The following is a 66870-nucleotide window of genomic DNA, read 5'->3' as shown; positions in this document are numbered from 1 at the left end:
TGACCAGGATGGTCTCGATCTCTTGACCTCGTGATCCACCCGCCTCAGCCTCCCAAAGTGCTGGGATTACAGGCGTGAGCCACCGCACCCGGCCTTTGATGTTACATTTCTTAAAATGCTCCTTAAGAGTGTAAGTTATTACAGAAATGTGAAGTTTATGGCTGGAAGAAATAAACATCTATACTGGAGTAATATTCACAGGTGGAATAGAGGCCAGCCATGCCATCTACTTGAAAGACCTTGGCATGAAAACAGGTGAGGTCTCCGGGTCATTTTAACAGCACTGGGAAAATCCTAAAGATTGGCATAATCTTTATACCAATGAGGGTATAGTTTGAGCGCCAGCTGAAAGGGCCTGTTGGTATTTGACAGATTTTGCCCATGCAAAGATAATTGTTTCTAGATGGTGATATTCTTAGACCTCATTGGAATGGCCAATTAAATGTGACTCAAGAACCAAGAGAGTAAAGTGTCTTGGACAAGTACACAGCCCTCCTCTAGGTCACACTGGGAAACATTCCCTAAGAAGCAACTTTAGCTTCATGTACCTAAGGCCTTAAAGATTCTAAAAGTTGGAGGTGACAGAATGCACTGATTCATGATGAAGGCCGGGCACCATGCAAGAAGATCACGTGTGTTAGCTCATGCCATGTGCACAATAACCCAACCAAATATCTGAAATCTCATTTCATGGGTATGGAAACTCTGGTTTATCAAGGTAAAATGACTTACGCAGGGTGATGAGTTAGTGAGTGATGGAGATAAGATTTAAATTAATCTGCATGCATGGAAATCTGTGACCTTTTTCCTGTATCTCACAAGGGAAATCTGCAGGACTCCATGGCCCCAAGGTACTTTAAAGTCAATCCTAGGAGATAGAGTGTAGATGGACTCTGGCCATCTCCATGGCAACCATGGGGATGGGACTCTCAAAGGGATGTGAGGAGTTATGGTTTCCACACCTGATCAGGCATTACAATCACCATGACTATCGAGATACACGTTTCTTCTCATATTGAAAGATTTCCAGGTGACTTCAATGTAGACAGCCCGTCACTGTCTTGCCATTCCATGCTTGATGAAGAGCGCTCAGAATTAGGTGTAGGGACAAAAGTGATCACCTGTGAAATACAGTCCATAGATAGCAACCGGAGACTCAGTGGCCGAAGGAGTCCAAAGAAATCTGGGCTTGCAATTTGCATCAAATGTAAAATAATTTTCTTCAATTTTGTTTCTAAACGATTAATCCTTTTGAGGTACTAAGGCATCATTTCCTGCATTGTGGGAGTCTCAAGGAATGACACAATATTAGAGGTGGAAGGAAATTCAGTGAGTTTCTCTTACTTCAGAAGTGAGGGGACCAAGACTCAGGGGTAAAGTGACTAGTCAAAGGTCACTAGAATCCAGATCTAATGCTCACTCCAGCGCACTGTTCACCAAGCCATTCTGCCTCTCTAAACACTTCTCAATGTTGCATGCAATTCTGCTGAGAAAACTTGGTATTCTCAAGGTTTAATTTCAGCATTCAATTTTGCCTACCTGCAGCTGTCCGCAGAAACAAATTCGTACTATTGAAAAAGCTACTCCCTGTCCACCCAATTTTAATGATTTAGATTTTTTCAGCAAGCACAGGACCATAGCTTGGTTTTAAATGTCAGACTTTTCTGTATTTCATTTTCATTTTTAAAGGTTATTCTAATATAGTTGGGGGAGGGGGAAGCATTACCTCTCTCCGGCACTCACACTGTTTCTTTAATGCACTGAACTCTTCATCTGCCTCTCAGTCATGCATTCAGTGTTAAACAAACCACATCTTCTCATTTATTTCCCCAGTAACTGTTATACCAACAGATTTTGGAAAGAAAAATGAAGGAAACATTTGCTACACCTAAGCCATTTCCGATCCACTCTTCTGCTTTAAACAAACACTTCTGGTTGGGCGCGGTGGCTCACACATGTAATCCCAGGACTTAGGGAGGCCAAGGCAAGCGGATCATCAGGTCAACAGATCGAGACCATCTTGGCCAACACGGTGAAACCCCGTCTCCACTAAAAATACAAAAATTAGCAGGGCGTGAGCTGAGGTTGCACACCATTGCACTCCAGCCTGGCAACAGAGTAAGGAAAAAAAAAAAAACTTCTTTAGCTAAAATGTTCTCTGTTCATGCCAGGAGAACCCAGGCTTCATTGAAGGAGCAGCCGCTGATTGGCTGCTGCAGCACGGGGAAGGGAGGGAAATCAGATCAGCGCTGTCCTCCTGGACCAGCTGCCACTCATCTGTTTCCTTTTCTCTTTATTTCTCCATATTTTGGGCCAAAGAATCAGGGCATCTGCTTCCTGGTGCATCTTCAGTTGTATAGAAAGACTTGAGTAACATACTGTTAGCCCAATATTTAAAATTTTTTCTGTCATTTTTATAAGACGAAAATTATTACAAGCTTTAGTATCTTTCTCTTCATCTTTCTTTTAAAAATAATGTCTCTTAAAAAAATAGTAAAAAAATTTCCCAAGGAAGCTCTCCTTGACTGTTAATACAGGTTAGATCCCAGTTATATGGCCTCACAGCCTCTTGTGTGTCAGCATTTAGCACTTAACTATGATTACAATGAATTATTCAGTCATGTAACTCATTGATGTGTCTTACCCTCTATGCGGGCAAGGACAATATATGTCTGATTTGCTGCTTTATTCCCAGGCTAGTATAGGGCTGTGCACCTGGAAAGCACTCAGTAAATATTTCTTGAATGAAAAAAGTAAAATAGAATAAAATAATATCTCTTTACGTTAAACCATCAAAAATTGTAGTTAAAAAAAGAGAAAAGTAGTTGGAAGATCTAGGTTCTGCTTAAACAGTGATGTGTTCTGGTTTAGCCACTGCTCTTTGGGCAATGGGAGTAGGTTCTTGAGGTTCTTCAGACACTGGGCTCACATATCATGAAATCCCTTTCTGGAAATGTTACTGTATAGTCACAAGGAGGAAACTGATGGTATTCCAATTACATACAATAAAACTGAAAAAAAAAGTTGTTTTTTTTTTTAAGTCACTGGACAGTAAACTCTGTTTAAGGCTTATCATCTGAAAGAGAAAAACATTTATTTTAAAATATATGATTTATTAAAATACCATGACTTGATATGTAGATTAGGACTATTCCTTTGAGCTCAGTATCATGTTGTTAAATTGCAGAGAAAATGATGGAGAAGGAGCAGGACTTTGGTAGAGATGACCTTAAGGAGATTTGAGGGAAGAATATGGCTTTTCCCACGGTCTCTCCCTCTCTTTGTCCCTCCACCTCACCTAACCATGAAACTAACCTAAAACCTATTTTGCTCCTGAATTCTGACTTATCTCCTTCTTTGGACCACCCTCAGAAAAAAACTGTAACACAGATAAATTTGTTTTATGGCTTGTTTTCTCATGATGAACAGTTAGTGTCTTCACATTCTCCCAATCCACCAGCCAGCGTGTTTTGGGTTTGTTCCCTTTTTGAGACAGGGTCTTACTCTGTCGCGCAGGCTGGAGTGCAGCGGCATTACCACAGCTCACTGCAGCTTCAACCTCCCAAGCTCAGCAGATCCTCCCATCTCAGTCTCCCAAGTAGCTGGGACCACAGGTGCACACCACCACACCTGGCTAATTTTTGCATTTTTTGCAGAGATGGGGTTTTGCTATGTTTTCCAGGTTGTTCTTGAACTTACGGGCTCAAGCGATTCTCCTGCCTCAACCTCCCAAAGTGCTGGGATTACAGATGTTCACTACCATGGCTGGCCTCAACAAGTTTTCCTAAGAAGCCGACCAGGGTGTGCTGTAAGACACGCAGATAGGACACAGCTATTCTTTGGAGAGGGAAGTGAGTACCCCTTTCCCTTCTCTGCTCTGAACCCTGGGGGTCAGTTTGGGAGGCGGAAGACCTGGAGTGAGCTTTGGGTACCGCGCGCACAACAGAACTTAGAAATCTAAGAGGCAGCATCTAGGGAAAAACTGAAACCAGATCTGGGCAAACTACACAAGCCAGTCATGATGTCAAGGAATTCTGTGCTGACAGAGAGAATCAAGGCATGAGGCAGCTGAGTGACTAGAGCCTGGGGAAGCCAGAGGGGAACTGCAGGGCTCAAAACAGACAGTGGGAGGCGGGGCCCGGGCTAAAGCCAGGCTTGGATGCTCTTAATATGCTACCTATGATGATGAGGATGTCTGGACGGTGTCGCCTTGGCTCCACCTACGCATTCCACCTGTGCTGGTAATTAAGTCATGAACTCTCAGCTCCAAGCCCATCCCTCTGTAATAGGCTCTGTGATGCTAGGCCGCAGCCCTGCCCACAATCCTCCTTGGCCGGCTGTTTCCCCAGTAGACTCAGCCCATAGCTGGTGCTATAGGGAAAATACCAGGCAGGAGGAGGTGGAAGGACTTGCTCCGTCCTGTTCCTGTCAGCCCTGGCTCAGCAACAGCCCTGTCGTGGCAGTGACCGTTGATTGCAATGCTTTTCCTACATTCCTCTGAGGCACCCTGTGTTCCTTCCATGGAAAACTGGGACCCAGCTCTCCTCTTCCAAGCTTCTGTGTTCTAATAACCCCAACCTCTTCCCTCTGCTTCCCTAGCCTAGGATGGTAGCTGCTTCCTGCCATTACTAGTTCTGTGTTATTTCAGTGTCTTCTCTTTGCATTTCCAGCCCTCCAATGCCTTTTAGATCAATTCCTTATATTACATTCTCTCTGTTCATACAAGTGTGGTCTCCCTGTGTTTCCTTGACTGGATCTCGACTGATTGAAGGGTCAATCCTATTGAAGGTGGGGAACACACCCTTTTCTTTTTCTACATGCCGAGAACTTACTCCGGATTTTGCCAAGTGGACTTATTTAATCCTAATAGCCCGGTGATGTTGCTGTTAGCCCCATTTAATTCTGGGAGCTGAGTCTCAAAGAAGTTACGTCATTTCCTCAGAGTCACAAAGCACATGCTATTAGAACACGCTACTAGAACTTGCTTCAGACCCAGGCTTGCCTGACCCCCAGAGCCCTTCTCCTGTAGTCCAGCTTGCTGCCTGCTGCTCCTGCCGGTTTCCAGCTGCCTCCTTGTACTCTCCCGTCATCTCCTCCTCTTTCCTCTGAATGGGGCGTGCGAAGGTGGTTGAGTCCTGAGGCAGAGGAACAGAGGACCCGAGTGCCCACGAAAGATGGGTGGAGAGGAGGATGAAGCTACAGAGTCCACTGAGTTGAAAGGATCCGTGGATACGATACAATGCCTGGAGTGAGAATGGTGCCGCCGAAGTGAAACTAGCCAGGCCAGGGAGGAAAGCACTGTGTGGGAATTCTGTAAGCAGACGTCAAGAAGGGTGGACTTGGGCAGTCAGTCACTGCCTTGAAACTGCTGCCTTTTCCCTAAATAGGTTCAGATACCCCGAGAAAGATTCAGCCACAATAAAAATGAGTTCTGCTTAGCATTATCCTAATACCTTGCATTTGCAAATCTTAACAATACATGGAACACTGGGCCGTTTAAGGTGTTACGTCATCTGGCAACACAACTTTGTGGGATTGCTTACTTTGCTGATATTCTGGCTCTTCTCATGATGTTTCCTTTTTCACTTCTAGGAGGCTCAGAGTCCAAAGAGTACCCTACCTTTCGCAAATGAGTAAACTTCATGTCACCATGGCTACAATAATTTTCTTTATATTATCTGTGATAATTTTAACATTTTATCTTGTATTGCATACATCTTTGTGAATCTCCTCGAAATCTTTTGGAAAAAAATTCGCAGGACATTTCTACCTCCATCTATATCTTCATCTAAATGTTCACCTATTACCTTTTCTCACCTCCATTTCTACTTCATTTCTACTGCCAGTTATTTCCTCCATGCCTCCATTTCTCCATGGATCTGCTCGGACAGCTGTAAGGGAGAAACGGACAATCCAACTCTGTAGTGTTCCAGTTGTGTGTTTTTAACCCAGACTTGAATATGAAAGCCTAATTATGAAGCTTTTGACATAAAGATGGTTCACATCTGGTCTTAGAAAACTCCACTGTATTTCTACAAGAAAGCCAGTCATTGACAGACATACTAATGGGCCTGTGATATAGAACTCAAAACTTAAAAAGTTCTAACCCATCAAGAAATCCCATTCATCATTTCATTTTTTGGAAAGGATATAAAAAATGAAATGTCAGAGCTATAATGTCAGGACCGTTTCAAATGTCAAGTGCTTGTTGCTGCACAGCCTGGCTGTCTGCTGTTCTGATCACACCTCCAACTGGCATAATAATTACAGATGATACATCGCATTTTCATGCACAACTGGATGCAGATTTATAACAAATCATACAAAAACATTCTCACTGCCCAGCCTGAAGTTTTCTCCTTTTACTGCATAGCTTAAGATTTTTCTTCTGAAGCAGAGCATCAATACTAGTGCAAGACAGCAGTCATGAATGAGAAACAGGTGCAGAAAAAAGTTTCTCAAATAAACCAGAACTCGGTCATTTATAATATACAGATGCAACAAGAGCCAAGAGGCAGCAAACACATTTAACACAGACATGTTTAATCTAAGAATGCCAAACTGCAGAGATACTTTCCAGATAATCCAGTTCTATTTCAAGGTGTACATTAAGTGCACAAGGAAACACATATGAGAGTTCTATTTTGAATGGATAGGTATGGAGACAATCCTTCAATTTAATCGTTATATTTTAATCTGCAGAGAGAGCACAGAAAAGCAATCATGCATCTGTTTAGGATCTTTATGGGAGTCTCTATTGGATTAAAATAAATGCTATATTCTCAAGCCTATATGAATTATAACAAAGACCTGAAATCAACAGCATGTATATGGGGAAGATTCTATTTCTTCTCTACTGAAATGTGCTCATTGATAACTGGGAAGGGTATTCTCAAAGCTACTTCATTTTCACCTTCCCTAGACCAGCCTTGTCAGATTTGGAGGAGTCTGCCTCCGTGTCTGGCTCCTTCCCGTTATAGATTACTCTCAGCACATTGGAGAGGTCGAAGCTCTTGTAAACAATATCCAGGAGATCCTGATCTTTTGCAATGCCATTGATAAATTCTTCTAAAGTCAATTCTCCTGGAAAATAATAAACAAACAGTTAAGAGGCGTTGTCTATACTACTCACTGGCACAAATAATACACTCACTGGTATGTTTGTTGATATTCTTTTGATATCCTTTCCCCTCAGCCAGACTCTAAGGTCTTTGAAGATCTTCATTAAAAAAAAAAAAAATTCAGTGGTGGAGTTACCAATGAAAATAAAGACGATAAATCCATCTTTATGTTTAGTTGAGAACATCAGGTGATACCCTGGATGAAATCAGAGCACATATACAATTATATCTCTGCACAGCATTGGTTTGTGAACTTCTAATCTTGAAGATATGACCAAATCTTAGGAGCATGATAGATTGGAGATTTTTAAAATCAAGACAAAATGACTGTTCACGAGGCTGTTTTCAATATTCTTGGAGATTTTTAAGATCAAGACGAAATGACTGTTCATGAGGCTATTTTCAATATTCTTCTCTCTGAAGAAATAATTCTTGGGACTGTCTAAAGCTGTGAGAAAGCTTAAATATGTGTTCATTCCACATATCATTACTGGTCAATAGTTCTCTTCTCTTTTTCCGATTTTTGAGTCCTAATCTTAGCACTTTGACTTATGCCTTAGGACTGTGCTGGCCAGCCCAGTGCTATGCATTTATTGCCTTCTATCCATGTGTCCTGGCTCCCTTGTTTTTCTACTACCTTCATGCCATGAGATGACTTTTAAACATTTTGGGGGGGAGGTGAAATTCTCTGTTGAAATAAATCATTTGGGTTGGGATTATGAGTATGAGTGTGTTGAAGTTGAAGGGTACAGATGCAGTTACTGATCTCAAAGAAACTGTACCCAGTAGGGTTTGTAGATGGGTAGATCAGCCAAAGATGGGTCGTGTACATTCAAGAACCGGAGAAAGTTCACTCAGGAAAGGAAGTCAGCAGGGACTTAAGTCAGGTGTTATGCTGTACCTATACTTTTTCGTGGAGAAGACAAATATCTAAAATACCATAATAGTGATTCAAATATCAATCAGCATGAATCATCATATATTCAAAAACACCTCCCTTTTGGCTTCAGTGCAAAATGCTAAAATGCATTTTTTTTTTTTGAGACAAAGTCTCACTCTGTCACCCAGGCTGGAGTGCAAGTGGTGCAATCTTGGCTTACTGCAACCTCTGCCCCACAAGGTTCAAGTGATTCTCCTGCCTCAGACTCCTGAGTAGCTGGGATTACAGGCACATGCCACCGTGCCCAGCTAATTTTTGTATTTTTAGTAGAGACAGGGTTTCACCCTCTTGGACTGGCGGGCCTTGGACTCCTGATCTCGTGATCTACCCGCCTTGGCCTCCCAAAGTGCTGGGATTACAGGCGTGAGCCACCCCACCCAGATGCTAAAATGCATTTTTTAAGAGAAAACCCTAATCTGTGTTCCTTATTTCTTGTTTATACCAAAGAAAGTTCTGTGCAAAACCCCAGTTTAATAGCAGTCAGGAGTAGGGCCCCACGTATATCACAGGAAAGGTACAATCATAGAATAAACCATAGGGAATATAGAAGATTGCAAATTATAAGAAGTGGTACGTGTGTGACCGGGGAGAGTCACATGGGTCAGTGGCAATGGGGCAGGGAACCTCAAATAATCACAGAATAACCACCCTTTGCAAAAGAAAATCACAGTTGGTAAATTCCCAGCCCCAGATACTTTTCAAATTTGTCGGGGCTCAGCATGACCAAAACAGAAGTGGGAGTGGAGCTGGAGGAGCTAGAGGCCATTCTGACTGCTTGGTTATAAAACTTCTCTGATGTAATCGCTGGCAATAGAAGAGGCAGCATCTGAAAGAACTGGGATATAGTAGTGGTCTCAGTTGAAAAACAATGCAGGTTACTGACATGGAAAAGAGAAAAAAGATGGAAGTATTCACTTTCTTCAAAACACTTGTGAACTCTGCGCATTAACTTTTTTCATGTTACCTAACCACTTGCCATAAAGAAAACTCTGTTCCAAGTCATCAAACTTAATATTTACTGTATCTAAACTATTTCTTTTGAAATTTTCTTCACTGTTTCTTTCTAGCACTCAACATTCATTCATTCATTCATCACATTTATTAAGCCCTAACCACAATGACCATTTCTGCTACCACTAGCTACCACCACTGCAGCCAACTACAGTGCTATGCATATGGCAGGTGCTCAGAAGGCACACACTGGCTAACTGCCTTCCTTTATCTGATGTTCTTTAACATTGCTTCCTATTCTGCTTTAATTTGACTGTGCATTTAGGCCCCAACAAATTAAAAGAACGGTTTCTGGATTTTCCTAGAAAGAATCACCTATGGAGGTCCAGAAGCTTCCCACCAAAGAATCTACCAGCAAAAAGCAAAGCCTGTGAGCGATGACAGAATGGGAGATCATGGGATTCAGAAGGACTCTAAAGTCATTACTGAGTTTTGATTACTTTGTTTTATATATAAAGACACATTTTCAATTTTCGTAGGACATTATTTGGAAAGTGCACGATTTTATTTTTATATTGTTGAAATATAAATATATATAATTGGAATCTATGTTGTTTAGGGCTGTTTGCTGTATTGGTAGGTGCATTCTGTAGGTCTGGGGACAGTATCACTGGGACTATTTCATCGCTCACTACCAATTTCAGGAGTCTCATTAGTAATAGAATAGCTACCCAGGAATATTTTACTTAGTCCTGTTTTTGCAATCTGGTTACCTGTTGATATTCCTAAATGATGCATTTCTTCCCATTCACATCTTAAATAATCTTTTATAACAAAACAAAATACTCTCTTTCACACAACCCCCACCCCCACAAGAAAGCAGAATTTACTGTGCATACCTACATTTCAGCTCTAAAGAAGTCATCCTGGTTTAAAAGAAATCAGCCTGTGTAAAGGAATTTGTTAAATTCTAATTTCTTTGCTTTATAACGTCATCAAACATTGGACTGGGGCTGGAAAATTTGCAAAGATGGGGTGGAGAAGATTCAGGAGATGAGAATAGCCAAGTTTTTAAGGGAGGATGCTGGTGAAGATTTTGAATGGCACAGTATTGTTTATTAGCAAGGTGGGACTAGAAGCATTTAGCAGCATTTTACAGGGGAATTGTAGCATGCAGTAGTTTCGTTTCCTCTACATGGAAACTCAATTCTTTCTTATCTCCTGGTAATTCTCAGTTTCCCAGTTTGATTTAATGTGACCCTCGTGGCTTTTCACAATGTTGCAGTCTACAGCACTGGTCTTTCTTGTTAGTTACTCAATAAAATTTCTTTATGTCCTGTCCTTGTTATTTTTTACCCAAAATATCTGCTCAGTAATCACACTTTTTAGCTGGACATGTGGCTCATGCCTATAATCCCTGCAATTTGGGAGGCTGAGGTGGGTGGATTACCTGAGGTCAGAAGATGGAGGCCAGCCTAACCAACATGGTGAAACCCCGTCTCGACTAAAAACACAAAAATTAGCTGGCCACGGTGGCAGGCATCTGTAATCCCAGTTAGTTGGGAGGCTGAGGCAGGAGAATCACTTGAACCCAGGAGGCAGAGGTTGGATAAACCAAGATGGAGCCACTGCACTCCAGCCTGGGCAACAGTGTGAGACTCCATCTCAAAAAACAAAAACATAAACAAAACCCCGCCCCTCTTCATTTCCTCTTTGGCCACTATTCACTTTCACCATTTGTTATCATGAGGCACTGAGTCTCCCTTATCCCTGTGCCTTCTTTGGGTCTATGTGAGACTTGCTGAGGCACTTTCCGCATTTGATGTTGTGAACATCCATAAATCTCCTTAAATTATGTCAAGAAGGAGGCCTCAATAGAGCATGGTAGGATGCGGATTGCTATTCTTCTGGTAGTAAAGCCTACAGAATTCAACACTTAATCATTTTTCCTGACTTGCCTTGTTGTCCTCTCTGTTTTCATTTTTCAACAATATTGAATGTTTAGCTTCCATTTTCTGCCTCTGTGAGTCTCTTCAAGCTCTCTTTCCTGATGCTTTTGTTCATAATATAAAATAAATTTGATAAATCATAAAAATCATATGTTCTCATGATAAAAAAAAATGAACAATACAGAAAGATGTAATGAAAAGAAAAAAAAATCCCCCTTTAACCTCTTTCTGGCACCCGGTCCGACTTCCCGTAGGTAATTAGCTCCTACTAACCAATCCAGGTTTGTATTTTATGAAGTTTGCAACATATATGCATATATTTCTTAATTTCAAAAAAAAAAAAAAATCTGGATACCTTTCTTCCTATAGACAAAATCGCATGTTGTGCTTGTTTCTTGGGTTACTGTTTTCTCTATTTCTCATATGACATCTTCTTAACAGACACTCATTCATATCAGCTATTTATAGTGCACCAGTGTGTGCCAGCATCGGAAATATCAAAGTGCACAAAACGGAAATGGTTCTTTCCTTCATGGAGCTCGTAGTTCTTCATCTTGTTACAAATCTAGCATGAATCCTGTACCTTTATTTTGCTTAGCCTTCTAACTTTGATTTGTTATTATAATAATTATGCTTAGAATGCTTCACAACTGTTGTGTATTTTTCCGTCACAACAGATGTGATGTTGACCATTCTTTTGCAAACAATTTACAGTCAAGTTGGGATTTTCATATAGGTACCTAAAGTCTTTTTAGTTGTGTGCTGTGATCATCTTTACTTTTGGTTTCAAGATTCATGAGATTATCGGCACAATGATGTACTTTTTATTTTGGGGAAAAAAATATGTATGTTGGCATATAGTCAACAGCAATTTGGTATACCTAATTGAGCACCTCTACTTCTATCAACACTGATGTTTCGATAACAATGATAATGAACAATAAAAAATTATGTTTGAGGTAGCTGGGTGCGGTGGCTCATGCCTGTAATTCCAGCATTTTGGGAGGCTGAGGTGGACAAATTACCTGAGGGCAGGAGTTCGAGACCAACCTGACCAACAAGGAAACTTCATCTCTACTAAAAATACAAAACTAGCTGGGCATGGTGGCGCGTGCCTGTAATCCCAACTTCTCAGAGGCTGAGGCAGGAGAATCGCTTGACCCTTGGAGGCAGAGGTTGTGGTGAACCGAGATCGCACCACTGCACTCCAGCCTTGGCGATAGAGTGAGACCTCGTCTCAAAAAAAAAAAAAAAAAAAAAATTATATTTGAGGTATACATAGTTGAGATTTTGCAAATGTGAATAGACATTCTCCTTTGTGGTGCTAGCTCCCTCTCTATATGTAAATGAAGCACTTCATATTATCGTTCTCTGTCAAATACTGGCCAAATCCTTTTGCACCTTGGCAAATATCAACGTTTTATGTCTTCATTACTTTTTCTTCCTTGTCTTTGGTTACAGCGGACTGTCTCTACAGCACATTGGTTAGCATCTTTTTCTTGATGTATGGAATGACCCAGCTGTCTCTTGATGAAATGATGTAACAGCTGTCAATAATTTTTATATAAAACCAAATGCTATCAGTTTTAGTTCTGTATAAGCATTTGCTAAGAAATTGTGATTCATAGTTACTGGATGGATATGGGTGTAGATGTGTGTTTATATTTTTTACTTAAAATACAAGTTTTTATAACAGGAAACAATTCATATATTTAGTTTTATAAACTATTCCAGAAATCATAATTCATCCCCTTTCTTCTGTCACTGGCTTGCTCCTGTAGGTCAAAGAGCCCGTCTCTAACTTCAGGTAATCTCAGCTATTGCCCAGACACAATTTCTCTTTTCTGAATTCACATCTCCTTTAGCCCAGCCCTTTCTATTTCAAGTTCCTTTCCAATCATAGTCGCCATTTTATTGATTCCTTATACTATGCCCTTGGGGCATCTTCTTGGATAGTAAACAAAAAGTTTTGAATCATATTCATGTTTTCCGGAATACATTATCTGTGTCCTCAAACTAATAGAAACCTAGTTTTTTCCTAAGAATACCAAAATCTTTGTACTTCTCCAAGGAAGCTCACTTTCCCATTCCCCTCACTCCTAGCACTAGAAGCAGTATTTGTGGAAATTACCAAACATTCTTGACCTACCCTTTTGAAAGTAATGGTAGAAACCAAGTCTTAAAACTTTGTGATGTCCTATTTCCAGAATACTCATTCTTCTACATCAGCGCTTTCAGCCCCAAGCTGAAATGGATTATTTACTCTACTACAACCTCTGCCATCCTGCCATACGGCAAAAATTAAAAACAAAGTGAAACGGAACAAAATCTATAGCATTTCTCCAATTTAATGGCCACCATTTTCAGTAGAATATTCCAAATAAAGCCTTCATTGGCCTCATCAGAACCTCCACTCTCCATTTCTCTGGTCCTGTTTTAGCTACACTTAGCCTCCTTATCTACTTTGGGTAGACTGGCTCTGTTTCTTGCAAGCTTTCACATGTTTCATTATCTGATCTCGGTATACTAGTAAGTGAGCATACTGGATTGAGATTCAGGAGAGGCAGATCTAGACAGAGGTCCTTCAGTGAAGAAGACTGATGCAACTGATGCATCTTCAGATTGCTTTCTTGAGCAGTATGCTCTTGTCCAGTCATTTGGCTTTTTCACAGCAGGGGCTGCATTTGAGCTTCCTCCCAGTCTCTTCACCGCCCCATCCTGCCACACTGAGCTGCCACATTTTGCTAGTACAACCTGCCACACTCAACATGAGAACATGGGTCTCTACTGCCCTCTTGTGTCCGCTAGAAGAAATGATGCATGGTGGGCAGGTTGATGCGTTTGGAAGGGGTTTTGGAATGATGGCAACCGTGATTGACATGCCAATGCCTCTTATCCCTTTTTTTTAAAAACATTCTACTACTATCTTATATTTTTAACAATGTTAAGTTTTCTGTTTTTCAGGGACCATTCCTAGATCTTCTGCCTCAATCTCAAGTCAATATGCTCACCTGCCTGTTTGCTGGTATCAAAGCTATATTAGAAGCACTCATTTCTCTTGGGCTGTCTGTGTCTTCTCTCTTCACTCCTGCCACTGAAGAAGAAAGGCACCTCCTCTGAGCTAAACGGGAACCCAGAGTACACAGTAGAAAGAGCTGATGGAGAAACAATCAGAACAAGCAGAAATGTAGATAGAAACAGTAGAAACAGCAGAAATGGAGGAAAGAGTGGACTCTTCTCCAGAAATGTTTAGTCCAAAGGAAGAAAAAGTCTGATAGTAGAAGAAGATAGCATAATTGAAGGAAAGTTTCCTACAATAGAGAAAACTTGAGTTTATTTGTAAGCTGATGGAAAACCTCCAGTGGAGAGGAACTGATTAATAGAGTGTGTCTCAGAGCAAACAGCAGAAGGTACTTCATCCTATATTCCTCTGATTCATTTCCTTGTCTAATCTTTACTCTTCTTTATATATCCCAACACGTCAAGCATCAGACATTGGAAATAAATATGGTCAATAAATATTTACCACTCAACTGAATCATATTGAGAACATTGGATTGGTCCAGTTATGAAGCCCAAGTCATAGCTAGTGTTCTCTTGAATGGTTTCTGCTTTTGTCTAAATGACGTGCCCCACTACCACCATCTCCTACTTTGAAAGAAAAGTGATCCAGAGGAGAGCAGCTCCATTACCATCATTGTTTATATCGATCTTATGGAACACCAGGTTGGTGAATTCCTCAGGACTCAGAGTTTGCTGGCCATTGAGGGCTTGTACCGCCTACAAAAAACATGAAAGAGGTCAACTTTTCTGGAAGCAAATACATTTTGCAACATTTCTGCTCCAGTGCGACAGAATTTGGGGATGTGTTCATGTCAGTTGCTGTCCAACCAGTATCCGTTGTTAAAAGTAAATAAAAAGAAAAGATTGTATGTCAGTTCTGGGTAATGAGACTGGACATTAAATGAACTGAATAAAGACTGAAGGCTTATTTTATTCAACACACTAGGTCACAACAGATGCAATGAGCCCACTGGAGACAATATTGTAGTGGTCATCATCATAAGAATTCCAGACCCAGAAAGCAGACATTGCTTTCGATTTCAGACAGATTCATTTGGGTTTGATGGGTGACAGTCAAAGCATGGCCAGAACGCTGTAAGAGTCTCAGGCTTCCTCTCCGGCTTCCACTACTGGCACCCCAGGTTCTTTGTGCCCTTTTGTATGATGATTGACTGGGGAGACAAATATATATGCCTTAGAAGGGTGCTGACTTTCTCCCACATTCTGCCAGTGCCTTTTCATTATTAAAATTGTCAGGAGATCCAGGGGGCAAATGACGTTTCCAGCCTTCCTAGAGGGAAGACATAGCCAACCTCCCATAACCCCAAGGCGATTAAATTAAATGACCCAGACTTGACGTAGAACTTCATAATAAAATGAAAGAGGATTAGCCATTTGGGAATTTGAACATAACTATCTTGGTTGAACAAGAGGAATCTTTATAAAAATTTCCAGCAACATATTTCAATTAGAGGACACAATCATAAATATGACTGTCTCTCTTGCTGCTTCCCAAGCATTATCAACCTGGGGTCCAGGATTAATCCTAATAGGTGATGGTAAAACACCAGTCTTGGCCTTAGCAAGTTTAGGTCTCATGGATCTCACAGTTGAATACAGGACAATATTTAAAGTAACTGTTACATACATATAGCATCACATTTGAAGAAAATTTCAAGGATTTCTCAGTGTTTGGTCAGAGGCTTCAAAAGCCTAGAAAATCTGGCCAGTCATCCAGTATACCCACATTCTGACGTGATATTAGATCACATAAACAAGTCCTAACAAAAAATTGTGAGATCGTGATTTGTTCACCAATCTTCAAGTCATATAAGTGGAAGTGAAATACTGATTGGAAAGTGGAGGAGCATAGAGGGATAATTTTTTTTTTTTTTTTTTGAGATGGAGTTTTTTACTCTGTTGCCCAGGCTGGAGTGCAATGGCACAATCTCAGCTCACTGCAACCTCTACCTTCCAGTTTCATGAGATTCTCCTGACTTAGCCTCCTGAGTAGCTGGGATTACAGGCACCTGCCACCATGCTCTGCTAATTTTTGTACTTTTAGTAAAGACAGGGTTTCAACATGTTGGCCAGGCTGGTCTCAAATTCCTGACCTCGTGATCTGCCCTCCTTGGCCTCCCAAAGTGCTGGAATTACAGGCAGGCATGAGCCACCACGCCCGGCCTCTTTCTTTTTTTAATAGAAGCAGCAGGGTGGGGTGGATAGGCAAGAAGTTTTTTGTTGTTGTTGTCTATTTGTTTGTTTTCCTCATTTACTACATTCACTCTTTCTTCCGTATTTTCCTAATCACAGTCTCTGAGCACTCCCTGTGTGGGAGCAGGAGGACGTAGGAGTTAAAGGAAGCAGGAGCATTCTCACTTGGCAAGCGCTGTCCTGGTTAGCTCATTTCAGTGCTCCCTAGACTCGCAGGTGTAGACTCTCTCTCCTGCAATTCTCTAGACAGGAATCATGCATCTTGATTGCAGCTGGTCCCTTACTCGCTTAGAATTTCTTAAAATCCATACAACTGCCATTTTTAGACTAGGCAATTCTTTCTTGTTCAGGGCATTCCCATGCATTGTGGAATACTTGGCAGTACCCGTGATCTCTAAGCAATAGATGGCAACAGCACTAGGCATTCTCTACTCTCCGACTCACCACAATGTCTCTAGACACTGTGAAATATCCCCGGATAGAGATTCTCCTGGTTGAGAACAAGGGCTCTAGGTCTGCCTGCAGCTTTCTTCGAGTTATCTTCACCTCTGCCAGTGGCCCCGCAGGTTAAGAACTAACGCAGATCTATGCCAGATTCCTCTCACAGTGTTCCATACCTGATCTATGGAAAACACCCAGAGGAGGTGGGGAGGTTAAAAAAAAAAAGGAGAACACCCTAGCATCCTTTGTCCCAGCAAATTCTAGGAAGGCAGATACTTCCAAACTGTACTCCTTTGCTACCACCATTCGCTTCTTTAGACTTCTCACTCATGACTCAAACACTCAAATGCTGTGTTCCTCAAATTGCAGGATACAACCACACCTCAGTGGTTTCCTAACATCCTCATGTTATTGACTTGGGGGTCCTACTAAATTTTCCTCAAAAATGCTTAAAAACCGGACCGGGTGCAGTGGTGCATGCCTGTAATCCCAGCTACTTGGGAGGCTGAGGCAGGTGAATCGCTGGAACCCTGGAGGTGGAGGGTGCGGTGAGCCAAGATCGTCCCACTGCACTCCAGCCTGGTGACAAAAAAAAAATCCTTCAAAAAAACAGAACCTTCTGTTGACTATTTTATACCTTTGGACTGAGATTGAGCTGTAACTATCTCCTTTGTAAATCCTCCCTAGACTCTGGTACTTCCTCCCAGTTTCTAAATGCCTGGGCTGAATTCCATTTTAGCATCTTCGCTGTATGTAGAGAGAACTTAGATTACACAGTTTGTATCATTCTTTGCCTTGCCGATTTTTTCACTTGCCCGTTGTGTAGAAAGTATGTTCGGAGGCTACCAGCTTCTTCCTACGAATGTATTCCATTGCATTCATTTATTTAAACATTTTCATTTTTTAGTTTTAAAAAAGTTTTGCTATGTGAAGAGATTCTGTGATATAAATCATAGGACTTTATCCATCATGCTTGTTTCTCCTGACTCAGAATAAGTAATGCTAATTCTAAAGTGAAGATCAGCTTTTAGCCTCTTGATGCAGATTACCACATTTCCCAGAATGTTTTATCCACTTATACTCTCCAGTGTGTGAGATGCCTTCCTTACCTTGCTCTTACCAGAATTTGCTATTATTTTTAGTACTGATTAATTTAATCAGAGGCAAATGATATCTAATTATTAAATTTCTGTTCTATGCTTTTATTATTTTAATTTTCCTATGTTCTTCCTTTTCCCCCCTTTCTAAGCACTTTGAGGGAAAATTCAATTTGCAACTTAAAACTTCTCTTTCCTTGGCTCACTAAATGAAGTTATACATTTTAACTAATAAAAATCTACAGCACATTTTCCCGTAAGTTATAGACAAAATCACTTTTACCCTTTTGTTGTTCTTAATACTTTTGAGAATCTGATGACTCTCTCCTTCACTCAAAAAAAAAAAAAAAAAGAAAGCATAACATACCGGCAAAATTTGCCCTCAAGTTCAAGGGCTAAAATGACTCCCGAAGGCCATTGATTCTTAGATCCCTGAATAAGAACCCTTGTTTTGAGAAATGCTTTGGTGGCATCCTAAGATCTGCATGCTGTATTTATATTTTCATTGTTTTTAGAAAAAGCTGAGTATTTAAGAGAACATTTTAAAATTTACATGGAGTTGGGTATTCTCTATAGAATATTTAATTTCTAATTTTGTGTTGCAATATATCATGTATAGGCAGAATTTCTAAGTTGTTCACTTGCCCAGTGACTCCTAGTACATTTTTTTGTGTGAATGATCTATGTGAAATTAAAATGTTACCAATATTGGTGTTATCCTACCCTTGAATTCTTTCCATATGTTGGTTAACTCTTCATTCACTTATTTAGCTTTACCTTTTTAACTGCTTTGAACATTGTTGATATGGTTAATTATAATTGTAGTTCCGCTCACTTATTTTTCTAGCATTTTTGCTAATATTTCTACTGTGTATTTTATTTGTAACTCAGCTCCTTTCTCTATGAAACAAAGAATTTGGACCAGATCATTTCTAAGACATCCAATTCTAATGCTCTTTGAGTCTGTGTTACAAATTCAGTGTCTTGTATTCATAATATTAATTACACCTCTTATCTTCACTTAGGTATAGTGTCCTGCTTAACCATTTTTTCACTCTGGGATCTTTGCTGTTTCATACCATGATAATAACTATCTCCTAATCCTTTGAGGGGTGGTATGGTGGCTTATAAAGGCACTTATTGAACTTCAGATATGGAAAAGGTCTGAGATTCCTAAACCAACTATTAGAAATACTTCAGTATAGCTCCCAGAAAGATTAGGCCTCATGTACCTTCATTCTTAGTCCATGTCTCTTGTTAAATATACATAAATCATCTCATAGTTTAGCTGTTTCTCACAAGGCATTCTGCACTGAGGCAGAGAAAAAGATAACTTGTTTTACAATGTCATATTTATTTCACTTTTTCATTTCAATGCTCTGTTAAATTTGTGAATGTCAGAGTGGACTGCACCAAGAAAAAAGCTTATTTGCTGTTGCCCATTCACTAACCAAGAGGATATGACTTCAGCAATTCAAAATGTACATCCCCAAAATAGCCAACCCCATAGACAGTTGTTAGCTACTCCATAGGAAGGGAAACTGGGCTAACTATACAGTGGCCTGAAAGAGATACTTTACTACTTCACTTACCACAAACATGTCCAGTAGTTCATTTTTGTCAATAGAGCCACTTCCATCAACGTCATACAGCTTAAAATACCATTTTAATTTTTGCTCCATTTTTTCTTGCACAATTAGATTTACAGCAGCAATAAATTCTAAAAAGTCAATAAATCCATCCTATGGAAAGTAAGGGGAAAAGAGAAATAAATATTTAAGAAGAATAATTGGTTTTTTATTTGAGAAGTCAGCATTTGTGAGCAGGCCCTTTAGTAAATCTTACTTAAATCAACCAGTAAGATTTCAGCATAAAACTTTTCCCTAGTGTTTCATTAAAAGAAAAAAAAAAATCCATGGGTGGCTGGGTGCAGTGGCTCATGCCTGTAATTCCAGCTCTTTGGAAGGCTGAGGCAGGTGGACCATGAGGTCAGGAGTTCGAGACCAGCCTAACCAACATGGTGAAACCCCGTCTCTACTAAAAATACAAAAAATTAGCTGGGTGTGGTGGCTCACACCTGTAATTCCAGCTACTCAGGAGGCTGAAGCAGAAGAATCGCTTGAACCCAGGAGGGAGAGGTTGCATTGAGCCAAGATCATGTCACTGTACTCCAGCCTGGGCAACAGAGCGAGGCTCCATCTCAAAAAAAAAAAAAAAAAAAAAAAAAAAAAAATACACGGGTAATGTTTATAGACACAAGTGACTTTAATTTTACAATTAAATGCCTTAGGTAAATAGGCGTCATTTTTAGTGTGGTTTTAGGCTCACAGCAAAAATAGAAGGTACAGAGGTTTCCTATATACTCCCTGCCCCCACACATGCATAGCTTCCTCCATCGTCTCCTACCAGAATGGTACATTTGTTACAATGGCTGAACCTACATTGACACATCGTCATCATTCTAAGTCCATAGAGTACACTGGTGTTTACTCTTTGTATTTCACATTCTGCAAGACTAGATATACAATGCCATGTACTCACCATTGGGTATTGCATAGAGTAGTTTTGCTATCCTAAAATTCCTCTATGCTGTGCCTATTTAGTCTTCCCTAATTCCTGGCAACCATTAATCTTTGTACAGTCTCCATAGTTTTAACCTTTTCTTAGAATGTCATATGGTTCAAATTATATAATATGTAGCTTTTTCAGATTGGCTTCTTTCGCTTAGTAATACACATTTAAATTTCCTCCATGTCTTCCCAGGGCTGGACAGCTCATTTTTTTTCAGTACTAAATAATATTCCATCATCTGGAGGTACCTCAATTTATTTATCCATTCACTTCCTGTAGGACATTTGGTTGCTTTATGGTTTTGGCAATTAAAAATAAAGTTGCTATAAATATCTCTGTGCAGATTCTTTTGTGGATATAAGTTTTTAACTCCTTTGACAAACACCAAGGGGTATGGATGATAAGTAAGGGTATGCTTAGTTTTTAAGAAACTGCATCGTGGCACTGTTTACAATAGCAAGACCTGGAACCAACCCAAATGCCCATCAATGATAGACTAAACAAAGAAAATGTGGCACATATACACCATGGAATACTATGCAGCCATAAAAAACAATGAGTTCATGTCCTTTGTTGGGACATGGATGAACCTGGAAACCATCATTCTCAGCAAACTGACACAAAAACAGAAAATCAAACACTGCATGTTTTCACCCATAGGCAGGTGTTGAACAATGAGAACACGTGGACACAGAGAGGGGAGCATCACACACTGGGGTCCGTTGGGGGGGCTACGGGAGAAATAGTGGGAGGGAGGGTGGAGAGGGATAACATGGGGAGAAATGTCAGGTATAGGTGATGGGGGGATGGAGACAGCAAAGCACCTTGCCATGAATGTACCTATGCAACAATCTTGCATGATCTGCACATGTACCCCAGAACCTAAAGTACAATAAAAAAAGAAAGAAACTACCAAACTATCTTTCAAAGTAGTTGAGCCATTTTACATTTCTACCAGCAGTGAATGAGAGTCCTGTTGCACCACATCCTCACTGGCATTTGGTCATTTTAGTGTTCTGGGTTTTGGCCATTCTAATAGGTGTGTTGTGGTATCTCCTTGTTTTAACTTACAATTCCCTAGTAACATATGATGCTGAACATCCTTTTATGTGCTTGTTTGCCATCCATGTTTCTTCTTTGGTGAAATCTTTGGCCTATTTCTTAATCAGATTGTTTTCCTTTTTTCAATTTTTTTTATTTCAATAGGTTTTTGGGGAACAGGTGGCATTTGGTTACATTGTTGATCTAACGATCATCTTGAACCAGGTTTCTTAATTTCCATGTATTTGCATGGTTTTGAGGGCTCCTTTTGGAGTCAATTTCCAATTTTATTCCATTGTGGTCTGAGAAACTACTTGATATAATTTCAATTTTCTTAAATTTACTGAGACTTGTTTCGTGGCCTATCATATGCTTTATCTTGGAGAATGTTTCATGTGCTGATGAATAGGATGTATATTCTGCAGTTGTTGGGTAGAATGCTCTGTAAATATCTGTTAAGTCTATCTGTTCCAGGGTATAGTTTAAGTTCATTGTTTCTTTGTTGACTTTCTGTCTTGATGACCTGTGTAGTGCTATCAGTGGAGTATTAAAGTCCTCCACTATTATTGTGTTGCCATCTATTTCATTTCTTATGTCTAGTAATAATTGTTTTATAAATTTGGGAGCTCCAGTGTTAGGTGAATATATATTTAGAATTGTGATATTTGCCCACAGGACTAGTCCATTTATTACTATATAATGTCTCCCTATATAATGTCTTGTCTAATATAAGAACAGCTAGTCCTGTTCATTTTTGGTGTCTATTTGCATGGAATGTCTTTTTCCACCCCTTTACCTTAAGTTTATGTGAGTCCTTATTTGTTAGATGAGTGTCTTAAAGGCAGCAGATGGTTGGTGAATTCTTATTTATTCTTCCATTCTGTATCTTTTAAGTGGAGCATTTAGGCTATTTATATTCAATGTTAGTATTCAGATGTGAGTCATTATTCTATTGATCACACTATTTGTTGCCTGAATGTCATGTTTTTTTTTTCTCTTTCATTGTGTTATTGTTATATAGGTCTTGTGAAATTTATGCTTTAAGAAGGTTCTACATTGGTTTATTTTGAAGATTTGTTTCAAGATTTAGAGCTCCTTTTAGCAGTTCCTGCAGTGCTGGCTTGCTTGGTACTGGTGAATTCTCTCAGCATTTGTTTATCCGTAAATGACTGTATCTTTCCTTCATTTATGAAGCTTGTTTTCACTGGATACAAAATTCTAGGCTGATCATTGTTTTGCTTAAGGAGGCTAAATATAGGAACCCAATCCCTTCTAGCTTGTAGGGTTTCTGCTGAGAAATTTGTGTTTATCTGATAGGTTTTCCTTTATAGGTTACCTGATGCTTTTGCCTTATAGCTCTTAAGATTCTTTTCTTTGTCTTGACTTTAGATAATCTGATGACTATGTGCCTAGGCAATGGTCTTTTTTGCGATGAATTTCCCAGGTGTATTTTGAGCTTCTTGTATTTGGATACCTAGATCTCTAGCAAGGCTAAGGAAGTTTTACTTTATTCTTCCCTCAAATATGTTTTCCAAGCTTTTAGATTTCTCTTCTTCCTCAGGGAGGCTTTGTTCCTTTTTTTTTTGAGATGGAGTCCCACTCTGTTGCCCAGGCTGTAGTTTAGTGGCGAGATCTTAGCTCACTGCAATCTCCACCTCCCAGGTTCAATCAATTCTGCCTCAGCCTCCTGAGTAGCTGGGATTACAGGTGCACAACACCATGCTTAATATTTTGTATTTTTAGTAGAGACAAAGTTTCACCACGCTGGCCAGGCTGATCTCGAACTGCTGACCTCGTGATCTGCCAGCCTCGGCTTCCCAAAGTGCTGTGAGCCACCGAACACAGCTGGCTTTGTTCATTTAAATAATTTTTTTTTTTTGTCTTTGACAGATTGGGTTAATTCAAAAGCCTGTCTTTGAGCTCTAAGTTTCTTTCTTCTGCTTATTTGATTCTATTGCTGAGAATTTCCAGCATATTTTGCATTTCTCTAAGTGTGTCCTTGATTTCCAGAAATTGTGATTGTTTTTTATTTATGCTATTTCACCGAAGAATTTTTCTTTCATATCCTGTATCACGTTTTTGATTTCCTTAAGTTGGACTTCACCTTCCTCTGGTGCTTCCTTCATTAGCTTAATAATTGACCTTCTGAATTCTTTTATGCAATCCAGAGATTTTGTCTTGTTTTGAATCCATTGCTGGTGAGCTGGTATGATCTTTTGGGAGTGTTAAGGAATCTCATTTTGTCATTCTGTCAGAATTGTTTTCCAGTTCCTTCTCATTTGGGTAGACTATATGAGAGGGAATATCTGAGATTCAAGGGCTGATTTTTAGATTCTTTTGTCCCACGGGATGCTCCCTCGATGAGGGGTTCTCCCCATTCCCCTAGGAATGGAACTTCCTGAGAGCCCAACTGTAGTGATTGTTTTTGCTCTTCTGGGTCTAGCCACCTAGAAGAACCACTGGGCTCCAGGCTGGTACTGGGGAGTATCTGCAGAGTCTTGTGATGTGGTCTGTCTTCAGGTCTTGCAGTTGTGGATACCAGCACAGCTTTTTGGCATCTCAGGGAGCCTGCAGTGGTGATCAAGTTTCTTCAAAGAGTCTGTGGATTCTCTCAGCTTATCTAGTATGTTCCTGTGGTAGTTCTTTGAGCAAAAGTCCACAACACGAGTCTCCACACACTGCTCTGTCCATCTGAGCAGCAGCTGCAAGCTAGTTCTGCTCCTATTCACCATCTTAATCCAGATTGTCTTCTTATTGTTGAGTTTTAGGCGTTCTTTTTGTATTTTGGGTAACAATCCATCAGTTTTTTGCAAATATTTTCTGCCTGTTGGTGGCTTGTCTCTTTATTCTGTGACAATGTCTTTTGCAGAGCAGAAGTTTTAATTTTGATAAACTCCAGCTTATTATTTTTCATAAATTATGCCTTTAGTGTTGGATCTAAAACATCATTACCAAACCCAAGTTCATCTGGATTTTCTCCTAAGTTATCTTTTAGGAGTTTTATAGTTTTGCATTTTATATTTAGGTCTCTGATTCATTTTGAGTAAATTTTTGTGAAATGTGTAAGGTCTTTGTCTAGATGTTTTTCTTTCCATGCTGATGTTTCATTGTTTCAGCACCATTTGTGGAAAAGACTGTCTTTTCCCCTATGTATTGCCTTTGTTTCTTTGTCAATGATTAGGTGACTAGATATAAGTGGATCTGTTTCTAGCTCTCTATTCCTTCAGCTTGATTGATGTATCTATTGTTTCAGAAACACCACACTGTCTCAATTACCATACTTTTATAGTAAGTCTTGAAATCAGGTAGTTTCAGTCCCCCGAATTTGTTCTTCACCTTCAATATTATATTGGCAATTCTGGGTCTTTTGCCTCTCCATATAAACATTAGAATCAATTTGTCAATATTTACAAAATAACTTGCTAGAATTTTGATTTGGATTTCATTAAATCTACAGATAAATTTGGGAAGAAGTGACACCTTTACAATACTGAATCTCCATTTTCCTGAATATAGAATATCTCTCCTTTTATTTCATTCTTTTATCAGAATTTTATAGTCCTTTTCTGAAGACCAAGTACCAATTTTTAATAGAAGGAAAACATACGAAGCAGACAAACTCTATATTCCTTTTAGTAGGAACTGATTGATATTTTTTCACTGCTAAATTCCAAGTTAGGATGTAAGTGCATAGTTTTAGGTATAAATCAAAATTAATGAGGCTCTTTTTCTACAAAGATTGTGTCCTATTCATCAATCTTGGAGATTATTTAAGGACTGCAAGTTTAGGTAGTGTCCTTTATCCTGTTTTTAATTGGTAAAACATTTTCAGTTGAAACAGAAACAATCTGTCACTCTTTAGAACCATATGCTTCAAACCTGACAAACATAAATGTTCAACTGTTTTAGGAAAGGTGGCCAGCTCTAGGGAGGCTCATTCTTCACTATTTTCCCATGTGAGTTCTGATGTTAATGGTAGCATATCCAGCACAAGAAAACATGCTGGAGGCTATATTCTTCTTGGAGTATTTGTGATGCCAGGGCCTGTTTACAAAACCAGGATGTGACATAAAGTAAACCTCTGACCCCCAGAAATAAAGAGCTTTAGACTTACAGTCTGTAAAGTGTTATGTGTTTCACTGAGTCTCAAGCTTTTGTGAATAGTTTCACGAAGTCTAGAAAAAAAATGCAACTGAGACCAATAGTTCACAATAGGGAAGCAAAGTCTATTTGCTTTTTAAAAGTTTTTTTTTTAAATAAGATTACCACAATATTTCAGATGTTGGAAGTTAACATGTGGGGATGGTAATCGCTATAGCATTGTTTTCTAAATGTATTATACTTTTATTTTCTACACAGTAGATGTTTTACTTTTACAGTCAGAAGGTGATAAGAAAACATTTCAAAGTTGTTTTACTACCTTTAGTATTATATTTTGTATTTTACAACTTAGGCCTCTTTACCACATCAGTAACTTTGATACTTCTTATAAGAGATAAGATTTCCTCTAACAGATAGAAGGCTAGTTGAGTCGGTCTCCTAAAAAAATTTGTTCAAATACACAACATCTAACTGATTTTATCTTTTCACTGCTTGCCTTTCCTACTGCTTACTGCTGCTTCACTTTATTAATCCCTAGCAAAGCTATGACTGACACAAGCGAAATATGTTATTATAGGGTTGAAATTTATTTAAGATGACAATGAGGTATCATGTCTCCAGATTCAGCAGGACATAACCATTATTTTTCAGAAACAGGACTGGAGGTATGGATGAAATGAGCTAAATGGACAGTATCCAACCAGACGTACATTTACTCCCAGGCCTTCCTCCTGGGTCTTTAGGGTTCACCAATCAATCCAGAAGTCTCCTGAACAGTTATTGTGTGAATTTACCAAAGAGTCACAGGAACATTCTCCCTGAAAACCTGGCTTGTTATTAAGATGATCCTCCAGAGTTTCCATAAAAACCTTTTATTTGATGATGGTCTGTTTCACTTTATAAGTTCCACTTCAGTGACTGCATTTTTCAATGTCACCTACATGATGAATGGCAAAAGGCTAAATTGAGCAACAGTGTCTTTAGAACATTTGGTATTTTATTTTTAGGTACAGTGGACAGGTGGTCCTAATATCTTTCAATTCAGGCTTTAAGAGCTCTGGGCAAGCCCTACCATGAGATAAACATAAATATTTTCACTGTATGGTTTTTAAATGAAAAACCTGGTTAATCAAACCTTTCTACTTAGACAAGTACATCCTCTTTCAAAAACTTCTGTAAGCAAAACATTTGTATTTTCATTTCAGTATTCCGTCAGGTACTCAGAAAAATTAATCTTTACAATTTACAGCCAGTTCTTCTGTTCCATTATCTTTCTGTTAAGATTTTGTGGAAATTTGCACTGGTGAAATGGCTTTGGCAAATATGATTTAATGGCTCGTGTTAGTGCTGGAGAGGGTTTGGGGTACACAATTATTCTATAAATCAGGAGGAAAAAAAATTATTGTTTTCAGTTAATCTATGGATTTCAAGGGCTGGAGAGGGGGATAACTATCACCGTGATGATGAGGAGATGTTCCTGCAAATGTGACAAAGAAGGGTGCAATAAAGAAAGTCCAAAGGCTTTCTTTGGGGTGATCCAAGGGAACACTCTTACGCTCATGTTTCCATAGTTGAACTTCAGGAGTCCCTGGCACATGGAACTGTTTGGAGATGATGAATTCTTATTGGCCCAAGCCTGAGTGGGGTTCATAGATTCCTTGCATAATAATCAGATGGGGGATAATGAAACATGCAGATGACTAGACGCCCCCCCAGTGACGAAAAAAAACCCAGCATCAAAGCTGCTTGGGATACAGTCAAAGAGTCTGTATTTTAAAATGCTCCCCAGATAAGACTTACATATCCTAAGATTGGAAAACCATGGACCTAAGCTGTTTTTCTAATCCACACCCTTCTCTGTAGGCAATTTTATCATCTAGCCATCTCTCCAAGTGGCTATTATAAATGTGATTTATTCCAATGTAAATTTATGTAACCTTATTAAAACTAATTCCAAAAATTATGACCCGTATGGCTCAGTCTCAAAATGATATATGTCATAAGAATAAGGTCTAGCAATCAAAAATTAATTTCAAAATAATGGAAGGTCTTTACTTGCATTTCTGGAACACGTATGAGTTGCAAGAAATTTTATGTATTTCTTCACAACATTCTCTTCCTGTCTCATCTGCTTCTCCACATGTCATGCTGCTCAATTTTCAGTAATCTCTATTTCCTAATTTTTCACTGCCAGCCCTAGCATGAGATCATTTTATCCTTTTACCCCACCAATTTTTCTTATAATTCTACATCACAAAATTGTAAAGAATTTAATTTGCAATGGCAGAATCCCCCTTTGAAACTGAGGAAGGGGAAGAAATTAAGAGCTTGCAAAGCCTGAACCCATTCTAGTCAGCCTCAGGAAAGGAGAGTTTGGAAGCATGCATATAAAATAATTTTAATCCCAGCATGTTTATTGACATGTACATCACATTCTGGAGTGGATTCCAGGGAAAAGTTTCATGGGTGGTCAGGGAAGGAGGTGTAAGGATATGAAAGCGTAACAGCTTCTCAGGCCCCTAAGGGAGTTTGGCTCCATTAATATATTACAAATCATTTCATAGAGGAGGAGAGGAAAGAAAGAAAAACTATATGGAGACTTCAAATTTAAGGTTTCTTCCGGTTTCTAAAACCTACGGAAGGTCAACATCACCAATCATAAGAGAAATGCAAATCAAAACCACAATGAGATAACATCTCACACCAGTCAGAATGGCTATTATTAAAAAGTCATGAAACAATAGATGCTGGCAAGGCTGCAGAGAAGAAGGAACGTTTATATACTGTTGGTCGGAATGTAAATTAGTTCAGCCACTGTGGAAAGCAGTTTGGAGATTTCTCAAAGAACTTAAAACAGAGCTACCATTTGACCCAGCAATCCCATTACTGGGTATATACCCACAGGATTATAAATCATTCTGCTACAAAGACACACACACACGTGCGCACGCACACACACACACAAACACACACACACACACACACACACACGTTTATTGCAGCACTATTCACAATAGCAAAGACTTGGAACCAGCCCAAATGCCCATCAATGATAGACTGGATAGAGAAAATGTGGTACATATATACATATATATCAGGGAATACTATACAGCCATAAGAAGGATAAGCTCATGTCCTTTGCAGGGACATAGAGGAAGCTGAAAACCATCATTCTCAGCAAAGTAACACAGGAACAGAAAATCAAACACCGCATGTTCTCATTCATATGTGGGAGTTGAACATTGAGAACACATGGACACAGGGAGGGGAACATCATACACTGGGGCCTGTCAGGAGGTGGGGGATTGGGGAGGGATAGCATTAGGAGAAATACCTAATGTAGATGACGGGTTGATAGGTGCAGCAAACTACCGTGACACATGTATACCAATGTAACAAACCTGTACATTCTACGCATGTATACCAGAACCTAAAACACAATTTTAAGAAAAATTAAAAAAAACAATAGATGCTGACAAGGCTGCAGAGAAGAAGGAACATTTATATACTGTTGGTGGGAACGTAAATTAGTTCAGCCACTGTGGAAAGCAGTTTGGAGATTTCTCAACAAACTTAAAACAGAGCTACCATTTGACCCAGCAATCCCATTACTGGGTATATACCCAAAGTGAAAGAAATCATTCTACCACAAGACATACGCACTTGTAAGTTCACCACACACTACTCACAACAGCAAAGACAGGGAATCAACCTAGGTGCCCATCAGCAGTGGACTGGATTTTTAAAATGTGGTGTACGTACACCATGGAATACTACACAGCCATAAAACAGAACAAAATCATGTCTTTGGCAGCAACATGGATGAAGCTAGAGGCCGTTATGCTAAGGAAATTAATGCAGATACAGAAAACCAAATACCACATGGTCTCACTTATGTTCTCATGCTTAAGTAGGAGCTAAAAATTGGGTACTCACGGACAGAAACATGGCAACAATAGAAACTGGGGACTGCTAGTGGGGGGAGGAGGGGGAGGGGGCGGAGGTAAAAAACTGCCTACTAGGCACTATATTCACTATCTGGATATTGGGATCAGTGGTAACCCAAACCTCAGCATCATCCAAAATACCCAGATAATGAACCTGTACTCCTGAATCTAAAATAAAAATTGAAAAAAAATATAAAGCACATTTTTTATATTTAGAAAGCATAAAAATAATGTATGTACAAATACATGGTTAATTTTTTTCCTTTGTACCATTAAATAGATGAAACTTTAAAAGTCAAAATAAGGAAATAATCAAAATAAGGCAAACAAGAGCCTGTAGTGCTTCTGTCCAACAGAAAACCAGAAATGGAATATATGGCCTTCAGGCAATGTTCATGGCCTCCCAGCAATTACAGGTGTTTTCAGGATATGATCAATACGTAGGCAGGTAAAAAGTTAAATAAGGCTTATTTGAGGCAGAGCATGGTGGCTTATGCTTGTAATCCCAACACTTTGGGCAACTAAGACAGGTGAATCGCTTGAGCCTAGGAATTTAAAACCAGACTGAGCAACATGGTGAAGCCTCATCTCTACAAAACAACAACAACAACTAAACCAGGCATGGTGGTGTGCACCTGTAGTCCCAACTATTCTGGAGGTTGAAGTGAGAGGATCACCTGAGCCTGGGAGTTGGAGGTTGAGAGGAGCTGTGATCGCAACACTCACTCTAGCCTGGGTGAGAATGAGACCCTGTCTGAAAAAAAAAAAAAAAAGGCCAGACGCGGTGGCTCACGCCTGTAATCCCAGCACTTTGGGAGGCCGAGACGGGTGGATCACGACGTCAAGAGATCGAGACTATCCTGGTCAACATGGTGAAACCCCGTCTCTACTAAAAACTATGAAAAATTAGCTGGGCATGGTGGCGCGTGCCTGTAATCCCAGCTACTAGAGAGGCTGAAGCAGGAGAATTGCCTGAACCCAGGAGGCGAAGGTTGCGGTGAGCCGAGATTGCGCCATTGCACTCCAGCCTGGATAACAAGAGCGAAACTCCGTCTCAAAAAAAAAAAAAGGCTTATGTACATGTAAAAATATAATATTATTTATTGCTAAGTATAAAAGCTACCATTAATTTTTCAAAAAGAAAAGGGCTGTACACGGTGGCTCACGCCTGTAATCCCAGCACTTTGGGAGGCTGAGGCGGGCGAATCACGAGGTCAGGAGATCAAGGTCATCCTGGCCAACATGGTGAAACCCCATCAATACTAAAAATACAAAAAAATAGCCAGGCGTGATGGTGCATGCCTGTAATCCCAGCTGCTGGGGAGGCTGAGGCAAGAGAATCACTTAAACTGGGAGGTGGAGGTTGCAGTGAGCTGAGACAGTGGCACTGCACTCCAGCCTGGGCGACAGAGACAGACTCAGGAAAGGAGAAGAGGGGAGGGGAGGGGAGGGGAGGGGAGAGGAGCCTATGTCCTGGACACTGTGTTAGTCACTTTCAATGTATTATTTCTAACAGCAATTTTGCAGGTCACCTTATTATTCTTATTTTACAGAGAATAAAACTGATTTTCAGAGAACTTAAATGAATTAAAGTAACAAAAACGAGGTCAGGTGAATGCAGGATTTAAACCCAGCCATCTAAGGCCTTGATGTTTTGTACCACTCACCATTACCCTCAGAACTCATTACAATTGGATTGTCTTTCTAGGAGAGGCATCACAGACTTTAGTAGACGAGACGCATTCAGTGCAGTGTGCTATTCTGTATTCCTGTGTGAGAGCTCTTTGGTAGTAGAGAGGATTGTATAAAGTAAGGAAATTCAGAGGTGCTTGGAGATGAAGGACCCTATGCTCTCTTCATACTTGCTCAAGTGAAGTCTGGCCTGGGAACAATCATCTGCTCAGCCTCATGGAGACTTTGAGCCCAGACAGCTCTTGGGGCCACAACTTCTAGGGCCCTTTCACACCTAGCCTTCAGTGCCATCTGGCTCATCCTTTTTCTCCTTTTCTGTTTACTGGTGTATTTCATGAACATTTCTTCTGTCCATTTTGGAACCCTTAGCCCTCTGCCCCCCACCCATAAGTTTAACCTCCAGCACCCCACAGACGATAGTCTCCCTCAGCCTCCAGTGTCCCCAGAAAATGTTCCCAGCTGCCCTTTCCAAAGCCTGATGTGTTGATCCGTGTCCACCTCAACTGATCTTGTTAATCTACACCCACACTCTTGACTAGGAATCCACAGCTAGCTTTTGCTGTGCAGTCTGACTTTGCTTTGACTCAGCATCCCCCGCAGCCACCTGCCATCCAGGAGGCCTCGTGCCTGCATTACAGGCCTGACTAATTCCTCCATTCTCCCCACCCTGTGCAATCCCTGGGTAAATCTCACTGCAGATTCCCTCTGATATGCCCAAATGGTCCCACCATTGCTCCCTCTCTGTTTGCTTGAGTAACTCCAGAAACAGGTACTAAAATGTTATCTTACTATTTCAGAGACATCTGCTTTGGGGTTTTGTCCCAATAATAGAGCTATGAATTTATAAATTGGGTAATGTCATTGAGGGAACTTAGCTTCATTTCATTGCTTCGAATCTTAGAATTTTAGTTCTAGAAATAGTCTTTCATTTTTAGATGGGAAACAGACTGAACTAGTAACAACAGCAATCATAATTAAACCTATCAAGATGACAATTATACTTACTGGTGTTGATGTAATACTTGCTATACCTACAAGACCAGGCATTGTGCTTTGCACACATGAGGGCTACAGTGTTAACCAAGGGTCCTAACAAGGCCCTACAGAGTGTTGACCAAGGACTATAGCATCCAGAGTCCTAGTAAGAATAAGACCACAGAAAGAGAAATTGTTATCACAGCAACTAGAGAGAAACTCCATTTGTCCTATGTACCCTCTAATTTAGGAAAACAATCCAGTTCCAACTAAATTCACCGAACTATAGACTCAGATCAAAATGGATTCCCCACACAGCATTAACTTTGTTATTTTTCAGAGCATCACTGTCTGTGAAACATTCATGAATTTTCACAGCCCTGTAACCTGAAGACATTTGCATGCTTTAACGTATGACACTTTTCAGTGACATTTTACCAGCTGTGGTGAGTTGGTAGCAACACATGAATTGAAATGTCTGTCTGAAAATGGTTACTCAGATGGTCAGAAGTAAGGAAACCTAGATGGCTAGCATAAGCACATGACACAATTGATCAATAATTGTCAGTGGTGTTTAATTTACATTTTAGGATCCTTAAAAATAGGCAATATAAGGTCCAGTCATGTTAAATATATATTAATATCTTTTGTAAATTTTAAAAATCCGTAAGGGAAATGTTATGTACAGGATTTATGACCTAGCCCATTTCACCCACAGATACTAATATTAACAGCAAACAGTCTCTGTGAAACATGGAATTGCTGGAACATCCTGATGAGAGGCTGCCTCTGTGAGATCAGAAATATACTGCTGGCTTGGTACTTGGTTCTATAATGTGATCTTTATGCAGCTCTGGATCAGACACTGTTGTTCTTGACTTCACAGTGACTGTAATAATTTGAGGGTTCTAAAACAAAGGACTTCTCATAATCTTTACCAAATGAGCTCCTGATTATTAATAGGTTTTCTGGATATCAGAAATCCCTAACCCTCTGCCCCCAGAATGCAGCCAGCTTAGCAGGTCCACTGTGAATCAGAAGTCATCTCATGTGGATTTGGGGAAGGCAAGACAATTGTCCAAGTTTGACCAGTTCTGGATACTGTAGCTAATTACTGCAGATCTAGGACTACAGTCACTGCAGCCTTTTGCAAGGAGCTTCCTCGGGTAGGCAGTATGGGCCTCCTCTTACAAGAATCTGTCTTCAGTGGGTCAGCAGTTACAGTTGATGTCTTTAACAGGTAAAAGTCTGTGAAAAGCTTAGCCAAAATGTTGTAATTGATAGTATATATGAAAATTCTTTGTAAATTATGAAGTGCCAAAAAAAATATGAAGTACTTTATTATCACCAACAAATGCTTCCTGAGAGCTTCCATTCTAGAAGCTCTGAACTCTTGGTCTTAATCCTTAACAGACTGCAACTTAATGATTTACAATGTAATATAAGGTCATTTGTTTCCAGTAAATGTGTCTTATGAATATCAACAGTTAATTGTGGTCACTTTGTAGGCCAGAAAACCCAGTACAGCGTGACAGGCTGCAGGGTAGCCAGGGGTTAATGAACAGCAGCGATTATGATACATGTACACAAAGAGGCTAGGGAGCAGATAACCAAAGGTCACTTCTGAATTTCAAGTAGAGCTGGGGCTCCCATGCATGAGTCCTGGCTTATAGTAAGATGACAGTCAAAATACTAAGATGATTCTCACTTAATGAATTTCATTCCATGATTGACAGGCATTGCAAGGGGCAAATGTTGCCCAAAACAGCATGAATAAATGTTCAAAGCATTAAGAAAAATTAAGAAATGGCAGGAAAGCAACTCCTGCACTTGTAGAAACACCTTTCGTTTGGAAATACAAGCTTGATAAGAAATACTATTAATTTTCACTGTTATCAAACCTGTGGTGGCTGAGGTCAGAGTTATCTGCATTTTACAGGTAAACATTCCGTTCATTTGTGGACTGGATTGCACATTTTTTCAAAGTTCTTTCACCTGGATTATTTCATATGAGCTCAATGATAATGCAGGCAGCATAGGTCTTGTCCCAGTTTTGGAAATTAATGATTTGAGACACAGAGAGGTTAATGGTCTTGTCCAAGATTACATACTCCAAGTAAGGGTCAGAATGGGAACAGGAGCCCAGGTATTCTGATTCTTCCCAAGGTGCTGTCTCCACCATCTTGTTGTTGGGCTGTGATTTATATTATAAAGAGATTCCCTAAGGGGCTCATTACACACACACACACACCCACACACACACACACATACACACACACACAGCAAGGACTTCTGCTACATTAAAGCTAAGATGTGGTTTATGAACACATTTGTAGGTAAACAATCATCACATCCACTGTAATAATCATTATTCAATTCCCACTGCCTGCTACTTCTCATTCCTTTTCCTGTCCAGGTAAACCCCTGACCCGTTTCTAATAATTCACTCATCATCCCCTCAGTCCTGATGCCCAGGGTTTGTCTGAAGCTGCTAACTGAAAATAACAACCTGAAGATTTTCTGGGTGTTTTGTTTTATCCTGGAATTTACACGAACCCACTGCTGACAACTGTTTACTCCATTTGTGGTTTGAGCTCTAAACCCATACACTTAGAGAAACCATTTTACCTCCCTCTCTAAGATTTCTGGAGACCCCAAAAAAGGCAAAGGCTTTTGAGAAGTCTTTTAGATCCCTGTTACCCTCCTCCATTCCATTCCAATCCCTGCCACCAAAAATCAGCCTTCTATTAGTTCAGTTTTGCCCTTTGGAAATGGGGTCATTCCTACGATCCTGCATCTGACAAGTCAGTATTCTTAGAGGAGTTTTGGCCTAGTTTAAGGGTTGATAATGACACTCTATTTGAATAAAACCCAGATGCCTAGGTGTAGCCCTGAGGGCTATTTACTTACCTTCACACCTGTTACAGCAACAAGAACTTGGACCAGAAGCTAGAGGCATCATAAAGGCTGACTTCCTGCTCTGGGACTCTCCAGGCATCTCGGTGTTCTGAGTTCCTCACTTCTCAGCTAGGATGTAGGTGTAGTGCCGACTACTGTCGGGTTACCCATATGGAGCAAAAGATCTAGTTGAGACACCTAGTGCCTCTGGCCAGTTATGCTCCAGCCATAACCCTCTGCCTCAGCTAAGCCCCATGCACCCTTCTCCCTCTTCCCTCCTGCTCTAATTAGAGCTGTTTTCTTCATTGCCAGTCTCAACTCCTTTGTTGAAGGTGGAATAACACACCAATTCAAGGGTGCAGCCAGCATTCCAATCCTGATGTGTAGTTTCTGGCAAGTTACTTAACTCCTCTGTGCCTCAAGTTCCTCATGTGTAAATGGGGATGAGAAAAATAGTATCTACTCTGTAATATTGTTGTAAGCATTCTATGAGATAATAAACATAAAATGCATAATAGAGTGACTGGCACAGAAACGTTGAGTGTTAGCCTTTATTAGTAATAATCAAAGTTCTTCACTTCTTTCAAGATCCCCAAATGACTCAACTTCTCCAGAAAGCCTTTCCTAACTAAGTCCATCGCTCAAACCCTGCTGCATCTTCTGACCCCAGTAAATGAACCTTGGATCACCCAGTCAGTCCTGCTGATACCATCTTGTTTTATTCTTTGGTTACATAATCTTGACATAGTTATTCCTCAACTAGGTTATAAATTCTTTGAAGGAACAGAAAAATCATGTTTTGTACGTACTCACACACCCCTATCCCTGCACAACCCTAATACTTGAATGTAATTTTTCTATTCTTATTTTCCCTGCTGGGATGGGACTGAAGAATTCCCCTAGGGACCCTTGACCACAACCAGGTTTAAAAGCAGCCCTTAACACCATGGATCCATTCAGAACCTTGAATCCAGAGTGTTAGTACAATGTTTTCCCCTCGCTCAAGCTTTGATTCTTTATTTACTTCTTTATATTTTTTGAGGATGTGCCTACCTTCCCCACTAGACTGTAAAGTCAATTTAGGACACAGGCCAGTTCTTATCTACCTTTGTGGCATCCCTCACTCCTCCATGCCTCCAGGTGCTCAGTAAATATTTGCAAGTGCAGTGAGATAATCATACAGAATGTTAAGGAGGTGAGTTTGCTCCGGGTTAATCCCTGCTGTCATCCAGCTGTCCCTACATTCATAAAGACATTCATTGCCTAAGAGATAAGTCACTGTAGCAGAAAAGCAGGAATCAAGAATTCATTCTTAGCTCTCAAGTTTCCGTGGTTGAAGCTATTTAGGATTCAGACCATAAAGTTTATGCCATAAACAAAAGATTCAGAGAAATGTATAATTAGAGACAGTTTTTCTAGTTTCTCCACTCTACTCCCAAACTACATAAAGATTTCATAGGCTGCGAAGGTGTGGAATAACGGAAGGAAGAGAGAGTTGCCAGATATTGACAGGGAGGGGCATGCCGATTTGGGGGGGGCCAAGAATGGATGGATGACAGGTGACAGAAACACCACGTTTGGCAGATGTAAGAGCAGAAGCACCTGTGATTCACTCCCTGGGTACAGATATCCCAACTTCCCCTGCACCTCACATAGACTGGGAGAAAAGGCTACAGGTATTTGGCCAGATAAGCCTGAGCCAGACTAAGAGGCCTTGGAGTATAAAGTAGCTAAGACAGAATCTGGCTTAGGAGGCTTAGCTGTGTAGAAACAATAGCCGTCTGCATGAATCTGGAGGTAAGGAGGGGGACTATCTCCACAAATACTGGTATAGACAGATTCTCCCCCAACACCTTGAGGTTTGGATACACACTTGGGATTTACAAGCAATCCTGGAGAGTGGAGGAAAAGCCCTCCTTGGTAAGGGAGGACTCAAAATATAAATCTAGTAAAAAACTAAAGTAACATTTATTGAATGCCTACGTAAGCTAAAATTCTTACCAGATAGGCAAATAAGAAATACATTTTAGTCTTTTATCCCTCTCCCCCTCCTAATCTCCCCACCCAGTCCCCAAAGTCCATGGTATTATTCTTATGCTTTTGTGTCCTCATAGCTTGGCTCCCACATATCTGTGAGAACATACAATGTTTGGTTTTCCATTCCTGAGTTACTTCACTTAGAATAATAGTCTCCAGTCTCAACCAGATCACTCCACCCGCACCCCAATAACTTACGGACAAATTTTTTTTAATTAAATAAATAAATATGATAAACCAAATTTAAAATAAGCATATAAAGACTGTGGACAAAATAAGGAATCCAAATAAAAAATAAACGTATAAAGAAAATAAATAGATTTTCAACTTCTTCTTGAGATCATTACTCCAATTTGGCATAAAGTTACAATTTGGAAGATATAGTGGCCTCCCCTCGGGGGAGACATGGGGGAAAAAAGGAGGGAAAGAGAGGAACAGAAAGGAAAGAAGTGCATATGTAAAAGTGAGGCTACTCAAGTTGTTTCCTGCAGGATAAACACACCTGGTAGGAATAATTTCAGAGAAACCTGAGGATGACCCTGTCTGGCAGATGTACCTCGATGTGCTCTGAGACAGGGAATCCGGGAGTAGCCAACTAGATTTGCTTCTTGTCTATGAAGAATATCTGAGCCCCCATCCTGTCCTGTGGAACATGGGTCGCAGGGGATTGACGCCCTGAGTTTTAGTTTAAATGAAGGTTGCCAGGTGGAGGTCATTAAGGGGAGGGTCTTAACTGAAACACAATAGCAACTGCATACTGTTGGTAAGCGATTGCAGTTTTCCTGCCCAGCCTGCTACCACTGGGCCGTGCGGTCATGTTGTCCAGACCCTGCCACCAGACTCTCTCTCTGTTGTATATAAGCCCCTAGTGAAACCCCATGTCTCATTTCCTGGCTCTGGGCATCTTGTTTGGCCTCTTAAACCCGATGCCTTCCTTATGAAGGTTGATAGGGGTTCAGCACAACATCTCCCTATTATTTTATCACTCAATAAACATTTGTTTGCTATCTCCTAGATGCCATTATGCTATAATAGGTGCCCGTTCTGGAGAAGTGTGGGATTTGAAGGAGCCAATGATCCTCTTATTTTTCCTATTTCTGTACCGTTGTTTCACAAGGTTGGACTCACCACTTGCACTTAAAAACAGAAAGGAGACCGAGAGGACTAAACTGAAGATGAGAAAGAAAGGGGCACACCTGAAGTGCAGAGCCCAGGATGCGTGGCAGGGCTGGGTGCTCCTTCATCCTCAGCCTCCTCACAGATATCAGCAAAGCCGAAGGAAGTTCCACTCCGTGTGCTCCCTAGGAGCAGAGCCGGAGTGCAGGTGCATTCCCGGAACAGCGAGCAATTTCCTGAGAGCTGGGTGTTTTGCATTAATCTCCAGGTGAAGCCTGTGGATGCTTAGGTGAGAATAGCGCAGCCCCTGCCCACTTTCACTGCCTTTCAGGAACCAATGGCCCTCGACAAAAATCTACAGTTTCTGTTATACCTGTGCTGGCCCACACCTGGCCCTCAAAAGCTCACCAGGCTGTCACCAGATTTTGCCTTGGCAGTGGTGTTAGCTGTGACCAGTCTTTGGAGCCCACCTAACTTCAAGTCCCATCATCTCACCTGGTTTAGGTTTAGCGCTGACCACAAGAGCCACATACTTTCATTTTGTACTCATCATGGAGGCTTTATGTGTTGACAAGGTTACTCATTACCAAGTTTGGGCCAGTCTAGGACATCAGCTTTCAAGTCAGTAGAATTTCCATAATGGAATGGACAATTCCCAGTTGTAGAAACTAAGGAACTTTTGTTGCCAAGGCTTTCCCAGAGACAGACCTTAATTTTGAGAGGAGCAGTTTCCATCACTGACCTCACCTACAAAGATTTGCTGTCTTCTGTGTTATCTTTAAATTTTTAAAGTTTTTAAATTTTTAAGTTTTTAAGCATGTACATAGAACATACACGTATTTTAAATTAAAAACAACTAAAAGACTTATAATTAAAAACATTGAACTAGTGGGGATTTTCCTAGTCTTTACTTACATTTGTAATTAAGATGCTTATTCTTTTATCTTGATGTATTAATTTTAGACATTGGCTTCCTGTTATATTAACAGAGAAGTATCTAATTTTATGACCCTCATATAACCCAATGCAATGGTGTGCTGGAGCATATTTCATCTGCCAGTGTGAGCTGATTGTTCAATTCAGAAATTGTATAAGCCAAGTATTAAATAGTTGTTAGCTTGAAAACTGGTCACAATGCGAGTATTTACGCCACAGAAATAAGCACATGTCAACAGAGTTACCTGCCCTTGAACCCTCTGAGCTAATGAAGCATTCACCAACACAGTATTGTTCTCCCACCAGATTCCCCTTAATTATAGTTAATCTAAAAGTCAGAGTTTCATTTAATGATTGTGGTAATTTGTTTTTTGAAACAGGGTCTCATTCTATCACCCAGGCTAGAGTGCAGTGGTGCAATCACTGCTCACTGCAGCCTCAACCCCTCCAGACTCAAGCGATCCTCCCACCTCAGCCTCCTGAGTATCTGGGACTATACATGTAAGCCACTGTGCCCAGCTAATTTTTTTTTTAGGTATTTTTTTTAGAGACAAGGTTTTGCTATGTTGCCCATGCTGGCCTCAAACTCCTGCACTCAAACCATCTGCTTGCCTTCTTAACTTTTCAAGAGTGTTGGGATTACAGGTGTGAGCCACCACGCCCAGCCTATGGTACATTTTGCTCTCTGCATAGCAGTGGCATACTAAAATTACTGACTTCCTTGTTTCACGTAGAGTTAGTAATTGCCTCATTGTAATCAGCCTGACACTGCTTGAACCTAGCACACAATTCAGTAAAATGAGACAGCCAATAATTATGTGCTTATGAAGTATTCTTGCCAAACAAATCAGAATCTGTTTTTACAGCTAAATACCAATTCATAGGTAATACAAAGAATCAAAAGCAAGTTAGATGACACAGGAGAACAATCAGATAAATGTAGAATGTGGGATATTCTATAGAACCAATGACTCTCTTTCCCTAACAAATGATTGGCATGGAAAGGGAAAGAGATGATTAGAGAGCTATCACAGAAAAAAAAAAAAAATGAAGACTTGAGAGTCAGAACCACAGTTGGAACATGAGGACCTTGTTTGGGTCCTAGCTCAAACGAAGGATGTAGAAAAGAAAATGTATGCTTGAAACGATGAGGAACATTTGTTCTTAGACTGGGTAGCAGATGATTAATTAGCCATTATTAGTTAATAATAGTGTATACTTCAAAATCACTAAGAGAGTATGTTTTAAATGTTCTCACCACAAAGAATGATAAGTATGTGGGTTGATGGATATTTTAATTAGCTTGAGTTAATCATTTCACAATGTATTAACTACTAATAGGCTGCTATTGCTTGGAAGCCTTACCAATAACAGAAACAATTAATTAACACATAGTTTTTATATTATGTGTACTGTATAATGCATTCTTACAATAAAGTAAACTAGAGAAAATAAAATGTTATGAATAATAAAAAAGAGAAAATATATTTACTGTTTTTTTTTTTTTTTTTTTGAGGCGATGGAGTGTCTCTCTGTTGCCTAGGCTGGAGTGCAGCAGCACAATATCAGCTCACTGCAACCTCCACCTCCCTGGTTCAAGCGATTCTCCTGCCTTAGCCTCCTGAGTAGCTGGGATTACAGGTGTGCACTACCACACCAAGCTAATTTTTGTATTTTTAGTAGAGACAGGGTTTCACCATGTTGGTCAGGCTGGTCTTGAACTCCTGACCTCATGAACCTCCTGCCTCAGCCTCCCAAAGTGTTAGAATTACAGGCATGAGCCACCGTGCCTGGCCATATTTACTATTCTTTAAGTAGAAGTGGATCATTACAAAGGTCTTCATCTTCATCATCCTCACGTTTGAGTAGGCTGAGGAGGAGGAAGAGGAGAAGTTGGTCATCCTGTCTGAAGGATGGTAGAGAAGGAAGAAAATCTGTAAGAGGACCCTCACAGTTCAAACCTGTGTTGTTCAAGGACCAACTGTATATCACACCATAGTATTGTACCCCATAAATATATACCATTATTCCTGTGGCGGACACTGAGAGGGCTCTCATAATCAAGGGCACACACACATGTGTGGACATTGGTCCTGCTTCCTTGACAGGGGGCTTCATCTGACAGCAGATCCTTGCTTCCACCCACTCCTTTCTGCATGTTCCCATTCTTGCACGTGAACTGCTGACATGTACAATGTGTTCATAAACACTGGGCTAGCAACCAAACTGCTGGCCTGGGATATGATAACACCTTTAGAGAATAACTGTAAAACTCACTGATAGCTCATTTTCTAACCTCTCATGAGTACTCAGAGCCAAAGAAACTGCTGTCTAGAGCAACCAACTTCTATCCTGATACTGGGCTGCTTATAGCAGCCATACAAAGAATGGAACACAGAGAATGACAGAAAGGAAGAAAGAAGTAAGATTGAGAGCTGAGACACATCTGCAGGCAGAGGCAAATAAAGACAACATGGCAACACTCCTATAGTCTCTGGAACACATTTCAGGATTAGCAACAAAAGCAGAATCTGCCACATTTCCCCACTGATTTGTCAGCCCCTTGAAGATTGCCTTCTGCTTGCATTGACACTAAGTAAAATTTACGAGGAGGAGAACATTGTCATGCTAAACAGGCAGTGCTTAACTCATGTTTGATACCAAAGCGCAAAAGACCATAATGTCCTAAAGAAATCTGTTCCTGACATTGCGACAAGGATTAAAATAGCTGTTAATTTTGCACCGGTTTAATTTTCCCAAGTTCCTGCCTGTTACCTCCTTTTAAGTCACTGGCTTCTTGGTTTAAAGTATTGTGCTAAATTCTATACACCCTTTCGGACAACCTGTTTTTTTATTTTAATTTTACTCAATTTACCATCCCTTCTTTCTCTTTAACAGTTGGATGGCCTTCTGAAGTCATCTCTTTTCTATTAGTATTTTCTCTGTTTCCTTTTATTTTGATCAGCATCTACACATTTTGAAATACACAAATATACAGGTAAAATAACCAAAATAAACAACTAAAATCAGGCCGAACCTGAGCCTGATATTTCAGGTTGTTGCTTTTCTTTCTTTCTTTTTTCAATTCAATATCTTTTCTCTTCTCTTTGCATTTTTTCAAGAAATGAAATTAAATGCACTACAGCTCCTCAGGAATGAGTAAATTCAAGAAAATAGTTGAGTAACAATCTTTAGAAACAAAAATTTGTCTGAATTTCAGTTTTCATTTTCCCCCAACTAACTTGGTCAAATATGGGGGGAAAAAAGTAATATGAAGCAGTTTAACTTTTGATTTCAGTTCAGACAACATGTTGGCTAATTTGTATTGATTTTATCTGCCAACCTAGATGCAATCACATTTTTAAAAGCCGAGTCCTGTAATTTGCCTTTCTATAAAATGTCACCAATGCATTAAATAATTCGAAAACAGTCTTTGTAAATCAATCTGTACTTATTAGATTTATTTAAATGATAGCATTAGAATTCCATGTGGAGATTTAATTTGGTTTTAAAATAACTCCCTACATGCAGAACACTTCCTAGGGTGGGAGAGGCTAGTTCCCAATTATTTTCATGCCGTCAGTACTAAATGTGTTTAATGACTCACTTACCTACAAGCTCTGGGTTGTCTGAAGACCTCTCTGTTCAGTGGGATGCACATATTTTACTTAAGGCTATTTTATAGGGTAAAAAAAAGGAAAGAGTACAGAACCACAGGATTTTCAAATGAAATGAAAAGTAAAAGGTCTTACCTTGTTTGTGTCAAAGGTGTTATAAACTTGATCAATATGTTTATTGGCCTTCTGATTCAGACCTTGCAGACCCAAAAGCGTCTTAAATTCATGTAGTGTTTGCAGGCCAGATGGATATTCCGTCATAAATGTTCTGTACCACACATGGGTCTCCTGTGTAGGAACTGCTACCTGATCGCCAGTTATAGATTGACCATTCCCCATCTTGACTCACAGTCTACAGCTTTTCCTCAGGTTGTTTTCATGTAAGTTTCCTCTGGATTTAGTCCCTCACTCTTCACTAAAACTGAAGGCTACCATATGCTCTCAGAAAGCTACTCTAAACCTCTTACAGCAGCAGGCTAAATAAGAACAGAAAGCCAGTGAGATTAACTCATCTGCACAGTTTTAAAACCAAGGTCAGTGGGCACTAACTAATGGTATTGTTCTTACCAACATGCAGAGACGTAGGTTTTTTGTGAAGGGAAGAGACAATATTTTAGAGAGGGTAACGCTTATTATATTGTTAGCCATAAATTTTGCCTACATTATTGAGGGGTACAGTGGATCTAATGGCAGGAACTTTGAGTTGCAATCAGGAAGTCTAGATTCTATGCTTTGTTCTACCGCTTAACTGCATTGAAACATTACTTCTGTTTTCAAGTCTGTTTCCCCAACTGTAAAATAATAATAAAAGGTACTGTGAAGATAAATTTAGATAACATTTTTACATGAAAAAATTATACATTCTGAGTATTGTTAAAAATAAGTCTATGTGTAAGAGAAAAAAATCAAATAATTAGTAAGAAAAACTGTAGATGCAGTAGTCAGTAAAGTGTCATCTGAAGATAAAGGAACATATTGGGCTGTGTTTCTGGCATTGTTCTTCCTTTTTCTCCCCCACTCTCTGTTCTTACCTTTTTTTTTTTTTTGGTCTCTCAAGTGTCTACACATGCCCTGGGCCTGCCAGCTTTATCTCACTCCAGTTTTCTAATCTGGCTAATCTTGTCCTAACCAAGCTCCATTTGCCAATGAACTTAAGAAGAGGGTGAATGTACCTAAGAACTGTAGCCAAGGTCCAGTAGTGGAAATGAATGCTTTGTGTGGTCCTCAACCCATTTTGCTACCAACCATACTTGGAACCAGAAAGCCTCAGGCAGAAATAATATAATTCTGTTACTCCTAAATTATAGTTCTCCTTTTCTAACCCCACTCAGTTTTTACTTCTATTTCCATTTTGGCCCGGCTCATACATCTGGTCTCTGTCTTTGTCCCTGTTCTTTAATCCTGATTACCTGTTTATTATAAAATCCTTGATTCCTAAGAAGGAGCCATTGGGGCCTAAATAAACTGCCTTGACAAGAAGTGATGGTGGTTATGGTGAATATGGTTAATTTTGTTTCAAACATATCAATATAGACTCTTGATGGGACAATCTGATGTCATAATTAGATTTAAATAATAGGGCCAGGCACGGTGGCTCATGCTTGTAATCCCAGCACTTTGGGAGGCTGAGGTGGGTGAATCACTTGAGGTCAGGAGTTCAATACCAGCTTGGGCAACCTGGTGAAATTCCATTTCTACTGAAAATACAAAAATTAGCTGGGTACACATCTGTAATCCCAGCAACTCAGAAGACTGAGGCAGGAGAATCATTTGAACCGTGGAGGTGGAGGTTGCAAGCGAGCTGAGATTGTGCCACTGCATTCCAGCCTGGGCGACAGAGTGAGACTCCATCTAAAAAAAAGGTGAAAATAAGGTCATAGAAATGTGAAACTTATCCATTTGAAAGAATTACTTGAAACCATTAGAGTGAAATATACTCTTTTTTGGAGAGTAAAAAGGACAAAGGGGAGACAAGGGGAGACAGTGAGGGCTCAGCCTCAGGATTATTCAGCTAGGAATATGAGAAATATCCTGCTAGAATTTTCCAAAAGCATTCTTTGGGGAAGTCTCCTTTAAGACTCTTTCTAAATGTCTGCTATAGATGCTCAGATGTGCTAACTTCTTATCCTCATTAACATTTACTAATCTTTACTAATATTAAAGAAAAAATGGATACTGATGATGGCAGAGGAAGGTAATAATAGTTTTCAAGGAGGCCAAAAAAATCCTTTGTGGAGAGAAAACTTTGGATGGATCAAGAATATAAGGACCTGAGATCCGGAAACTGTTTCTTAATATAAATTAGACTTTAAAGAAAATCTGCATAATGATCTTTTGCTGATATAGAAAAAAACTTTAAAATTATTTGTAAAATGAGAATTCTTATATTGAATACAATATTGAAGTCCCAAAATCAAGAGTCTTGCTGTATAAAATATTAGCCAGTCATAAGATAATGGGAAAAAGCCTTCATTTATGAAAAAAAAGCCTTCATTTATTTACGCTAAATAATTAATCTAACTGCAATAAATATAACTAGGAATGTGCAAGATGAATTTGAAGAAAATTTTAAGATGGTACTATAGGGTTCCAATGAAGACTTAGGAATATGCAAAGGCATATCTTGGTCTTGGGTAGAAAGACAGTATTAAAAAACATGTCAGTTTTCTCTATGTTAATCTGTATTATCACCACAAACCCTCACCTAAAAAAAAATAAATAGAATTTGAGGAATAGTGGTGGCTATAAAATGCAATTCTGAGAATCAAGCATAAAAAAGTACACACGAAAATTTTGAAAAATAAAATTATTAAGTGGGGCTACCAAAACAACATGAATCTGGCATGAGAAAAGGTGAAGCGCTCAATTAAAAAAAGATTTTTTTTTATAACTAGGCTCGATTACAAGCAAGAATTTAATATGCAGTAACGGTGGTATGGTAAGGCAGAAGGGAAATAACTGATTATCAATTAATAATTCTAGGAAAAAGCTATGGCTATGTGGACATGCATACACACACATACATACATACAAAGGATTTCTAACTTACTGCCACTCCAAAATAAATTCCCGATAAATCATAGGTTTAACCATACAAATCACTATAAGAAAACAAAGCAAAATTGTTTAATAATCTTGGCATTAAAAGTCCTCTCTAAATATGACCATAGAAGCCATAAACAAAAGGAAATTAAATCAAAATCTTTTTTTTAAATCCCAGATGATTCAAAACACTATAAAAACAAAAATAGAAAGTTTGTTAGAAAATATCTATAATACATATCATATAAAAAAGATAATATCCCTAATATGGAGATAGTTCTTACAAATCAGTAAGAAAAACACCCACCACCAAGTAGAAAAATTGACAAAGTCCAAATTTAAAAATCTGAATGACTTTTAAACATATGAAAAGATGCTCGATCACACTCAAAATACAAGAAATGTACGTGAAAACTATAAGGATATACCACTTTTCACCTGTTTGATGAGCAAGATAAGAAAGTCTGGTAATCCATCAGGTAGGTGAAGGAACTCATACACTGCTGTAGCAGTGTAGATTAATACAATTTTTTCAAAGTGCTATTAGGCAATATCTAGTCATAATAAAATGTATATACTTTTTGATCTAGCAATTCGTTTGCTGAGACATTTGACAGAAGTAATTGAATATGTGTGAAATGAGCAAATTTATAAGGAAATTCACCATTGTGCACATGTAAACCCAAAAGAATAACAAATATGCATAGATAAGGAATGGTTAAACAGATTTAGTGTTTCCACAGAACGAAATAATAAGGAGCAGTTGAAGATAATGAGAGGTTATCTCATTATCTCTCAATACATATATATTATTGCATGTACTGGTCTTAATATGTAATGATCTTGAAGGTATATTGAGTGGAGAAAAGCAACAGCATCTTTTGGATGCTATTACATCCATATCTACAGCTATAACATGATATATATGGTTTTATAGATATTGATTGTTTGGGGATGGATTTACAAGTAACTGGTAAAAGCATGCCTCTTGAGAAGAGTACTTAAGTGGCCAAAGACAAAAATGGGATAAAGAGTTTACCATATTCCATTTCTCATGTTCCAGGCTTTTGCTATATGTATATACGTAAATTAAAATTATACAATTTCACCAACGAATATTAAATGTTTTATTGTTTTTGTCTAAAGTTTCAGACATTTCTAAACAAAAAAATAAACACTTATCAAGAGTGTAAAAACATACTTCTTTATGTATCTGTAAATGTAAAATAATTTTTACATATGTGTAATACGTATATATATTATGCTTAAGAGATTTATTCTTTATGACTAATAAAATTATCATATAAACCATATCTCAAAGTTTTAGGGGGATTTATATTTTCTGCTTTACTGAGTGTTGGCTATAGTGGAGAAAGGGCATAATGTCTTTCTTTTTCAGCATCTTCAAGAGGAGGTAATTCTGTAGTCCTTCGCATATTGATTTTGAAAACATCTGCTTTTAAATTTTTTAAGGAATAACAAAATTACAATAATAATCTTTTTAAGGAATAACAAAACTTAACCTTAAGTGACATTTTCATTTAGTAGCTCACATGAAAATTAGAGAACTCTAGAGATGATTAGTATTTCTGAAAGAAAAGGAAGACTTAGATAACAGGATTAGGGAATATAATAAATTGTAAATTGGTCTCTATTTCTAGAGTATACAATTTTCTCATTAAAAAAACAATTATTTCTTAATTCTTATTGTTAAATAGAACAATTACAGTAACAAAAACAAAAAGGAAAAATTTTTAAAGAATCTTCCAATTTTCTTACTAGCATTTTTTAAAAGGGAATACCTTCTCTGACTCTTAATTTTCAGGAGTATTTTCATTTTTTTTTCTAACAAGAGCCTATGTCTTGTATCTATGGTCACTTTATTTTAATTGTTCTGGAAGAGGAGATTATCTTCTTTAAGCAAAGCTTCTAAATAGGTGTCAATCTGCTCCAGGTCACCTTCTGGACCACCCTGGAAAAGAGAAGCCACAGTCACACCAGGGAAAGAAGCTGCAGAGCTTCCTCCTGTAATTTGGGCAGCCTCCTAACAGTCTCCGCTATGACTCATGCTGCAACAAAAGTCACCTTATATTTGAATCATGCTTTTAACCTTTCAAAATGTTTTCTCATTTAATGTCATTTTATGCTAATGAGTGGTTAGAAACTTGGTTCATATTTTTATTCTTTAGTGGAAGCTAGTACAACTATTTTTTCTCTCTTTTTAAAAAACTACTTGCTATATTCCTAAAGGCCCCTCAGTCTAATCTCATCCTTCTCTGTTATAGGTTGTCACCTCCTATTTTTAAAATTTATGAATCTTTAGTCTTGTAGGCAAGAACAGACAAGCAGGCAAATTCTGTCTTCTCTGTTTCTTCTGTTTCCATTGCAGCATCTTTTCTCTCAGCTCTTGGCTTACTACCCTGGTCTGTTCCCTTCTCTTTATCCTCCCCTTCTCTCTTTTACTCAGCTCCCTACTGAGGCAATTTCATGGTCTCCTTTCCTGGGCTTCTTGATCCATGGAACAGTTAGACGTAGGAGGTCTCTAAAAAGTTCATGGAAAATGCATATTATGAAAAAACTATGTGGGCATGGATTTCAAAATTTTTTGAACAAAAATAATTTGTTATGACATATTTGACCAGGATCTAGTTTGATGCACTAAAAAAATAAGATAACAGTTTGAAAGGAGCTGAAATTAAAGCAAGAACAGACATAAAATTTATGGTGAAGCTTGGGTGGAAGAATGTCAAAATCATACACGCTTCATGAAAAGTTTATGGGGACAATGCCCCCAAAAGAGCCTGTAACAGAAAAGAATGAGATTAGACTGAGGGGCCTATAGGACTATGGCAAATAATTTTTTAAAAAGAGAGAAATCAGCAGTTTACAAATGGATAACTTGTTTCAGATCGGATGAGATGACGTTGAAGATGAAGCTGGCAGTGTCAGACTGCCCACACCACTTTACAAGGGAACAGTTAACCTTGTTCATGCTCTAACTGGAGAGGATGGATAATTAATAGCAGAAACAAGTGCCAACCCCACGAATATCTCAAGTGGTTCAGCTAACACAAATCTGACTGAAAAATTAAAGTTGAGCAAATTTTCCACTCAATGGGTGCCAAAACCATTACAACTAGATCAGCTGCAGACAAAAGCAAAGCTTTCAATGGAAATTTGAAACAAGTGGGATCATGATCCTGAAGTATTTCTTCAAAAAACTGCAGCAGGAGATGAAACATGGCTTTGCAAGTATGACCCTGAGAAAAAAGCAATGGCTACCGAGAAGTGGAAGCGGTCCAGTCAAAGCATCAGTGGATCGGTCAAGAGCAGAGGTCATGACAACAGTTTTATACTCAGGGTATTTTGGTTGTTGACTTTCTTGAGGGCCAAAGAACAATAATATCAGCTTATTATAATGGTGTTTTAAGAAAGTGAGCCAAAGTTTTCATAGAAAAACACCTGGGAAAACTTCATCAGAAAGTCCTCTTCCAACAGGACATATGTTCCTGCTTATTCCTCTCATCAAAGGAGGGCAATTTTGTGAGATTTTTGATGGGAAATCGTTAGGCATACACTTGATAGTCCTGATCTGACTCCTTCTGACTTCTTTTTAAAAATCTTAAAAAAAAAAATCTGTAAAGGGCATCCAGTTTTCCTTAATAATGTAAAAAAGACTGCATTGACATGGCTTAATTCCCGAGACAGATCTAAAAGGCTGGTGTCATTCTTTACATAAGTATCTTGACCTTGATGGAGATTATGTTGAGAAATAAAGTTTACATTTTTACTTTTAGCTTTTAATCTCATTTTCCACAAACTTTTTGGGGTCCCCTTGAACGTTCCCTCTTTGCTGACTGATCTAAATCTCATTCCTTGGGCCCAACTATGGGATCAACTAACTCTCCAACTAAGCTGATAAGAGGATTTTTAGGAAGGACCTTTCAGAAACAATCCCAGCACTAAGTATCTAGCACCATTACCCTCGCCTCTGCATCTCTTCTCTGGTTTCATAAAATGTGCTTCAGCTTTACTCCCTCTACCCGAGACTTGCTCTCACGAGGCGGAATTGTAGTGAGTTCCAGCTTTGTGACTGGGACGCTGTTCCTGCAGATGGATTACAATGACGATACTTACCTTGACTTCCAAATACTCGATGACCCTGAAGAATGCCCTGTGACCCTGACATAAGCACTTCTCATCCTGTTAGACATAATCTGATCTTGTGGCGATTATCCTCTGCCTGGTGGGCTAAACTTCTTCTAGGATGTTATATTATTTCCATGCTTCTTCCAGGATGCTACATTATTTCCATGCTATGTTATTTCCATCCTCCATAGAAATTTCATGAGGGGGGATAAGAGTAATACATTTGGATAGGAGCCTTTTGAGTACCTCTTCACTGAGACTAGGCAAAAGAGTTTCATACTCTGCTGACTGAAGCCCTTCACCTGTCTACCAAACTTTGTGAATACAGCAAATTAAATTAGTACAGTTACTCTGGCTACTCTCTAAGAACCTAGAGGTTTGAAGAGAAGGAGTAGTAAATGATTATTCTTTCAGTTTTTCTTAGCCAAAATGGATTTGCTATTATGAAAGCCAATTATTTCATAAACTTGTTTAATAGTCAGGAAGTAATATTCAATTTCTATTGATACAGATTTTCTTTGGTCTTTATCTAGTTTTCTTGTTAGTGAAACAATAATTGCCAGTGAAACACTACCATGTGCCAGGCTCCACAGCAGAACTTTAACACATGAAAACATTTGGCATCCTTCTCGGCCACAAGAACCAAAAGAAGCTCCACAGAGATTCCACTCTCATAGCAACAAATAAACTAGACAAATTGGCTGAAGTGGAACGGCTGATAGAAGCACAAATACAATTACCTTTATATAAAAATTTTAAATTTTAATAACATTTTAACTGTTGCCTAGACCATCAAAGGGGAGAGGGACTTCTCTTTTTGTAATATATTTTAATTAAGCAAAAAAAAATGCTTTTATGTATTTTGTTTTGTACTTAATATAAGATACTTTCAGATAAATTGAAAGATTTATTTTTTTGAAGTGGGAATAGACTCCCACATTTAAATGTTCACAACCAGGACTGAAACCCAGGCAGTCTGGCTTCAAGGTCTATGTTCTTCACATATCATACTGATGTAAGTCTGATAAGTTTCCTTGTCTCTCCCCAAGGGCAAGGCAATCCTCTAGCCAATCCTCCATCAGGGTCTCAGTACCTGTCCCCTCACGTTGCGTGACCCAGGAAGGCTCTGTCTCCTGTTCCAGCACACAGGGCCTATATTTGGGGACAAAATGCCATGTGCTCCCAAGGCTCACTGTTCTGGCTTGGATTTCTCAATTTATTTCTAGACACCACAGGAAGACTTTCATCCTTGACTACATATATTTTCAGTTTTGTTGTACTTTGTGCAGCATTTCCATGTGCTATAGAAGATGGGCTCTTCCTTATTAGTTCAATCCATTACAGAGCTCAATTCTTTATCCATTAAAATACACAAACAAAACCGACAGTAATCCATACTTACACGATGTTTCCTGACTTCTCCCAACCTGTCCTCTAAGAGGATTTATTTTTAATTCTGTATTAAAATAAAAGTAAAGTAAAATATTTCACTGTCTGAAAAAACTGAAGAAAAATACCTACTTAGTGTCCCTATTAAAGGGACATGAAGGGTGATCATGCTATACCAACACCACCAAAGATTCTGAAGTGTTTAAAATATGAGAGAATAGAGTTTCTAAATGTTCTAATATATGCCTTCACAGTTATTTATGATTTCAAAATCCTTATAGGGAGAGTAAGGGCTGGCTTAAGTGACTTGTCCAGGTCAGTAAGTGAATGACAATGTTAGGAGAGGAAGTTAGCTGAGTTCTCGTTCCACAGAGTCTATTTCTGCTGCTCACATACAATTTTATCACTCACCAGTTGAAGTTTCTGCAACAATAGTGCCAGTTTTATACGAAGATTCTTCAGCTCATCCTCAGAGATTTTTCTTTTTCCTTCACATTGCCCCAGAGAGATTTCATTGCGTATTCCTCTTGTATTTGAATCGTAGATAACGGATTGTATTTTCCTCTTTAGCTTTTTTTCATATTGGGCCATGCAAGTATTCTGTATCTGGGAATGTTTTGAAAACAGTTTTAGCATGTTTTAAAAATATTACTTTCTCCCTAATATCACAAGGCAATTTCATATTCCAACTCTGCCTAGATGTACCAAGTGTCAACTTTGTAAGTACTACAGGTGGTCTAAAATTAGGAAGTGTTGATACCCTTAAGGAACTTACATATACTCTGATGGAAGATGAAGAGAGAAGAGAAAAATTTATAATATTCCAGTAATTGTAATTCTAAGGAGGAAAGAGACACATCACAGTGGGCTTGGAGACCTTTGCTCTGGAATGAAGAACCTCATAAAAGTTGAATCTGTTTTTCCAATAGTGACCACCAGATTATCTAAGGCACAAAGTAAGCATGTGCCTGTGACTTTCCACAGCACCAGTAATTCACAGGCAATGACACAATGACCCACCACTTGGGGCTGTCTTGGCAGATGATGTAGTGTTACTTGTAATGCAAGGCTGTAACATCTAGAAAGCATACAAACTACAGAAAGAGGAATTCCTGTTCTCACTCTCTTCAGGTTCCTTATCGTGATACAAAAAGTACAGATAGTTATGCATATGATCCTCGCTAATTGAAGAATCTTGGTTGTTTTCCAAAATTTCATGCTGTGTCTGAGGCACTCATGAAGTAGAAAGAGATAATGGAGAGGCCAAATGCTTCAGTTTTAGAATGACATTAATTGCTTGTATAAACATTTCAAGAAGGCCAAGTGATATTCTGAGGAAAGAGATACAGGGCAAATCCCACTTTGATAAACATTTGAATGTTTATGTAATAAGGAGGTTTCTGTGTTCTAATATGACTGGTTGCCAAGAAAGTTGTAAGTAGCCTCATTTGTCTTCTGGGCCTACCCTTCCCTCTTCAGACCCCCCCACTACATTGACTATGTGCAGACCCTTCTCTGACATCCACATCATCTCCGTTAGCATTCACTGACCTCACGAGTTTCCCTTTTTTCTACAAAATCCTTTAAACAAGCATACAAAAATCCCTACATATAGGAAATTCTGTTTAATAAATATTGACTAACTAGTTCTTAATTTGAAAGCACTGCATTTAATTATAGGTGATACGGACATATACAAGGTACAGTCTTTGCCCTCAAGAACTCCCTAGTCTACAGCATAAGATAATAAAAGTGTGCAAACATTATGTCTTATGGTACATAAGGACCCTATGTCCCCAAGTAAGGCACAAAATAGCAGGAATTCAGAAGAGCAGATATGCAGCACTCACAGCAAGGGAATTTCAAACACATGGGTAAATCCTGCCTTGAAATCCAAGCTACATTTAAAGATCCTGGAAGGGAATCCACTTTTGGACATCCTTAATTCGACCTACAAGTTGATGACTTACAACTAAGGCAACCCCCACCTCTACCAGGAAGCTTCATGGATGCTTCCAGTAGAGGCTGCATGGCAAACCCAGGGAGAGACATCTCCTACGGCCTAAAGGTGGAGTAGGGGAAATAATTCAACTCAGCTGGAATAAGGAGGACAACACAGTTCACATGTCACTGGCCACTTACTTACAGTTTTCAGAACTCTAGAATTTTATAGCTTTTGCCATTCTAAATAATAGTCAGAAAACACTTTTTCATAAAAATAAAAGCAACAATAAAATAAACCAAAACAAATCAAAGATAAATATCAAAAATGGCAAACATTATTGAAACATCATTTGAAAAAACAATAGTATTGCTCATCAGCCATAAAAAGGAACCTGCTACTGACACACTTAAATAGACCTGAAGTGAGGCTGAATTAATAAAGCAATTGTCAAACGACACATTCATATGATTCCATTTCTACAGCGTTCCTGAAAAGACAAAGATAGAGATGGAGAACAGATTAGTGGATGCCAAGAGTGAGAGGTGATTGCGGAAGGGCTGGGTGGATGGGACTAGAAAAAGGTAGCATAAGGGAGATACTTACGGTAATGAGAATTCTGCATCCTGATTTCAGTAGTGGCTATACAAACCTCCATGTATGATAAAATGACATAGAAACTATACACACACATTTTACCAAATTCAATTTTCTGGTTTTGGTATTGTATCATAATTATGCATAATTCTGCGCTGGAGGAAACTGGGTGATGAGTACACAGGACCTCTCTGCACTGTTTTTAAAACTTCCTATGAATCTATAATTATTTTGAAATTAAAAGTAAAAGAAAAAAGCAAAAACAAAAAGCCTCGACACTATTAATACGAGATGAGACCAAGAATGTTTATATAGTACATTACATTCAAAGTCATATTCAGTTTCCGAAAGGTTCCCCTTTAGTAACCTGTAAACGATGTTTTTGTCAAACACTACAGGCCAGCTTTTTGGTTTACTCTCCTGCCTTTCTCTCCAGGAGGTTCTGCTAACCTCTCTAGGAAGTTTCAATGAAAGTTAACCATTCTGACAACTTTTCAAGCTCAGTGTAAAAGGACAATTACTTGTATTAACTTTTTTTGTGTGTCTTAACATTTTCATCAAGGTGACAAAAGAATTGTAACAAGATAAGAGGCTTAGTTCTGCTGGTTAAACTCACTCTTGTAGAGGTATCTGCAGATCAAAAACCAAATTCTTTCCAAACCACATTAACTCAGAATGGAACTAGGATTCGAAAGAAAGGATACTTAACTGAGATTTTAATTTTCTGCCTTGAATTCAAAAAGTAGGAGCTCTAGCAGTTTTGCAGCTCCCAAATCCTAATGAGTTTGTGCAAAGTAAGGAAGACCTACAAGATCTACAGATTTTGTACCGCACAAACAGGAATATTCATTTAACTGTTTATGTTGGCAGGCACTAAAGCGGAAACAATCAGCTTTGATTCAACACGTAACTATTAAGATCCAGATGCATGCAAAGGCACTGGTTGAATGCTGCTAGAATACAGAACTTGATGACGGGATTACTAACTTGAAGGATTCTATAATCTCAGGAGAACATGAAATATAATCATCTATTATAAGGCAGAAATATTAATGCTAAAACAGGGTTTTAAGGTTCTCCCAGAACACAGAGAGGTCAAGATTAATTTCACATGGAGAAACTAAGAAAGTTGTCACACAGAAGATAATATTGACCAAGCTCAATGAGGAAGGATTTCAAGAGGCCCACTGTGGATTGGGAAAGTGGATAGGAGTATTTTGGGGAGTATCAGGAGAGGAAAGGCTCAGAGGTAGGCCAGTGTAAGTAAGTTCAAGCAACTTTGGGGCACACATTTTAGATGAAACAGATGGCCTGTGAGGAAAGAGTAAAAGATGATGGTTTGAGTCAGGTGGTACAGGACCACCAACGCCATCATGTATCACCTACTTCTACAATAGCATTTGTGAAAACCACTGTTGTGACCAAAGAAGCCTGTGACTTATGTAAGGTTCTCCTGTACTTTGATGTGGCTCTCTTTATTAAAGGTACACACCTTAAAGCAAGTTGTTCTGTGTTTTGCTTATAAGGTCTCATTTCAACAGGAACTGCTGGTCTCCTGACGGTTTATTTTGCTTTGATTTTTTGAATCGGACATGCCTGGCATATTAAGGGGATACCGTTCATCATTTATGCTAACACTGTTCACTCTGAATAAACACTTATCTTATTCACTCTGGCTCCATTACTGATGATGTCAACATTGGAAAAAAAAATTAGAAACAGATATAAAAGGGTATATATAAGCTTGGATAAACAGCTGTATGACAGTATAATTCTTAGCAAATTTCTAAGTTTTACAGGGTATTCAAATCAGAGTCCCCTAACCAGTAAGTAAAGAGCTACAGGAATATCCAAGAGCCTTACTAATAAGCTCCTCAAGCTGACTGACACAGACTTTCAGTTGGGACAATCAATTCCTGGTAGGCCAATAAGCCAACCCATCTACCACACACACCCCACATAAATATGTCACTGTCAGCATCTCAGCCATATATGTCTCATGATGTAATGTCAGGGCTCTAGTAAGTTAAAAATAATTCTTCTACACCAACAGGCTGAGAAGTTGTAATATACTTATAGCAAGTAATACACGTGAACTCTATCACAAAGATGAAGTATTAAAGTCTGGATATGAGAATAAGATGAAATAACCAGATGCAGTGGTACCAGCCTGTAATCCTAGCCACTTGGAGGCTAACGCAGGAGGATGGCTTGAACCCATGAGTTCAAGACCAGCTTGGGCAATGTAGCAAGATCCTAACTCAAGACAAAAACAAGCAACACAAAAATAGAGGGGATGGGCAAAAAAAAAAAAGGTGGGAAAATGTATAATGAAAAGAGCTTTGGAGTGGGAAAAATTAGGGTTCCAATTCTGAATCTGATCATGACACTGGGATATTATCTTTCTGAATCCCTGTTTCCTCATTATTAAAAGAGATAGTGGCACTTACCTACCAAAGTTGTGAGAATAAATGAGTTAATGTTTAGCAAAGACCTAGTTCAGTGCCTATCTCTAGTGGCTCTTGATCAATCAATCACAGTTTTACATTATTGATGAAAATAATATTAATGGTAGAACAATATCAAAGCATACTGAAAGTAAACTTTGTCTTTTATTCTTGTTAGGAAATGTTGACAAGCAACTCTTCAAACTGAAAATGTTCAGTTACTGCTTTTTCAGCAAAATGTTATTCAGAAAATAAATTCACTTTTCAGTTGAACAGTAATAGGAGACCAATAACTACTCCCCCCGCCCTTTCACTTCTAGTTGTTTATCACCATCCGGTACATATAAACATCAAAGCCAAATCTATCAAGAAGGGTTGTTAAATTTAGGCATAGTCTGAACTTTAAATACTGTGTGATAAAGTCTTAGTAAGAAGTAATATGGTTTACATTCTACTTTTCAAGTTTGCCTAGTCATATGTCTTTTGGGAATTTACTTCACCATTCTTTTTCATTTTTCAAATGTCTTCCATTACAATTCCTTCCTCAGTTTCAGCTAAAATCAAGTGTAAATGTACCTCATTACCTATCAACCCTATGAGGCAGTGTCTCTGCTTGGAGTCATTCTTGCACAACTCCAGGAAGTGCCAGTCACCTCTTAGTCTTTATAAATTTTCATGTTATGAGAGCTTTCCAGAGATGGCTGTAAACGGAAGCACAGGGAAGAAGATGCTGATGTACGCACTAATGATGGAGCTGGTGGCTAGGTGACAAGGCACAGGTAAAGTGTCAAAAAAGACTCAACATTTCAGGGTTGATCCTGGTTCTAGGCTACACTGGGCTGTGCAATTAGTCTGGGAACCTTCATGGCCATCCTGGCTCCAACATTCATCCTCTAAATCAACTTGGCCAAGTTCACATGTTGGAGTCCCAGGGAATTTTTTTAGTGTAAAATAAAGGATTTTAGAGCATTTGATTATTTGAGATACTTCTGTAGTAGAACTGAAGGGCAATCTGGACTCTTTCTCCTACAGGAAATCCTTAAGGACTAGATACACAGCATTATTTGATAACTGTTAAAAAAAAAATCTACCCAGAGAAAGAGAAAAGTTGTAAACAAATGCACAAAAATATTACTAGTAATCTTGGAATGGCTTGAGACCATGGATGAATTTCTAAGAGAGAGATGAAATTGAAATAATTTAAAACTTCAACCTAAAATTTCTGCTTCAGTCTATTTTGAGGATTCAGTTAATATATTGCTTAAAGCTCAAAATGTCCTGTTTCCTATTCAAGTTACAGTCCTACTCCAAGTGTTTCATAGTTTTATGTTATAGAAACACTTGTATTTTAAAATTCAAAAAGATGTTGCTTTATGACATCTGATATGCTATACATTAAGTCTCAATGAGTGAATGCAAATGTGATTTGCTTTCAAACCTAACATTTGGAAATGCACATTATTTACCCTTTGGAACACAGGATCATTTAGAATATCAATGGCAATATTGAAAGGAAGCTTACCTGGTTGAAACACATTTTCAGCTTTTTGTTGATCTGCTCTGGGCACTGCTCCAGCTGTTTTCATAAATGATAATAGAACAGGATATTAGGTTTTAGAGAATGTGCTGTCTACAGCAGAGTTACATCATGCAAGCATTGAGTATAAAAAGCATCAAAGCCTAGAACTGGCCAACATTGGTAGTATGGGCCTTTTAAGTCTGGGTCTAATTAAATTAATTAACTAAATTATACTTCACTTCCTTCCAAAAAAGGATTAAGTCAGCTTACATAAATAAATGCAGCTTGGTTAGAAAATTGTGCAGATACAAAAATCAAGGTGAAGGAAAATTAAGTGATAAAATAATAAATATTCAAAGGGAGATGTCAAGAGGGCAGCTGGAGTCTGGATTTCTTGGGAAGGGAGTGCTGGAGAAGCAGACAGGGAAGCCACTGGCATGTGGGGTGAGTGACACTATTTAAAGTCAGAGATTAGATGAGGTTATCTAGAAATAGCATTTAATAGAGAAAAGAAAGTGGCCCAGGAAGGAGCCTTCAGACATGCCAACATTGAGAAACCACACACAATAGGAGTCGCCACAAAGCAAGAGGAAAGCAAGACAATGGGCAGTGTGCAGTCCCCGGAGCTACACAAAGAAGGTGCTTCAAGAAGGCGAAAGTGGTCACCTGGGTTGAAGGCCTCTGACAGGTCAGGTAACAGTGACATTGCACTTAGCAGCGGTCACTGGTGGCCCTGACAAGAACAGCCGTCGTTCAGCAGTGGAATCAGAAGCCCCATGGGAGACGATGAGGTGAGAGTAGAAGGTAGAGAGGCAGAAACAATGATTACAGTCTAGAAAATTAGGGATGGTGCCCAGGATCAGACTCACATAGTCCCTCTGTTGCATTAATAATTTGTGCTGAATACCAAGTGTATCCATCATCTCCACAGGCAAAACTGAGCATGGAGGCGGAGAAGAGGCCTCCCACCCTCCTGCACTAGGCAGCTCTTCCCCGCCACTTCTGCCGAGCAGCTTACTTGTGAGGCATACACATCTCAATCAACTTCACAGCCCTGCCAGGGCCCTTTGTAAACTACTGGTTATTACCTAAGCACAGCCAATGGATGTGAGGCTTACTCTTTGCACCCCAAGTAGCTGATCAAAGTTTTCTTTCCAATCACTTCTGGCACTGTTACTGAGAGGCGATTTTCTTCAACTAGTTCAGTGATGTCTTGGTGATTTCAGTAAGATTAGTGCTTTGGATACCTAACGTGCCCGACCTATCCAATCCTCAGCTCAGCTCCTCATAGTAAGCAGCTGAGGAGGTGTATCTAAGGAACAGAGACTCTGTTTTCGATGGGGGAGAGGGAAGTCAGGGACTATGTCCTATTTCTTTCCATCTCTGCAACTATCTGTCTATAAGATCTTTTCCACCTTATTTAACTCACAGCCACAATGATTTCAAATACAGCTTTAATTACAAAATCAAGATTTGTAATTAAAGATGAGAAAGATTCACATCTTCATTCAGTTAAGCCATTCTAGGTCCTCTTATTGGAAACACTTGACATTTTTCTTCACTGAGGATTAAATTCAGGCTATTCTATCACTCCCTCACAGTTCCAGAAAAACCAGCTCACCTCACAACTTAATGCAGGTTCTTCCAATTCTGATGGTAGCTGATACTCAGGGAAAAAATACAGAAGAGTCTCCCTAGGAATACAAGCACAGCAGATATGGGAATATGCTAGGATAACAGAGGTGGCACTCACTTGTCAGAACTGGATTTGTCTTCTGGGTATGAAACATCCTGGCAAAGATGAACATTATTTCCCTCCAAACATTTCATTTTTATCGTCGACATCAAAGTGTTCTTCAGAAAGCACGGACTCGGGAGAAGAAGGTGGGTGTGGCTATAAAAAGGCAATAGGAGGGACCCTTCTGGTGAAGGAACTGGTCTGTATCTTGACTGCATCAATGTCAATATCCTGACTGTGACACTCTTCTACAGTTTTGCAAGAAGCTATGTGAAGGGTACAGGGGATCCCTCAGCATTATTGCTTACAACTTAACATGAACATATATTTCTCTCAAAATAAAAAGGTTACAAGAAGAAAGGAAGGAAGGGAGGGAGAGAAGGAAGGAGGGCAGGTGGGCGAGAAGAAAAGAAACCAGCCAACTTCACAATGCCTCGAAATCCATAAACAACCAGTCTAGGAAAGCCCTGTACCTACTTGAGTGTTCTCTTCTGCACAGAACTCAGCATAGCAAATTTCCTGGAAAAAACTACGCTGACTACAGACTTACTAACTTTTTTCCTGAGAAAACTAAAGAGTTTAAGTCTCCAGAGCAATGTTTTCATCAGAAACTCCAGGACTGCTCTTAGAAATCATACGTGGACCCTGCTCTTTCTTAAATAGTGGTGGCCATTGTTCTGACAGGTGCTTCATTTTGTCAAAAGGCAGTAGCACCCATCCTTGTACGGTGACAGCTTTTCTAGGATTAATCACCTATATGACACATATTTCATTCCCGGGAGAATACGAGATCCGGAAATTTATAGCCACCACATCTTAAAAGTGTATAGTATTCTAATGCTGATATGTTCCAAGAGTCTCATGTATATTATCTAAGGGATTTACAACAATTTTTCCAGTTGTAAAATAATATGGTATACCAACGACAAAACAGCTCTTTCTTATACAATTTACGTTCTTCATACTTTAAGTATATTATTTGTATTAATATTCATTTACAGTTTCAAGGAGATTCAAACCAGAAAGCTGGAAATTCTTGGCATTGCCATTGCCCAAACATTAAATATGACACACAACACTCCTCAGAGTTATCTGCCTGGCTAGAAAGAAGATAAACGGGGTAGAAATGGGATAAAAAGGGGCTTCCAGGTATATAAGATGAGAAGAAATCATATGGCATAGAAAGAAAAGCTGCAACAGGAGTTCCTGGGAAAGGCGACATGGGTCACCATTATGGCCATTTTGTTGGAGCAGGAGGGGTAAGAGACCTTTTACACAAACTAACCTTGCTTCTCCCCAAATCCAGGCTCCCTTTCCCAACCACAGGCTTGAAACCTTTTCAGAGCATTGGTTCTTTCCATTGTGAGTATAAATTCTTCTTCTTTAAATTTAGAGCACATCAGAAATCCCCTAGGAATATGCTCTTAGACAAATAAATATTAGACGGTGGCATTTACTAGGGAAGGGGAGAAACCAAAGGGGAAGTCTGAAGAGAGAAAAAGTTCTGGATTAGTTTTACTTTCAATCTGTGGCATCTCTATTTCAAAATCCATACCAAATACCTATAGTCTGAATACTATCTTACACATGTACTATTATTTCTAAAAATAGACACGTAATAGATATCTTTAAACACAATTTCAGGTTTACTGAAATCACAGTACCTTTTGCCATTTGGCATTTCCTCAACTCATTAATTCTGCAGACATTCTTTAATTCCTACTAAAATATCGCCTTTGTTCTTCAGTGCCCCACAGAGCCTGGCATCATCCCCCCATGCTAGGAACCCAATACAATCTTATTGAACTTATTTGGCCTAGTGGGGAAAAACAGACAAGAAAGCAAACTATTCTAATACCATGAGATAAATGCTTGGAGGACAACAAGAAAGGTGCACCATGGAGTTGGAAGAAGGGACTCTAAGTCATATTTTGGTAGCCGTAAAGGCTACCAAATATTTGGTCAGATTCAAATATTTTTCTTGGTGTTTTTGTTATTGTTATTTTTGAGACAGAGTCTCATGCTATTGCTGAGGCTGGAGTGCCGTGGTGCACAATCTCAGCTCACTGCATCCTCTGTGCTCCCAGGCTCAAGCAATTCTCCCAACTCAGCCACCTGAGTAGCTGGGATTACATGTGCCCACTGCCATGCCCAGCTAATTTTTGTATTTTTTCGAGATGGGGTTTCACCATGTTTCCCAGGCTAGTCTCAAACTGCTGAGCTTAAGTGATCCACCCACCTTGGCCTCCCAAAGTGCTGGGCTTATAGGCATGAGCCACCACACCCAGCCAATTCAACTATTCTTCATAAAGTACTAGAAATGTGCCAAACACTGCTATATAGTTTCTATGCATAATTTCATGTAATCTTTACGGAAACTCTTTGATTGAAGAATTATTCCTATTTTCTCTGGTCATCCAGCTGTTCTTTTTAAACAATAACCTAGTTAATTAGCTTAGTCCTGGCTAAGGAGAAGAGCAAGCCTCCTACTGGAGGTTGACCAAAACTGTCTTCTCCAGCTCAGTAAAAGACCAGTATGAAATGGAAATGACACAGCTCTAATAATGCTTTTTGGCAGACCTCAACTGCTAGTATATGTATTTTCATGGCCTTTTCCTTTAACAACTGGCAGACATGTTGAAAAGTGACATTCTTTTTAAAACTTATTTTTGGTATTTTAAAAATCTAAGATAACAAAAAGCATGTTTATATTTTTATGGAGATGAAGTAAATGGAGTGCCTTATCAAGTTTACACATACAACAATAAACCAAAACAAGGCATTACAGTTCAACAGTTAAGAGCAAGGAGTGTGGGATCAGATTGCCAGGATTCAAATCTAAGTTCTATCACTTAAGTGTCATATAATGCTAGGCAAATTACTTAACCTCTATGAGTCTCAGTTTTCTCATCTGCAAAATGAGGATAATAAAAGCATCTATACAGGATTGTTGTAAGATGAGTGAGTTATCATATGTAAAGCCCTTAGGACGGTGCCTAGCATATAGTAAGTGCATAATATGTATTATTACTTATATTATTGCTATTATTATTGTGATTTGAAATTTAATATTACTCCAAACTTTAGGAACACCTGATAAAATTTAATAGTCTGGAACCCAGTTCAGTTTATTTACCAGTAACTTAACTCAGTTACACTCCAATATTTAAAAGTATTTTAACATCCAGTAATACTATATACTGCTTTTTACATTAATCCCTTTTAATTGAATTTCAAGTATTATTTAAATATATGCTGATATGTTAGACATACTGTGGACAAATCAATCTGTTTTCAAAGATGTTACTTTGAGAAGTCAGCAAACTAATACACAGAAAGTAAGAAGTAATATAAGACAGGAAAATGCCTAATTGAGAATAATTAGGTAATGAGTATGTACACTAAAAACTATATTTTTAATTAATTGTTAGCATTAATTACACAGAGATGGCCAGACACTACTTTGGCATTGTGGAAACAGATAAGGACGATGTCATGTCCAAAGTGACCCAAATGAAAGGAACACCCTTCACACTTAAAAGGTCTCTAACTACTTTTCTTTTTATCATGTGACAAGAAAGGTAAATATAGTAAACAATTCTGAGTATTTCTATATAAATTTACATTGTACACAGCTAGCCACAATCTTCATGCCTTGAAAAATTTAAAGTCTAGTAAATTCAAGAAATTACATGTGGACCAGATATAAAATAGCAAATAATACTACAAAAACAACAACAACAAAAAACAGCAAAATATCTAACAAAGAAAACTGTTTTCACTGGTGAAATGTGAGAAAATATACTACATGTTGCTGAAGGCAAAAGACTAAACTGGTATGACAAGGAGCTCATTTTGTTTTAGTTAGTCTTGTGTTCTAACTTTTTTCCATAGAATATTTTTAATAAAATAATCACCATGGGCCAGGCGCAGTGGCTCATGCCTGTAATCCCAGCACTTTGGGAGGCCGAAGTGGGTGGATCACGAGGTCAAGAGATCGAGACCATCCTGGTCAACATGGTGAAGCCCCGTCTCTACTAAAAATACAAAAACTTAGCTGGGCATGGTGGCGCGTGCCTGTAATCCCAGCTACTCAGGAGGCTGAGGCAGGAGAATTGCCTGAACCCGGGAGGCAGAGGTTGCGGTGAGCCGAGATTGTGCCATTGCACTCCAGCCTGGGTAACATGAGTGAAACTCCGTCTCAAAAATAATAATCATCATCATCACCACGCAAAATTTAGGATGGTACAGAATAGAGCTGATATATTAACACATTCAGCTTTCGGAGTACTCACTTGATAACAGTATGATGACTCTAAGTAATAAAGAGTCTGCCTGTTCATTACGGAGATAGTTTCTGGGAAATTTTAATTTTCTAGTGATGCCTAATGATAGAAGTGGATGCATTTTAAAGTCTTAGTACACTCAATCAGATTATCCCCTTTTTGATCACATGTAACTCACTAAAATTAATAGAAATGTTACACTTAGACAAATAACAAAAATTGGCCAAGAGAAAAATGAGGAAAATAATGAATTTGAAAAAGAAAATTGATCTAACTTAAAAAGAAATTTAAGTGACTATGCATCCGAACTCTGCTGTAACACGCTCAGGAAGGTCTCTCTAGTTCTCCTAGCATGGAGACAGGGTATATGCTATATACGGTTAAGAGCATGGGATTCCAAGTCAGAAAGCCTTGCCTTAAACCCCAGCCCCATCCTGAGTATTTGTGTAATTCTCCATGAGACTTATAATGTGTTAGTTCCTCTAAGCTTCAGTCTCCTCATTCATACAAGAGATTTAAAAATAAAACCAGTCTCATGAATTTGTGGGAATACAAATTAATTTATAAAAAGTAAGTGGGTATCCACCCTGAAATACAATAAAGACTCAAACCTGATAGCTATTATTGTTATTATTTTTTATGGAAACAGCGTATTGCTATGTTGCCTAGGCTGGTCTCTAACTCCTTGTTTCAAGCAATCCTCCCACCTTGGCATCCCAAAGTGCTAGGATTATAGGCATGAGCCATGGTGCCTGGCATGATAGCTATTAAGAAGGCCTGGTTCACTGGTAGCATGTCCAAATAATTAGGTATGTGGTCACAGCCATACATTTTTAATGATATTCATACATTTATTCAAATACATATAGGCACATCCATATATAACTTACTGTATACTACTATGCTTTAGTGACCAACCAATAGGACTGAATCTTAGGACCAGTAACATATCAGGATTCAAATTTATAGCAACCAACTTCAAAGCTGAGGACTTTAAATACTACTTCTAGAAAAATACAGGCAGAGGGAAGGAAACTAGTTAGAGAATCCCAGTCGTTAGGGATTATACTGTAAGCTACAGCAGTGCAATTCTAACGTCTCTCTAGATCGTTGGACAAGCAGCCTTTTTCAGCCTTATAATGCCTGTATCACACTGAGGTCTGGCCTGCTTTCGTCCTATTTCCAGGCTAGCATATGATTGCCAACCAGACAGAATGGAGATTTGGTGGTCAGAACTTGGTATTCTGGAATGTAGCTGTCTGTCTTCATTGCTCCATCAACCACTTGTCTCTGGATCCCTAGTGTTAGTGAAAATAGGTCCCTCGACATAGTCCAAGGTGGGTCCATCCATACTGGAAGAGGAAGAGTGCTTCCTCTCTCCTGGGGCAGGACTAGTGTTAGGCATGAGACAGCAGGTGGGGCCTTCATGCCCATGTAATAATCATAGCCCTGCAGCCCTGGATGCTGCTATAGAGACTTTCGCCAACCCCATGGCATCAAGTCACTATCCTAAGAAAAAATACTATTCCAGGTAGGGCATGTTGTATGTTTGTCCTGGCCCATAGCCTCTCATCCCACCAAGACCCTTAAAACCCAACAAAAGTCTGAGGAACCCAACAAAATCAGTGAGGTACGCTAATTTAATAGTAGTACTGGCCCCACTTACCACCCTCCCATATGGCACCTATTTTACAGCACATTATTTTAGAGCACACTTAAGGCCCCCCACCTATTATTAGTCTCTATTTGGAAAAAACAAAACAAAACAAAAAAAACCCTGAATCATGAACTTTTCCCACTCCTTGTCTCCATCCTTTGAGAAATGAGACATAGATATTTAAATTGCTCAAATATCAGACCCACAAATGTTAACATTCTACACAGAACAAGTAAAATTTGATTTCCCTCAATAAATTTGGTATCCAAACTAAAACAAACAAACAAACAAAATCCCAGATTTTTTTAAAAGGCCATATAATGTCGTAAGAGTCTTTGTCAGGGGAAAAAAGAAAGAAAATTCAGTTAAAATTATTTATTACATTCAAGAGAGGACTAACGTCCACCACACTGCCAGACTATGTAACCACAGGCAGTTACCAGTTCTATTACAAGGGGCATTTAACCCACAGTACATCTAAATCAGCGTAGTTAGGAGACAAGTCATAATGTCACTTCATTGAATGTATTCAGTAACATTAAAACTCAGTAGGGAAAACAACAGGAGTTATCACTGCTTAGAAAGTTCAACAAAGCATGTGGAAATATATGAGTAAATATCTTTACCTTAATTTAGACATCAGTTTTCTCACTGGTTCCTTGACAGGTGTGCTTTGAGAAGACATTGGCATAGAAGCAACTTTACAACCACCACTCACAGAAACTCTGGCTTTGTGTCCAGAGCTTAGATTCACATCTTCCACTGGCACATTGGGCAAGCTGAAGTTTATAATTTCAAAGTAGAAATCATGTCAGATATTAATAATTTCAGGAACATTAATATACAATGAGTGAAATGTTAATATACAACAAATGAGAGCAAGAACATACATGTAAGGATGAAAGTTGCCACCACTGTAGTTATATGAAACAAATTCTTAATTAGAAGAATTTATATTTATTCCAGTCACATATTTTTTCGAAGTTTTTAGGTAGTAACAATTAAATGGAATTGGTGACAATTTATTTTTAACAGTAGTCATATACTGCTTGTCTCTCATTTGTTGAAAGAAACTTTTTAAATTTGTTAAAGTGTAGAATATTTTGGGTAAGCCTCATGGTAGCTGTATAGCAAAAATCTATAATGGATACACTTAAAATAAGAAGCAACAAATTAAAACATACTGTAACCAAGTAGCCCCATTTTTCTAAGAAAAAGGAGTTGCTATTATTTTTTATTATTTTCTTCTTCTCTCTTTCCTCCGTTTCCCCATTCCTCACTTCATACATAGTCCTTTAGAAATGCAATTATCACCTTTGACCTGCCCTTCACCAGAAACTCTCTAGAGGCCAAGTTTGTTTTACTATATGCTTAGAAGCTCCAGAGTGGAATTTTCA

At 39.0% G+C, this 66870-nt stretch overlaps 2 protein-coding genes across 3 annotated transcripts in view; both read right to left on the bottom strand.

The window, feature by feature from the left end:
• Positions 1 to 6334: 6334 nt before the first annotated feature.
• GUCA1C (guanylate cyclase activator 1C) lies at positions 6335 to 43193 on the bottom strand. 2 transcript variants are annotated; one of them, XM_032299160.1, is made up of 4 exons: positions 42843 to 43184; positions 19369 to 19518; positions 14654 to 14741; positions 6335 to 7083 (listed from the first exon to the last, which is right to left on the bottom strand). In XM_032299160.1, exons 1-4 carry the CDS (start codon positions 43044 to 43046, stop codon positions 6899 to 6901), a joined length of 627 nt encoding a protein of 208 aa, XP_032155051.1. In that variant the 5' UTR covers positions 43047 to 43184; the 3' UTR covers positions 6335 to 6898. The 2 variants fall into 2 exon arrangements, with proteins under 2 accessions (XP_032155051.1, XP_032155052.1); XM_032299161.1 differs by having other exon boundaries at positions 6975 to 7083; positions 14614 to 14741; positions 42843 to 43193.
• Positions 43194 to 47472: 4279 nt separating this feature from the next.
• The window catches only part of MORC1 (MORC family CW-type zinc finger 1), a 167758-nt gene continuing 148360 nt past the window's right edge, over positions 47473 to 66870 (bottom strand). Inside the window, 5 exon segments of the mRNA XM_032298919.1 lie at positions 47473 to 47721; positions 51699 to 51893; positions 57796 to 57849; positions 59414 to 59486; positions 66100 to 66252. Of these exon segments, the coding sequence (XP_032154810.1) occupies positions 47473 to 47721; positions 51699 to 51893; positions 57796 to 57849; positions 59414 to 59486; positions 66100 to 66252 (724 nt within the window).

This window comes from Sapajus apella, unplaced genomic scaffold (genome assembly GCF_009761245.1).
Source record: "Sapajus apella isolate SASKATOON/1434 unplaced genomic scaffold, GSC_monkey_1.0 scaffold40, whole genome shotgun sequence".
NCBI lineage: Eukaryota > Metazoa > Chordata > Mammalia > Primates > Cebidae > Sapajus > Sapajus apella.
Note: the sequence above shows the minus strand (reverse complement) of the source record. Positions and strands in the feature narration are given on the sequence as shown.

Bases quoted from the DNA above. Each gene is read 5' to 3' on its own strand.
- GUCA1C (XM_032299160.1), bottom strand. From the start codon at position 43,046: ATGGGGAATGGTCAATCTATAACTGGCGATCAGGTAGCAGTTCCTACA. The intron at 19,519-42,842 runs GTAAGACCTTTT...TACTTTCCATAG, and splicing joins ACACCTTTGACACAAACAAG to GATGGATTTATTGACTTTTT. The intron at 7,084-14,653 runs GTAATGGAGCTG...ATTATTTTCCAG, and splicing joins GATCGATATAAACAATGATG to GAGAATTGACTTTAGAAGAA.